The sequence below is a fragment of the Cyrtonyx montezumae genome, unplaced genomic scaffold (assembly GCF_038088225.1).
Source record: "Cyrtonyx montezumae isolate F1298 unplaced genomic scaffold, pur_monq_1.0 scaffold_20, whole genome shotgun sequence".
Lineage (NCBI taxonomy): Eukaryota > Metazoa > Chordata > Aves > Galliformes > Odontophoridae > Cyrtonyx > Cyrtonyx montezumae.
The window spans coordinates 431,843-502,781 of NW_027071937.1; the positions used below are offsets into that span (position 1 = coordinate 431,843).

At 52.9% G+C, this 70,939-nt stretch overlaps 1 protein-coding gene across 3 annotated transcripts; it reads right to left on the reverse strand.

Annotated features, from left to right (window-relative positions):
* Positions 1 to 5,380: 5,380 nt before the first annotated feature.
* MVB12B (multivesicular body subunit 12B) lies at positions 5,381 to 47,723 on the reverse strand. 3 transcript variants are annotated; one of them, XM_065737359.1, is made up of 11 exons: positions 45,391 to 46,160; positions 43,970 to 44,044; positions 42,846 to 42,968; positions 38,462 to 38,569; positions 36,410 to 36,506; positions 33,581 to 33,710; positions 33,071 to 33,190; positions 23,934 to 24,031; positions 9,867 to 9,922; positions 8,179 to 8,238; positions 5,381 to 5,526 (listed from the first exon to the last, which is right to left on the reverse strand). In XM_065737359.1, the coding sequence occupies exons 3-11, from the start codon at positions 42,954 to 42,956 to the stop codon at positions 5,440 to 5,442; spliced, it is 867 nt and encodes a 288-aa protein (XP_065593431.1). In that variant the 5' UTR covers positions 42,957 to 42,968; positions 43,970 to 44,044; positions 45,391 to 46,160; the 3' UTR covers positions 5,381 to 5,439. The 3 variants fall into 3 exon arrangements, with proteins under 3 accessions (XP_065593431.1, XP_065593432.1, XP_065593429.1); XM_065737360.1 differs by lacking the exons at positions 43,970 to 44,044; positions 45,391 to 46,160 and adding an exon at positions 47,646 to 47,723; XM_065737357.1 differs by lacking the exon at positions 45,391 to 46,160 and having other exon boundaries at positions 43,970 to 44,660.
* Positions 47,724 to 70,939: the final 23,216 nt, after the last annotated feature.

A 70,939-nucleotide genomic window follows, 5' to 3' on the forward strand; every position in this document is an offset into this window, starting at 1 on the left:
GCGGGCTCCTTTATCTTTGCGAGCTCTGCACACATGGAGCAGTTTGGGGTTTGCGCTTTTTTCCCCGTGCATTCGAAGCTTCCAGTTCCCGATCCAAGCCTCTGCCGGGCCTTCAAAGCGCTGCTCACAGCCCTTCCTGCTGCAGGATACAACACCGGGCCCTGGGGAAGCAAAAGCTGAGTCATTTTTAACCCCAACAGCATTCCCTGATGCGGTCATCCTGTTAGTCATGGAAATCCCATGTTATTCCTATTTATGCTTCTTTCAACACTCATTAACCGGGGAGTGAGAAAGTTTGATGCTAAGCTGCAGAAGATGCTTACCCTGTCCGAGGCACGCAGCCCGTTACACGGCTCATCCATCACCGCGGAGAAAGGATTTTGACAAATTCCCAGGGTGAGTTAATTCTCGAAGCTGTAGGAGGGAGAAGAGGCAAAGAAAACGGCGACTACAAAAGCCACAGCAGCACGAAGCACCGCAGCCCCAGCCCGGCCAGCCTGCACTGCTGCACCCCTGGCCAAGGGACACTCACCTTCTGGGATATCAGGAGCCCCCAGCGCGAGGCTGAGCCGCTTCCCTGGAGCCAGGGGCACTCGCTGTAGGAGGTTATAAAAACATGTGCCTGAAGAGCATGTCGGGAACTTGGGTATTAATCTCCTTTCATTCAGAGGGCACTCGTAGCGTGTGAGATGGGGATGTTGGCTGGGGTGAGAGATGCCAGAGGTCACAGTGTACACCGCTGCGGGGCCAAGTTCACAAAAATAACAGCAGAACGAATAACAAACTTGAGTTCTAATGGAGTGACACGAGCCTGTCCTCCACGGAGAAGCTCACTTTGCCCCCAAGGGTGCCTGCAGAAGGGACTGAGCTGCCAGGGCCAGCGGAGCTGGGACCCCATGCAGTGCCAGAGTCACATCTCCTGCAGTGCCCTTAGCCCTCCCAGGTAGCTCGAGAGCACAGGAATGGCTGTCTGATCCCAGCCCTTGTGTCCCAACAAAACTGCCCAGAAAGACCCTGTGAGCACTGAGCAGAAGCAAAAGGTGACCCGTGCAGTTGGGATGGAAAGAAAAGCTCCTCTGTGAGTCTCTTGAATTAAAGCCTGCAATACCTGTTCCTTCCGAGACCTTCCAATCCAGGGACATTTTTGAGTGATGAACTCCTTTCTTCAGCTTCCTCAGAATCACAGATGGGAGGTGAGAAAACTCAGCACTGAGGGACGCTGCTGGAAACACGCACCCGGCCACAGAGCTCACGTTCACTCAGTACACTGACCTCAGTCTGCTCTAAATCTGGATGGGCATCCAGCACGGGACCGAGCCCAGTGCTGTGCTGAAGGCAAAGGCTGCTGCAGGAAAACATCTCCTGTGTCAAACCAGCAATCTTACCAAGAAATAGGAAAGAGTTCTGGGTGCTACATTAGAAGTGCTGCAGTGCAGCAGAGATGAGAACAGCACTGACTCATGTTTCATTCCTCCCCCCCCAGGTTTGGGATCCCAGGGGGTGCAGAGCCAAAAGGAGCAGACTGCTCCCAGCACTGAGCACTTCTGCTCCCGAGAGCAGGGGCTGCAGCACCGTGAGCTCAAATCTAACACACACGGAACAGAATGAACCAATTAAAACAGGTTTTATTTAACAAATTATATTAAGAGTACAGACTGCTATCACACAATGAAACGTCCCTTTGTAAAATACAGGAGAGTCATCTAAAATAAATATAAAAGGTAGTAACATTCATTAGATTAATGCACAGTAAATTCGTTTTCAATAACCCAACAAAATGCATAGCATCTCAAAACAACACTTTCCAACTGCATAAAAGTTTCTCTCCTCCATTTCTGTGATGGCATTTCAAACTGCTGCTGTTTGGGAACAGTTCCACAATAACTGCCCAGAATAACAGCCTGGGCTCGCTGCGTGAGGTGGGCAGCACGTCCCCCAGCCCTCCTTCACCCTGCTACTGCAGCAGCCAGCACCGACCCCACACAGCCCCGGGGCTGAGTTAATGCTGCAGGAGGAGGGCCCTGGGCAGGAGATGTGGGGTGCACATGGGCCAGGCTCCTGGCCAGGTCCTCGCTGCCTCGTGGGGGTGAGCACAGCATGACCTCTGTCCTTTTTCAAATGAGCCAAGTGCTGCAGGCTTTCTCTATGCAGCTGTTTGTGCCGCTCTTTTGGGGAAGGGGTGGGGAGAGGGGCAGCTCTGCCAGGTGCCACCAGGGGAGCACACCAACACCCCCACGGCTCCAACAGCGTCCTGCTACACAGGGGCTCACGGGGAATCCTCTCCTCCAAACGCCGGGGTAAGAGCAGGACAAAGGAGGAAAGTCTGACCAAGCTTCTACAAACTACAGCTATGCAACACTCCCACAGGAAGACATCTGCTAGCTCTGTCCACACCTGAATTTCATCACGAAGTTCACACTCTACATCACTTTCTGCACTAACATCCTGCCTTGCCATAATTAACACATCAGACATCGCTGTCTGGCCTGGACAGTCCACCACGAGTCAGCTCAGTACGCTCTGCTGGGGAAACCCAGGGCACAGCACAGCACGACTAACACATCAGGTCTATTGTACAGTAAGGAAACCTCTGCTGCTTTTCTGTTTCTTGCAGAGATACAGATCTGGTGGATAATTCAGCAGACTCGTTTCTCCATTAGCCACAACACTAAGCTAGCTGCCATCTAGTTTTGTTCTAGGAGGGACAGGGTAAGAAACACATCTGGCGAAGCTCTGCAATTCCACTTCTGTCACTGCTCAGCATCCCCTCCCTGTGTGCTTCAGAAGGTTCCTCCACGCCACACAACATCGGTGTCAGTGTGCTGAACACGGACTCCCTGCACAATGCTGGCACACTGCGTGCTGGACAGGGAGGGAGGAAGATGCAGAGATGCTTGTGTGGCTCCAGCACACCGCTGCACGGATGCAAGGACCAGCCCTGCAACGAGCTACTGTGAGTACGACGTTACAGAACAGCACAGAAACTGCCTGCAGAAATACTGAACTGGTGCCCACGGTCTGGGAATGCAGAAGTGCAGCAACAAAGCTTCCAAACGTCAGTGGATAGAGAAAACAACACATGAAAGCAGCCAAGCTGTGCTTCTACACGGAGACTCTGAGCTCTCTCCCTTTGGAAACACTGACTGTTGGACTTCGGTCAGCACGGCTGAGAGCAGAGCCGTCAGCGCCCACAAATCCCTGCTGTGCTCACACAAACTGCTGCTGTCTTCCTCATACCTTCAGGAACACCTATGTTTCCAGTGCCACAGTGCAGAAACACTGTAAAGTCCAACTTTATCTTCCAAACTCATTTGCAGACGCATCCCTGAAGCATATTTGCTAGGCTAGTGTAAGAGAAGAGAGAAGAACCAACTATACAAATACACCCTAAAGATTTCTCAGGTGCTTGTGCCAGCTGCCTGTCCTGTCAGCATTTTGAGCCATCCAGTGTTTCTTGTAGGTCACTGAGGAGAAAGCTGAACTTACTACTTGAGGAAGGCTAAGCTACACAAAAACACAACTTCTATCTGCTCTAAGCTACATCTCACGGGAAGGGACTCAACGCTGTGTGCCTGTTTCCATGGGACATCCCCAGGGAGAGCACCCCTGGATCCGAACCCAGCAGTGCCCAAAGCCACTCCTTGCTGCTGTGCGGTCACTGCTGCCCTGGGCACGTGGAGGTGCTCCTCCAGACATGCCTGCACCTCCTGGTAGCCAAGGCTGACCCTCCAGCTTGGCACTGTCCCTGCAGCCCTGCTCCCCTGCCATCAAGGACGAGGAACGCCAAATATTGGCAGCTCTGCTGTCCCAGAGCAATGAGGGATGCACCCGCAGCCAGCTTCCACCTACCTGCAGCACCCACTGAGCTACAGGAGAAGCTATGAACAGATGCCACAGAAAACTACAGGACAAATTACAAGCAGAAACACAGAAGGACAAAAGATGGATGATGTGGGCATACTGCTACGGCACAGAGTGGATTTGAACTTCAAGTGAACCTGAGCCAAATGACCAGGCTGCCATGGTGTGTTCATTTGTCGATGTCGGCATCATCAATCTAGCCTTTGTGAAGCTTGGCAGTGAGGTCTGGCTTTGCTTTCCTGCAGGATAAATAAGAACTACAAATGGTGCTGCAACCTTTGAGTAAATGAGCACTTCCAGGGGGTCACTCGAACCTCCAGAGCTGATGCAAATGAAATAGCTTTAATTCTTTTGACCAAATTATGACACACCTGCAGCTGAGTCTGCCTACACCTCCACATCACACAGCCCTGCTTTGCAGAGGCAGCGTGAGGAAACAGTGACCTGATCAGAAGAGGCTGAAGCGAAGAACTGGAATTAGACCATCCTGAACGTTAGGGTATTTTGTGCTCATTATCCCAGCAATTCGATATGGTGCCTTAAAACCAGAAATGAGTCTTTGGACAAGAAATACTTTACATATGTACAAATAAAAAATACAAGCTGACAGTACAAAACCTACTGTTAGTCACCATTCCGTCCAACTTCTAAATACGAGCTCAACCAGAAGCAGTGCAAAGCAGGTCAGGGCACGGGGGCCCAGACTGAGAGCGGCAATACTGTTATCTGTTACTATGGCAACTGCGTTTCCATGGGGTTAGGTAATCATTAGTTTACGATACAAAAAGTCGTACATTTTAACACTTACTTAAAAATTGCCATTTCGCTGCCATGACGTAGCTTTGTTCGACAGCAGGAACTCGAAAAAGCAGCACAGAGTCAGATAGGCATTTCTCAATAACTTATTACAGCAACAGACTTTTCCAAGACATGCATTCGGCTCTGGAGCAAGCTCACGGGGAGGCTGAGGTCCGGGCCTAACGCACCAGCTCTCATCCCGCGTTACACCAGAGTTCAGTGCTTCCCTCCACAGCGCCGAAGGGAACGGGCACGCCTCTTGTTTTAGCAGCTATGAGGCAGAAATGAGAGACCTGCTCCACGCCGCAGGCGGGCAGCAGCACCCAGCGGCCGGCACGGCTCGGCTCGGCTCGGCACGGCTCGGCAGGGCTCAGCAGGGCTCGGCTCGGCAGATCTCGGCTCGACACCGCACGGCTCGGCACGGCTCGGCACGGCTAGGCTCGGCTCAACACGGCTAGGCTCGGCTCGGAGGAGCTGGCCGGCTCGCAGTCTGTGTCTCGAGGGGGCTCGGGGGGGGGCCCGAGCGCGAGGCCGTGGCCGCACGTGGCCGTGGCCAAAGCGGAGATCTCGGCCGCCTGCGGGCTCCCGGCCGCTGTGTGACCGTCCTGCGGGCGGGGATGCGGGAACAGGAGCGCCGGGGGGGGCCGCGGTCTCCGAGCAACGTACTCACGTTGCAGACGCGGCTGCCGGAAGGGTCCGGGGCGCGGTGCGGAGCGGGGCGGGGCGGGGCGGGTCCTGCTCCGTACTGCGCGCACGCGGCCGCTCCGGCGCCGGCGGCACTCAGGACGAGGGGAGCGGCGGGCAGCGCGTGGGGCTGGGCGGCAGGCGGGCTGCCGCGCTCTGCTCCGTCCTGAAGCTGTAGTCGTACTGTGGGAAAGCAGACAGAGCAGCGGTGGGGCACCCGGCCCGGCGGCAGCGCACCGGGGCGCGGCCACCGGGCTGCCCTTCCCGCCCGCGGACCGCGGCTACGCGGACTCCGCCGCGATCACAACCGCGGCCTCGGCCCCAACGCGGCTCCGGGCACCGGGAGGGGGTGGGGGGGCGCCGCCGCCACAGCGCCCCCTGGCGGCAGTCCGCCCGGCCCCGTGCGCGGTGCGGAGCGGCGCTGCGGCGCCAGGGGGCGCTCGGCCACCGCTCCCGGGCAGCGCCGCCGTCCCCTCCCGCCCTCCTCCGCGGCGCGGGGAACGCGGCGCCGCCATTTTGTCCCAGCGACCCCGAGCGGCGCCCGCCGGGAGCGCGCCTCGCGGACGCGTTCCTCGGGAACGCCTTCTAATTAGCACGCGCGTCTTCATTAATTGCACCTCGGTGTCGTGATGTCACAGCCAGCGGCACCGCCCCGAGCTGCGGAAGCAATAAGCCTCATTTTTCAACACACAAACACATAAAGATGTCAGCTCAAACTGTTTACTAATTAACACTTAAAAAGACACAAATTAGATATGCGTGGCTAAGAGCAATTATAATCAAGACGAATTTCTCTAGTCATTTGGGAACTGAAAAAAATGCCTAATTGCTGGAACCAATGTTTTAAAAACTGAAATCATGCCAGTTAGCAAATATGTTCATTTAAAGAACATTTCATGTGACTGCACTCCGGAGAATTGACTGCAAACATGAGAACAAGGAAATATATTTCTGTATAAAATTAAAATTTTAAGCTCCTTTAGATTTACAACTTCTTCATTAAATATATTTGCAAAGAGCAGACCATGAAAACGTGGAGCAATTAAGTGGTTAAATGGACAGCCTTCCTCGTCAGTTTAAAAAGAATGATTAATATTAGATGCACACTTCACTAATTAGACTCCAGACTTACAGCTCAACGCTGAGCTAACGAAGAAGACACACTCAGAGCTGAGGCCTGCAGCAGCCAGAGCAGCACAGCCCCACACAGCCCGACCTGCTGCTGCAGCCATGCAGCCCGACCTGCTCCTGCAGCCATGCAGCCCGACCTGCTCCCGGAGCCATGCAGCCCGACCTGCTCCTGCAGCCATGCAGCCCGACCTGCTCCTGCAGCCATGCAGCCCGACCTGCTCCCGGAGCCATGCAGCCCGACCTGCTCCCGGAGCCATGCAGCCCGACCTGCTCCTGCAGCCATGCAGCCCGACCTGCTCCCGGAGCCATGCAGCCCGACCTGCTCCCGGAGCCACGCAGCCCGACCTGCTCCTGCAGCCATGCAGCCTGACCTGCTCCTGCAGCCATGCAGCCCGACCTGCTCCCGGAGCCACGCAGCCCGACCTGCTCCTGCAGCCATGCAGCCTGACCTGCTCCTGCAGCCATGCAGCCCGACCTGCTCCTGCAGCCATGCAGCCCGACCTGCTCCTGCAGCCATGCAGCCCGACCTGCTCCCGGAGCCATGCAGCCCGACCTGCTCCTGCAGCCATGCAGCCCGACCTGCTCCCGGAGCCATGCAGCCTGATTGCTGCTGCAGCCCTGGTGCTGCAGCACTGCACCATGTGCAGCCTGCCTGGCCTGCCTGACCGTGCCCACCAGGACCTTTCCCTGCCTGGGCCATGAGGACCAGCAAGCACTACTGGCTGCGTTCCTGCAAGATGATGGCAGTGATGCTGCAGGGGCTTCTGCTCCTCACTGCCATAAATCCACTGAAGTGTCCCTGAGCAAACTGTGCCCTCATCTTAAAACCAAGCATCTCTGCCCTCTGCTCCCACTGGGCTTCACCATTTCCTCACGTGCTCCCCAGCACACAGCCGTGCAGCTCCTGGGCCTGGGACAGCGAGGGGCTGCAGAACAGGACTGGTGCCTGTTTTCCCTGATTACCCTGGAAGGGTGGGGTCCTTTCCTTTGGCTCACTGTGCAGCTTGGGGGATGGGTGCATACATCTGCAAATGTGTCGGCAGAGAACAATAACTCTTGGAATTCTCTGGGAATAGTTTCTGCAAGGCATCTAGCTCCAGGGAAAACATTCTTGCTTCTCTGGAAATCCAGAAGATTTGCTGTAATGGTGCTATTGCTTGCAAGGGAAATAAAGCCATGCAGAAATTCGCAATATTTATATGTGCAGCCATCTATGAGCAGACAAGATACTTCATCAAGGAATATGGGCTGCATAATTAGACTTTTCATTACTCTGAAAAATACACAGGCTGCAATGGATCAGGAGGGTGTGAGGAAAGCTGGCAGCTGGCAGCCCCCTGCCCACAGCCTCCAGCCAGTGCTGTGCACGCTGCCTTAACCTGGCCGAGTGCACACAGAGGTACTGCGACCAAGGATGCACAAAGGCAATACATTCTAATAACAAGAAAGAAAGGTTAAATAAAAGAGACATCTGGAACTAAACGAAGGGCAGCAGACTTTGCCACTAGAAAGCCTGAAGCTTCTTCAGTAGGCACAAATCAGATGTCTCTCATTCTATACTTAACTATTTGACTCAACATTGACTTCGCCCACCAGCAGTGACTTGGGAAGGACAAGAGACCTTTGCCACAGGGCAGAGGATCTTGCAGCCAAATGAGCACAGATCTCATACAGCTTTTGCTCCATGCATGGCTGGGTACGTACCTCCTTTTCGATTTCTGCAAGGGTTTTGATTGTGATGCCCAAGAGATCAACTGGCTGCATCTGTGGGGGAAAAAGGAAACGAATATCCAATTTAGTGGGTTTTTTTTCTGTTGTTTTGTTTTCATTTTGTTTAAAGTCAGCAAATACTCCATCACCAGAGATTTAGAGGCACCATCTGTAAACGCATGCATAATCCTATTTCTCTGTGCACCGCAGGAGTGAAGGAGCAGAAGCTGGTTTAGGGATAACAGCTCTAATGCCTTTCTCCCTACACAGGACAGCTGACACTCGTCACCGTGTCGCTCCACGCAGGTCAGTCTTCACCACCTCGCTGCCCCACGCACGTGCCCTGCACTGCCCACGGACTGTTCAGCTGCAGAATGCAGATGTGAGTGGCACGGGCAGGGAAAGCCACGACCAAACTGACCATATGGTGGCAATGGTGTCTAAAGGATCTGAAGGGAGGATTAGCACGACCTAATCTCTCTGCATTTGTCCTCCCAGCAGGGGACTCAGCTTTCTGGGAATAAGGCCCCATAAACAACTCTTGCAGAGAGCAATGGCTGTGAAAAACCACATCCATCCACACACGCGGGTTGTGTCAGTGAGAAAAAGGATGCACGAAGCAGGAGCGTGGTGGGGAAAATCAGACACAGCTCGTGGCTCTGCATTTGCTGTAACAGCTTCTCATAAACTGACTTTAAAAGAGATACTGTTGGAGCGATTAGATGGATTAAGGAACTGGTAATGGGATGCAGGGCCTCTGAGCTCCAGAGCGCCAACTCCAAGCAGCAGTGTGGGGCTGCCATGACCCACAGGATGCGGCGCTGAGGGGCCCCACAGGGCCCAAACGCACCGTGCACAGGGACACCCCGGCTCTGCTATGCTGTGTGTGGGGACCTCTCTGCTCTGCTGCTGCGCTGGAGATGCCCTGACTTAAATAATCTCCCAAGCCAGAGGGCAGCATGAACACTGAGATCATTTTTCTATCACTGTTCTTGCTCCTGGCGCCCCGCAGAGGTCCAGCTGCGGTGTCATTAGGACTCGAGCACCTCTCTAAACTTTCCAGGCTGGAATTGGTAAACACGATGGCACAGCTTCATCTCAGAATTGGATTTCTGCCAGCGTAGCCATGGCAACCCTGCTAGCTCGGGTCGGCCGCAGCCCCTCAGCTGCACGTGCAGCCACCAGCGCTCCCCACCACTCATCCGCTCCGGAGGCCCACGCGGTGCCAGCTGCGCTTGGTTTTCGGGCAGAGGGAGCGGTGAGGTGGTGGGAGCAGGGGGCCCGACCTCACACGGCACAGCGTCGGCTGACCTGAGCTGGCGGTGCACAGCGGGACCTGCGAGGCTGACTTCTACAATGCTGCCTCAGTGGCAGTAGAAACGTGGTAGATGTGAGTATCTGCAGCTTTCTTTAAAACCCCTCATAAGAAATCAAAGGTGTTTGCGGTGCCCAGACTCACACTGCCTCTCCCATTCTAATGCTGTTAAAAGCCTTCCTCTCCTGGGAGAAACCAGTTCCTGCGCAGATCTGGCCCCAAGCTGCTCCTGCCCTGCAGTTCAGCAAGGTATGAGTTCCCAGGGAAGATCAGCTCTGAGAAGCAGGCAGTTTGTGTCGATGCCCTGCGACCACTGCCCATGAACAGACAAACTATGGACATGGGAAGAAGAATGAGGACAACTCACCCCTTCTGGAGCACAGGCAAACTTCTCTGAGATCATGAAAGGCACTCCATCCATTGCTGCAAGGGATGAAACAAGCAGAGATGTCACTTTTCCAGCTCACTTCTGGTGTGCAACTTCACACTCACAAAAACATACCAAGTGTGCATGGCAGCAGCATCTGACTGATGCTCATGGAAGTTACTGCCAATCATTTCTCCTTCCCATCTCTCAGCAGTTTCTCTCCGATCAAGACATGACTGGGTTAGTCCCTACAAAGTCAGGAGCTCGATGAACCTTCCCTGCTCTACCCACACATAATTTCATGGTCTCAGTTTTAAGTCTGCTTCCCACTTGCTGCAGCTGCCAAAACAGGACAGTGTTCACAATGCAAAACAAAACACTGTAAAAAGACAGATATTTATTTACCACTACCACAGGGATCAATCTGTGCTAACCTGGTGTCCTAGCAAGGGGAAAAGGACAACACCTGGTTCAGGTAACTTTCACCTTTAAATGCAAAGCTGTAATTACTGCTCCCTGGGCAGAACTACTGGCAGCCCCTTCCCTCTCCTGGCTGCCATCTCTGGAGACTCAGCAGCAAGAAACACAGCTTGAACAAAACACGAATGGCCTCTGGAGGACAGAGACCAGTGAAGTAGAGGACAGGCACAAGGGCACGTCAAAGTGCCAGGCACTCTCTGCAGCACCACCTCAATGGTATTAAGAGGGTTTTTTCTATTGTAACGCCTTGTATATTCTTCTCAGATAATGCAACGATGCTCGGTGTTCTTGTCTTGTTATCTCCACCTTGGAAACTTCACAGAAATCCTCCCACAAGATATGTCAGTACAAGTGAGGCACTTATTTCTGAAGCATGTATCTCAGCAATTTCCACACAAGACTGAAAAGGGCACATTTCTGAGGCAGAGTGCAGCCCCAGACACACACGCTTTGTGTCAGTTACACCTTTAAATTTCAGCTCTAAAGGAAATAAAAACTTCAACCAGAGCAAGTTTAACCCCTGAAATGCCCTCCAGGGTTTTCTTTCACAAAGCATCTGTACCCCTGAAGCCAGCATCTCCCTGCTTGCTGTTTCCTAACTGCCACCGGCACCAGCGAGTTATCATGTTAGTGATTTAACGAGTCATTTAAGAATACTTAGCATCTTACACTCTGACTATTTTTGACTTAAAGAACCAAACCAAATGAAAACAAAAAAACCTCTCCGCCGAGATCATTTCATTATCAGAGGTGTTAGGTGGCAGCCACGGTGTTTCATGAAACAAAAGGAAACAGATGAAAAGCAGTGTCACTGAACACTGGGAAGTTCTGAACGTGAAACACCATCTGCATCCGTTACCCAATGGGAGCTGCTCTGCTCGCTCACACGGCGGTGTCGGTGCGGTGACGTGCGGGGTCGGCCGGTGCTCTGCACACCGCGGGGAGCAGCTGAGCACAGGGCGTGCCAAGGGCCCAGCAGCACAATTAGCACTCTCCCAAACAAACGAGCTTCAACAGAGCTGTAATTAAGCAGGCCTGTAATTAAGTATATGCCCTTTATCCTAACGATCATACTTAAAAATGGCATGATGCATGGAAGCGTGTTATTAATGCCGCAGTCCCAAAGCGCAGGGAGTGTGCACGGGAGCTGGCGTGGCAGGCCCGTCACACGACAGGGACAAAGCAGACAGCAGAAGCTCGCCCAGCAGCTCTGCAGTGCCAGGCAGCAGTCACAGCACCCACACAGCCCGTGCTGCCAGGTGCACAGCGCGTGTGATGCTGCGCAGCCCCGCGTGGCTGCCGCCGTGCCCGGGCTCCGAGCTGCCGCAGCGGGCACTGCCCGGCCACGCAGAGGAGGGGAGGGCCCCCAAGAACTGCGGCACCGTGCCCGGATGGATTCTCCCCTGCACAAATACATCTGCAACAGATCAGGGAGCTGCCTGCACCGCTCTCAAAACCAGAACACACCAGGCAGGGATCGCAGAAGGAAAAATACCAGCAGCGTTTACTGGCCCTGAGGAACAGCTCCCCGCAAGGTCACAACCCACGAACTCATCCCCTGCAATTCCGTGAGCGTGGAGCAGAGCCCATGGCCCCAAGTGCAGAGACCAAACTCCGGAGGACACCATCGCCCACAGCCCCTCGTGGCTCCCACGGCCGCAGGGCACGCGTGGGACTGCTGCGTGCTCGGGACGTGGGCTGGCTCAGCAGCGTCCCAGTGCCACCGGAGCACCGTCAGCGCGCTCCGAGCACACGGTGCTGCAGGCTCCAACTGCATCGTGCTTGTCAAATCAGTAATTCATCTTTCTCGAATAACTGTATTTTTAGCAAAGCTACCAGATTTAAATAATCAGACCTGCCAATGCTACCCTCATTTACACACGCTGACGAACTTTCACAGGCAGCATCAGTGAACATAATGAGTTTCTGGATGACAAAGAACTTCACACTGTAGTTCTCTACACTACCCGGCGTAATAAGCACTTGTTCTTTTCTACAATGTGCGCATGAAAGAGAAATCTAAATAATAATTGCTGTAATTATCTTGAAAAATATGTGGTGATTAATGGTGATTATGAAAATCTGTATCATTGTTCACTGGAATCTCCAACGATGGGATGCTTTCCTGAAGCAGCCACTTCGGAGCACAGCGAGCGGCGGAGCTCCGGCCACGCGCGGTGCCCGGCACAACACAAGCACCACGGCCAACCTGTTATTTATGCAAATAATTAATTACTCTGGAACCCAACGAGCAGTTTGTCACGACACATTAATGACTTGATAGACTTCTATGAACTAGTGAACACAGGACAGCGGAGCGCTTTTATCGCCGTTTAATTTAAAAACGATCCTGTGTGAAATTATCTAGTCGTGAGTGATGGAAGCATAAAGAACAGACTCAGCAAAGCTTCTTTTGGATCATTGCTTTATTAATGGTAACGTCAGGGAAATGAAAAATGCTAACACTGTCACATGTAGCTGCTGGGTGCAGCCCGAGCACTGCAGCACTGCGGGCTCCGCGCTCGCGTCCTCCCCGCGCGCTTCTGTGCCTCTGCTGTCTTCACTGCTGTTTCTGCACGGCCTCTGCACTTGCATGTTTGTTTGCTGATCTTAAAAACGTGTAAATAACTGAATCCCTTGCAAAACGTTTTCCTGCGTTGCATTGAAAACTGAACGTTACCAGCTGCTTCCACCACCCCCAGGAAAACACACAGCCCCGAATGCACCGCCACCGCAGCACAGCTCGGCGCCCGCAGCCGCGCAGAACTGCAGGGCGCTGAGGAAGGCTGAGCTCGCAGCCCCACGGAAAGCCATCCACAAGTGTGGAGGAAAGCAGCCTGAAGGCATCAGGAGGAGGGTGCAAGCCTTGTGGAGCCAGCTGCTCCCTCCATGATGCACAGCTAAGCCTCCTACTTCTGCACTCCCACACACAGCCACGTAACAAGCAGCCCGGACAGGAGACGTGTGTGCGCCCTGCACTACTGTGCCACGTGTCCCAGGTGGAGCAGCACTGCTATGCATCTCCAGAGCACCATGACAGCCAAACCCCAGGGGACAGACAGCAGCCCAAGCTGCTGACCTCCCTCCTCCGGCCACATGTCCAGCTCTGCCTGCAGCCCGGGGCTCCTCGGGCCCTCACCAGGGTCAGCTGCACTGAGGAGCCCTGGCACTGGAAACAGCCACAGCTTTTCTGATCATCCTGAATGATACTGATTCAAAAAACAGACCTGGAATAAATTTTCATTTTTGCTAATTTGATTGTCAGCCTTGATTTTCTCTATTTCCTGCATAGCTCACGACACAATTAGTTCTGTACTGCTAGATCAAGCCCTGAAAACACTTGAGCAATACTCCTGGCTTTGATTATTTTCTCTCTTTAAATAACACGAAGGTTAAGCACTGCATGGTAATAGCTAATGGTACCTGGGTGCTGCGGCCGCCCCACACCGCCAGCATGGACAGACTTCAAACAAGCTCTCTGGATCATGAGTGTTTGGGAGCTCTTGATTTTATTATTTTTTAATAAAACGTCTCCTTTGAAGTCCCTGCAACGTACTGAACTTCAAAGCTCACACCTAAGCACGTGCTGCTCCCAAGCAACAGCCCTTAATTAATTAGAGCAGAGCTGATACAGCGTGGGGTGCTCACACGGCTCTGAGCGGTGCTCTGAAGGAAACACAGACACTGCTCCATCACCTCCGGCTCCGACCGAAGGCAGTGGAGCCTGTGGGGCCGTCCCCCTGCCCTGCACACAGCAGCCTGACAGCACTGCCGGCGTGCACAGCTCAGGTTGGGGTGAGCAGTTGCAGAAAGCATCCAAGGAGGTGCCCACAATGGCTGCAGTGTTCTCCGGCTGTGGCTGTAAATTTCCCCTCTTGATGAGAGAAACATCCTGCTTGGGGTGGGCTGCTTCCTCCAGCACTCTCATTCTTGGCACCTCAGCCATTGCAGTAGTGCAGGTTGGGACGGGGCGCAGTAAAGGAACACAATGCCTTTTGTTAGGGGCTCTGGCCCTGCAACGTTGATTCCCCTTAGCTGCCATACGTATGGCTCTTTGTAAAAACAGAAGGGAAGGGCTGCTACTGCGGGAGGGAGCAGCCCCGCGCACAGCACCACGCACAGCACGGCAGTGCAGGGCAACGCATGGAGGGGCAGAGCAGTGCAGGAGCGGTGCACAGCGGTGCTGCACTGGTGGTGCTCGGCTGCCGGCAGCTGCAGGGTGGCTGAGCCGGGGCTGGGGGGCCGGCGGTGCCGAGCAGCTGGCCAGGACCTCACCTCCGGATGTAATTCAATTTTTAAGTGCTCAGAGCCATTAGCGGAGCCACATATTTCTATTGGGTAAATTTCATTTGCATATGCAAATTATATCTAAATACACTGCACCATTAATATGATCACTAATTACATAATAATAGTCACCAATCTCCACACAGATCAAACTTACAGTTTTGTAGCTATTAAGGAAATTGTGCTTTGTAATTAAGATAATCCTCATTTCCAGATGCTAATTAACTATATAATAATTAGCTTCTTTTGCTAATGCAAATTAAGTATTTTCATCCTTACTGGTAAAAGAGTTGCTTATCACTTAAAAGAAGAGACAACCTAGAAGTAATCCCTCCTCCCCTTTAAAGGTGAAAAGGTAACTCCATTTTTATCAGCCTCACGTGTGAAGGCAAATTAGCCCCGATTAATCAAGTCACAGAGAAACGCGCCCACCTTGGAGCACGGGTGGACGTGGCAGCCCGCTCTCGCCCTCCATGCGGTGCCTGGCACAACCCTGCACAGCCCAGCTCTGTGCACCCCGGCTGGCCGTGTTTGGGGCCGTGTTTGGGGCCGTGTTTGGGGCCGTGCTGGCCCCAGCCCAGCCCCAGCCGTGGGGCTGTACCCGTGGGGCTCTGGCAGGATTCAGTGGCAGCTTCAACGCATTCATCATCTGCTAAACCAATCCGCCAGCTCCGCACCACCATTTGTCATTAATTATGCTAATCAGCAAACCATTACTCTCTGATGACACCGCGGCACTTATTAGCTAGTTATGGCTTCTCAAAAGCGCAGCTTATTGTGCATGCGAGTGCTGAGCATACATTAGCCTACAGGGAAGAAATGTCCAATTACCAAAAGAAGAAATTTGCTATTATCTCCTCCTAACAAACCAATTTAGTAATTAGAAAAGTCTCTGAACTCAGAAGGACGTTTTAAGAAGAGCCGAGTGATGAAACCGACGAATTTCGTTCGCAATAACTCGCGGAGCTGGAACTGAAGTGACAATATGGGAACGAGCAGTCTGAATTACACGTAATTATAACTCCTGAGCCAACCTGAGACCATCAGAAAAGCACGAGGTGTGAACCACGGCCGTGCCCGGCTGTCTCTTCTCGCCCCACATCATTCAGAGCAGCACCTCGCAGCTCTGCCACCGCGAGAGGGACGCTCCCCGTTTCAGGAGCCCAATATGTGCTAAGAGCTCATTAATACCATCAGAGTAAATGGGCCTATTAAAACATCTTTAAGCAATATCTGAACATAAATCTCCCTAAACTATATTTAATGACTGTACTTAAGATACATTATAGGCGAGTCTTAATGAGACATTAGATAGCATTTTGGAGATTAAAATTAGAGAATCCGTATAAAGTCTGTCCACTTAATGTAGCCTTAAGCTACGCTGATGAAAAGCATTACTAGCAAATTATTACTTCATTAGAACAAATATTTTCTAATCATTCCTGATTTATGCCATTAGTTGCCTCCCCATATTTTATTTGTACATGCATAAAAGTATACACAAAACAATTCTGTCATTCAGCAGGAGACGAGAGAAATCCTGCCATTCCTACGGGCTCAGTTAATGACGTGTCTTCTCTCCATCGAGTTAAAAATAAGCTCTTTCCAAAAGTCCATTTGTATCCCCACCTTTCTCACTTCACAGAAGACCTTAACTCCAGGAACCACAAGGCTGCTTCCTGCACAGCGTCCACCCCGCGCTGCGAGGACGGGGCGCCCAGGCCCGGCTGCACCTCGGCCCTCCGGGTGGGCTGGGGTGGCGGGGCCGCAGCGACGGCCTGGTGCTGGGGATGGGGATGGGGATGGGGATGGGGATGGGCCCAGCCCAGGGATTAGGAAAGCACGGCGCTGAGATGCAGCTCCTGCGATGGCACGCAGCTCCCAGCACTGCCCGCAGCACTGAGCCTGCTTTTATCTGTTCTGCCCGCGCCTTCTACCCAAAGGAGAGAACATCTCACTAACAATTCTGCTTTTTTAACGGTGCAAATGAAGCATTCTTCATAAATAACAGTCGGCTCTCTGCACTAGAACTCCTTTTTATTAGCAGCACAGTAACGAACAATGAGCAATGTGTTCTATTATTCTTTGTCAAATCACAGAATGCTACATTAGAATAACTCTGCTGGTCAATGTAATATAGCAGATTAAATTCAACTTCTGTGCGAAAACCACTGTAAAACAGCGTGATAAGAAAGCTATAAAAAATTTAATTTTACTCCAAACTCCATCAGAAAAAAAAAATGGTGTGAAAAGTAATTTTGCATAATCAGTACACGCCATCTGGAACAATTAACCGATTTCTATAGAACTATGAGGATCAGTCATATCTGCTTATTAAAGATCAGAAATTATACAAGTAATAAATCCTTGAAAAAACTGAGCGTACTCCCGCCTGTCAACGCTATTTTAACTTCAAATACTGAAGAACGCCTGATAAGGCTGAAAAGAAGAGATTAATATATGCAAATTACATCCAGCATTTAAAATCCCCAACAACTGTCTCCGGTTTTCTGTCCCTTATTGCTGCCTTTATGTTTTATTCATACACCAACTCACCTGTCACTTCGTAAGCTATAATATTATGGGGGTATTATTAAACAGCATAAAGCCATGCTTTAATTGGAAAGCTTCATTGCATTTTCCAATTATTTGGAGTAAATTAAAAGCAGATGCACATAGTTTAATAAGGAGTCTAATATCAGTTCCGGGAAATCAAAACTCATTGTCATTACTGTGCCGCGATAGTTTTGCAAACTGTACGCGATTTCAGGGGTTCTGAAAAGAAAATCTGTCGGTGCAATCTGTTAATTGTCACTCGGTTAATAACTGTTTAAATATCCAAACCACAGAGCAGCTTCCCATTTAAAAAAATGAAACCACGGCGCTCAGCAAAGCAAAACAAACACGGCGCAGCGCGGGGGTCACGCTCCACACGCAGCGGTGTGAGCCATGCTGGGCCCCGGGCCACCGCAGCACTGCTGGGAGAAGGCCCTGGAGCAGCGGAGCCGGGCACGGGACAGCGCAGAACGAAGGCACTCCACTTCTCACTGCACTCAGTGCCCCATGGGAACGGCACGTGGGCACAGAGCAGGGCGGCGCCGCAGCCAACGCCTCCTGTGTTCACAGCACCTGCAAAGATGGGACGGGGAAGACAGACGGAGCCGCTCTGGAGCAGGCCAGGTTGAGCAGCAGCTCACACGCTGAGCACTGTGCCTGTCCCACCGCAGCGGGCACGGCCGAGCGGAGCCCACCACAAACACTCCTCTGAACCCATTAAACACAGCATTAGGAACCACACCTCCCCGCCTGCAAGACGCAGCTGCAGCACTCTACATCAGCATTCAGCCTCCCTGCACTGCTGGTTATTAATAGAGCCTTTTGTGTTTTGACGGTGATCCAGGTCCCTAAGTCCAGAGACTGGGGATTGCGGGGCAGGAGAACAGGCTGACTTTAATCCCAGCCCAGCAAAGAGGTTTCAGCGCAGAATAAAGCCTGTGTCACAGCTCGTCTGCTTCTGGACCAGAACGATTAAAATTCAGTGCCACAAAACATAAATTTAGTTCTGCTTTGATTCTTAAGAAGCACAACAAGCGCACACGTGGGAATCTGGAGCGACAGCGCAGGGCCTCTGCAGAGCAGAGCTGGGTGCTCCAAACTGCTCCAGCACAGGAGGGACTGCAGAGCCACCACAAACTACACGGGAAGATGAAGATGAAGCAATTCTTGTGCAGTGAACCACAAAATGCCATCTTTCTTTTTTTCAGAATTACCTGTTTTAATAAAGCAGACACTCTGTGCCAAGCGAACCATTTAATTATCTGCAAAAATGATGAAGGAAAACAATAGTTTGCAAAAATAAATGACTAACCTCTGATTAAAACGTCTGTCCTCATTACATCCAGATGAAAGATACAGTATATTTTAAAGAAAGTGCACGCAGAAGAGAAGCAAGTGACAGTGGCAGCATAGGTAACCTGGTATTCGCAACCAGAAAGTTGACACATGGGCACTGAAATTTAACAAAGTCATTAATTTTTCTCCCACTTCTTCATCTAGAAAGACCACTGCTTCATTGTTTTCCCTCTCTGTGGCACGTGGTGCTCTCAGGACGGGCTGCACAGCCATGCAGTGCAGCAGGACAGCACAACCCGGCCCTGCTGTAAGCACGGGGGCTCAGAAGACATGGAGAGCAACATGCAAAATAAATCCTGCGAAGAAATCTGCCTACAAAAAAATGACAAGTCCTCTTGCTAAGATCAGTATTATCCAGTACAGGAAAGTAACTTTCTTTGCCTCCAGGAATCCAGTGGCTTTCAAGTTCATCAGCAGTTTCCATTCTCCACTGCCTCCAGAGCTCTGCACATTACACATCCATGTCAGCACAGCACGTTCCCAAACCCTCTGTGTTGCATGGGCCTGCCTCCCTGCTCCCAGCCCAGCAGCTCTGCCCCTCACACAGCTCAGCTCCTCCAGGAGCCACACGTAAGGGCTTGCAGTGGTGACATGGCTAGAAGCCACAAAGCAGTGAGGGTTATTTGAAACGCTGCACTCTAACAGGCAGCACAGTGTGCTCTGTTCATGTTGTTGTTGGTTTTTTTTTTCCTTGCAGCTTCCGTATTTAAATGCTCAAAAAAAAAAAAAGAAACTTGGTCACATCCAAGGGTAGCTGATCAGCTTGTTATCTCCAGGTGCTGCCAGAGCAGAGCAGCAACCTGCAGAGGCAGAGGGTGACATGACAGAAGTCATATCCTGCCCAGAAGGTGACAGCTGGAGCAGCATTCGGACGTTCGTGCACTGTTTCAAGCACAAGATCGGTCAGACAGGCTCTAATTATTTTGAACACACATTCTGATGGGGCTGTGCAGAAGTAGCTGATGCACTTCATGCAATGCAATTTCTTTCTTAACAGCCTGAGAGCATCAGACTCCAGAAGGTACATGCAGACTGTGTACGAGGCAGTCAGAACGGGCGCGTGCTCTGCAGCAGCAGGAGCCAGGAGCTGGTGGTGGGAAGCTGCACGGCACAGCCCGGACACGGCCAGCACAGTGCAGGGCCGGACAGAGCCACGGCTGGAAACCTCATCCTGCAGGCTCAGCAAACAGCAGCCAGCAATGTCCTGCCACGTGCTCCGAAAGGAATGTTAAGGCCTCGCTCCATCCCTAATTCAACTTGGCCACCTACACCCAGCCTGCAGGTCTCAGCAGACCCGGAGCGGGGCAGGAGCCAGCAGCTGTGGGCAGAGCGTGCCCCCCAGCAGCCCCGCAGCCCCGGGCCCACTCCGCCAGGCTCTGCTCCCCCTGCAGGTGACGCTCCCGAGGCGGTGCCATCCTGCCCTGACACACCATTATTAACTTCAGAGAGCTGCAGTGGCATTAAGGACCGTCCAATTAGCACAGGCCCGCAAAAGTATTCCTACTGCTACGTCTCTGTTTCTGAAAGGGTTAAAGCTGATTATTAGCATATAATTTACAGGTCCTTTCTCCCAGGAAAGAAATAATGCACAGTAAATGCCACATTCATTTTAATAATACATGTTACAGTCTGTGCCCAACATCTGCACAAAGGTAAAGCAGACAGATTTTTTTGACGTGTCCCACTCTGCCATCCAAACACAGCCTTTTTGTTTCTTAAGTGACGGAAGGTTTAATCAAGGAAGCAGGCAATTCATCAATCGGAACAAGGCTGCTCGCACCGCCCTGACAGCGCACACATGGTTCTGTGCAGAGGAAACCTGGCCACCTGTCAGCAGCACCTCTTACATCAGGATAGACAAATACACCGAGCGATCAATCCTCCAGCTCTTCCCATTCATTTCTTTGTTTTCTTATTATATTTTTCTTTATGCTAGATGTTGCCCTCATTCTCTGCAGGGATAGATGAGAGACAAGGCAAGCTATGGCTGTTTATATACTATCATAAAAATTTATATACCCTTAAAGTGACTTATTTCCCTTCTATTTGAGTACCGTTATTATAAATAATTTTTCACTTCATTCAGGAATTTTCCCTGTGTGTTAACATCAGCTGCTGCCTGCGAGCGCTCCCTTCTCCCTCTGCCCTTGTGGCTCCGATAAGGCAAAGCAGCAAAACGCAGCCTGATGGTGCCACAGCCTGAAATGAAGGCAGTATGTAGTCACAACAACATCTTAATTAAGCTGAAGGCCATGGAGAAAGTCTGTCCTGTGAAATACCGAGCAGCGTCTGCTGATAGGACTGCCTAGAGCAGGATATTCTTCTTTCAGCTGCTGCTCATTGGAACATGCATATTACACCTGTCAGCCCCCAGCACCGTGCTCCCTGCAGCACCACGCTCTGTGCAGCATCAGCTCTATTGCAGCTCCCCCTGCAGCAGCTCTGCACTGCAGGCACGGCCGTCCCGTCAGCATCCTGCCAGGGGCAGGAATCCCCCAGGTCACCCACTGCTTAATTGTTGGGACTGGAAACGACACCAGGATGGCCAAAAGCTGTAATTACCGCTTTCAGGACCATTATTTCCTCGACTCCAGCTTTGCAATAGTAATCACATTATGTGCGCAGAGGAGTGCAGGATGGTTCCAGTGGGGATGCGGCAATTTCTACCAACACTGTATTCAGATGGGACAGGCTGACAGCCGCAGCTCCCTGCACTCAGCGCAGCAGGCGGAGTCCTCCCGAGCATCACACGCTGGGGCAGCCCTGGGTGGCTGAGAACAACGCTGAGCCCTCAGTGCAGACCTTCAGCAACTCTGCAGCTCTCTAAATATCCTATCCCCTTCTCACCACAACTCAGACCAAGGTGACACCAGAACTAGGAGATAAGAGGCTGCCCGTAATGGCTTTTGTTTCCCCCAGAACCAAGAGCCTTCCATTTTGCCAGGAGCCAAGAGAGGGAGCCAGCAGCTCGGGAGCACACCAGCAACACCCACCCCCCATTCCCCGCTGCCACCTCCCTGCACTGCCAGGACCACCCCCAAGCCCCGGGAGCACTCAGGGCAGCAGTGTGGGAGCGCTCATAAATCTCCTGTTGCCATGGCACTGCAGGAGACACCAACACTGCAGCACAGATAAAAGGGCTGGCAGAGAACTGCTCCGACGTAACAGGAAACTTGTGAATGCTTTCCTCCACATGCCTTGGGCCAATCCGCCTCGGTAAGGTTTACGTACACAGAGGGAATTGCCCCAGCACCTCATCACGGCTGCTGACAAGGCTGCAGTGCTCAGAGGTATGCACGAAGATCCCTGCCAACACAAAGGATGTTTCATATGACAAAAGCCTTTCTTCAAAAACGTCCCCCAGCTGCAATAGCCATTACTCCACGTGTCTGCACGACAACTTGTGTAACAGCGCGCCTGGCGGGGAGCGTGCACTGGGGGAACAAGCCCAGCCATACACTGAGTGAAATGCGTTCGTGCAAACGCGGAGGACTAATGCCATGCCCAGTTCTGCAGGTCTGTTTTATGCTTTGCCTGTAACTACCTTGTAAAACATTCTGGATATTTGCAGAATGGGTTGTTTTTCCAGGCTGCTCATGCTGCAAGCAGAGGCAGTCCCAGAAGCAGGGTCATGGCAGCAACACTCGAGCGGAACTGCTGCCTCCACCAGTGCCTTTGATGCTGTATCAGAAGAGAAAACACAGCTCTGCCATCCTCTGTGCAGGATGGCCTCGTGAGCACAACAACAGAACGTGCTTTCCCTTACATTTCTAAATCTATTAGGGCCGGAAAGTAACAAGAAAAACGAGTACTGACAAGAATTATGCCACTGCTATATTCCATCTATTTAGGAACCTGAAGCTGCAGTTTCAGTTAAGAGATTACCTCTTAAATAACCCTTCGATTATGGTACATGAATTAGTGCCATGTTCCCACGTAAGAAGTGTCACTCACTATTAACAGAAAGGACCTGCGAGCGGAACATCTCTGCCACCACCTCTTCTATGATCGCGCACAAGCAGTACCTATTGTACAGCCCACCAAACCCACTGCTGCTGCTGCTGGGTTTCCAAGCTGTCCTGCCAATCTGCTACAGCCAGGTGAAGGGAGTTCCCTTCCAGTAGGTTTTGACAGTCAGGTCTAAAGCCAACATTTTTCTTCCCTTGCAAAAACGTTGCAACAAAGAGAAAACTGCAGCTAAGTGTGTTTTGACTGTGGCCATCACAGTATTTGTTCAGGCCTAACAGTGCCCCAAAATAAGTAATTTTAAGGAAAACTCTCCCACACCGCTTGGCTGAATTAGAGTACAAAATAGCCCCATAAGAAGACAGGCAGGTGAAGTGCACTCCTGTGCAACAGCTGCACCAACGCTCTTCTTTAGTTTGCAGAACCCAAAGTCCTTCTGCTGCACTGTTAATAGCTTCCAGAGTGCAGAGCTCTCAGCACATCCAGGAGCGAGACTGAAGTGCAGCTCTGTAGAGCATCGCTGCCTCTTGGTGCTGGGCCCCAGAAGCACACTGCATTCCTTCTCAGCATTCGCATCTTCCAAGAAATCATGCACTTAAAGACAGGACCTCCACAGAAGAGCAGAGGTGTCAGGGTCAGCTCAACGGGGACCTGAGCTCCAAAACAAACCCACCATGTGATCCTGAAGCACAGTAATAAATTACCTACACCCACATGGGCAGAGGTTTGGGCTTGAGCCTCAGCACCCTATTTAAATGCACATCCTCCCTACAGACTGTGTAAAAATAAAAACCAGCAGAAATATTCTCAGGCAGTTCCACACCAGCATCTGGAAGCCATCACCAGCTCCAGCATTAGCATACCAGCCTGGATTAGCAAATGGAGTGTCACAGCTACAGAGAGCACATAGTTCTTAAAAGTAAAGCAGAACAACCCATATCCTCATTTCATCTCAACTTTAACTCCACGTCTGACTTCAAATTTCCCCGAACGTCACTGTTTTTAACAAATACGTGGCACGTAGCAAAGGACTGTGTGCATGAAAACATCCCTGCCGTGCAGGATGAGCCTCCTGGGACACGTGCTGAGATGTCCGACACAACTCACCTGTGAAGGCCATGAAAAAGCTGCCAAGCAAGGTTTGTGGCCGTGCTGCTTTCACCAGATCTCTCACCTGGAGGCACCGTGGGCAGCTGCATCCCCCCAGCACTCAGTAATGCCTGCTCCTAACAGCACTCCTGCCCAGGCGTTGTGTGGCCCCTCTGCATTCCTGGTGCTTGATGCTTAAATGGCACCTGCACGGATCTGGGGGTGCATTCCACAGACACCACCCACCCTCCACTCCTGCAAATAAGCCTGCTTCAACCTGGTTAACCTTCTGGTTACTGAGAAGCAGAGAAACCACGGTGTGCTCCAGCTTACCTGATATGGCATACAGGTTTGAGTGCTGGTGCTCCAAGTCCAGGCGGCTGCTGTGACCTTTGCCTCGAAAGCTCGCGGGAAGTGTCAGCGAGATGTGCCTAAAGAAGACACAGGGAGACAAGGTTACTGCAGAGCAGAAGATGCCCCATTGGTGGTGGCAGCTCCAGAGGTGCCCCGGGAGCGCTGCCTGCTCCCTGTCCTGCTGCAGAGCAGCCAAATGCTACCCATCACCACTGCTGCAGGCAGCTGTGAGCGTGCCCCACGACTCAAAGCTGGTTTTTTTCTAGTACTAATCTCAGATCCATGTGAATTTTTATAAAACATTATCATTAATCCTCTGGATCACGTTGCCACGTGCAATGAAGACGCTCACAGCAGGGCTCAGCCTGGCACAAATGCAAAGGCAGGGATCAGACCCATGCTCTCAGCCAGCAGGTCTTATCTTTCGAGCAAATCATCTGGAAACTGTCTGCCTTACTAACAAGGCAGATTTTGCAAAGAACCATGAATTGTTAGATCGCGATGCAGCTGACGGTGAACAGCGTGGATAAAATAAGAAAAAGCAAAGATGAGTTTGAATTTGCTGTTCTTCCCAGAGCTATTTCTAACAAAAAGATGGTGTGAAAACATTTTCGATTTTGGCTACCGGTGTTCTCTTAACACAGAATGCACACAGGGCTCTGCCAGCAGAGGCAGTTTGTCACAGACGTGCCACAGAGCAGAGGAGTGCTGCCTGTGGGCACTGCAGGCTCCTCATTGGTTTGGGTTTTCTGCTCGTTTCCTTTTTCTTTTAATAGCGGTATCCAGAAACGCTTTCTGAGGCATCAAAACAGCCAACAGAAAGATCTGAAATTCTGCTGCTCATACTGAGGACCGTTTCCAGCATACCTAAACAAAGCAGTGGGAAATGTCCTGGACATAAGCAAAGCAGAGATCTATTTGAAAACAGCCAACTTCTAAGCAGTGTTTCAGAAGTTCATCCCCGTGCGGGCTGCAGGAGGCTCCACCTCCCCAGAACCGACTGCTGCACTGAGGTCCGTCCTCTCCCCCTCCTCCCCTTTTTTAAGAGCATGGCATTGCGGGGAAAACTGGGAAACAAAGTTTAATTTCTTTTAAATTAATGCAAACTTTGGCCAAGATCGATATAACTTACACCCAGTAAGTTGACTGCATAATGCATTTTCCTTATCCGCCGTGAAAGCCAAATCATTCTGCATTGTGGAAGACAAAACAAACAAAAAGCAAGAATGGAAAAAGAGAGGCTGCCATTGAAAAGCAAGAAAATCCCAATTACGGAGTCCCCAAGTTCCTAAACACATATCGTGAAAGTATGTGCAGCTCTGTGGCATATGGCAAATCAATTACTAGTTTAAATTTTAAAACAAAAACATGGTAAATGTGCTGCAGAAATAATCAAGAACAACGGTTTGGTTTAGATTACAGCGGCCACTAGAGTTTTGAATACAATTAATCATCATTCCAGGCGATGGGAAGCCATATTGACACTTATTCCTAATTTGAATATTTAATTAGGGTGAAGTTCTTCATCAAATTATCAAAGAACCGGGAGGAAAGCCTGAAAGATTTAAACAATTACCGCTTTAACCCCTCACCAGCTGCTCTCCTGCAGGCACACGAGCCTTTCCCCAGCGCTGCAGAGCTGCGCCGTGCTCGGGCCACGCGGGGACAGAACCCACGGCACCGCTGCCAGAGCACAGCCCCCCGAGCGGCACCTCAGCACCGAGCCATGTGCCAAGGCAGGTCCTGGAAGGAATGGAAGTGCCCAGAGGCCGTGGCAGGGCAGCGTGCCGTGGGTGCTCCTCCTGCAGCCCCGGCCCTTCGCGTGCTGTGTGCGTCCGTATAAGAAAACCCCTTTTAATGAGACGCAATATAGTTATGAACTCTCTGGAGCCATAATTAGAGCAAACTAATTGAAGTTGTGTTTTGACACACTTTCCAAATTCACGGGTGCTGCATGACATATTCACAACTCCGCTGCTGCACAGCCATGGTGACAGCAGAATCATTAGGCTAATAACGCTTATTTGCATTCTTACCACGCCAGCAGCACGCCATTAAACACCGCTCCACACTGCTCGTTCACTGCGAAAGTTTCCACTGAACGATATTAACAGCAATTATGAGTACTTCAGTGGAATCGCTCATGTCAAGGAATGGCAACTCACGTGAACTATCCTAGTGCCAATTATTTTCTGTTTTGGACTATCAAAGAAGTGATGTCTGCCCTCTGCCTGCACTGCAGCAGTGGGTGCAGAGCTGCTGTCCCACAGCAGGAGGAGGAGGAGGAGGAGGAAGAGGAGAGGAGGAGGCAGCGCCCGCTGTGGGAAGGCACAGTGCTCCCACACAGGTTAAGAGTGGGGTTATAAATATGCGTTCCTCCCCAGTATAATTTCCAGGCAATTTAAATAGAAACAGCCACACCTCCACGATTCAGGCCAGGTTACATTTAATTGTTCTCTTAATCGTAGTTTTTCCTTTATTTGTTAAACCAATACACAGTGTCCACGTGCAGCAGCCCCAGAAGCAGCACACGAGGAGAAGCTCTTCAGATGCAAGCAGAGAAGGTCTGAGGTCTGCACACATCATGGCCCTTTTTGAACGTTTCTAGAGAGAAAGGCATAAAACAGGGCCAGGAATGGCCAGCAGCTCCAGCCCAGTGATCAGGGACTGTCTGCGCGGAGGTGATGGACTGCTTTTGAAGTTAGGGAGAAAGTACTCATAAAACGTTAACAAAAGAGCACAGGGGGAAATTCCACATATCAAAGGGTGCTTCATAATTCATATAAAAATATCAACCACACATAGCAAAAGAGCAATGGTAGGCATTTGGTCTCCAACTGGATTAGATGAAGAGCAGTCAGGCAGCAGCTCAGGGGCTGCCCCACGCCGGCGCAGGCACAGCACACACCGCAGCCCAGGTCTGCCCTGCACGCTGATGCTGCTCTCAGGAGCAGTGCCACAGGGACTGCAAAGTCCCACAGCAGTGCCCAGAACAAAGGGAACCCCCCTTCCCTCATAGCAGCTTACACAAAGACTGCGGAAAACCAAGGATAGAAAGATGAAGTACATTCAAAGCTGTAGAAAGACAAAAACACGCCTACAAGAAATTAATGCTGGGCTGTACTTCTCAAGAAGCACAGTCCCACTTGAAAGCTCTGCCTGTGGGAACAGGAAAACGCCCGCTCCCGAGAAACGAGCCACGGGCACTGCACCACTGCTCACCTGGACAGAATGGATCTTCCAACAGCAGGCAGCTACGGCTCCGGCCACGTGCAGAACCCCATCCACAGCCCTTAACTTTTCCTGTGCTCAGGCCTGTGCTGCCAGAACACATACCTCATACCCCAAAGAACTGCAGTGAAAAACAGACCCGTGTGGCGGGGACCAGCTCGGGTAATGGACTCCATTCCAGACAATCTATTCTAATCGTGTAAACCAAATATTTAAATACTTTCTACAACCTTGCTGACCCTTTGCCTAAAACAAGCACCATATGGGCTCTGCAAGCATTTCATCTCATTCCAAACTACTAAAATATCCCGTTTCCCAAAAATCAATGAGAACTGCTGGAGCCAGATTAAAATTTTATAAAAGCCCAAATGTGTGAGAGAATGAAAAGAGCAATTCCTCCCACTTTCACGTCCAACCCGCTCGTTTTCTCAGCAGGGACATGGCACAGCAGCTCAGCTGTGCAGAGCTGCACGGGAGCGCGACCTGCAGAGCCGCAGCCAGGACGCACGGCGCGATGTGAACCACGCTCCTGCAGCTGCTGTGCGCGGAGACTAACTCAGATCACAGAACAGAAGTAACCAGGATGGAAGAGCTGCCAAACAACAGAAAAAGACCAACAAGTTTAACTTACGCTGCTTGGAAGTCTGACCTGGAGCACACTGAGCTGCTCCGGGCAGGGGGCAGCGCACAGCTCAAGGCACTGTGCCCGTGAACAGCGCAGCATCCCCGGCAGCAGCGCAGCCCTCCCCTGCTCCTGTGCTCCCTGGGGCCGAGAGCCCTTGGAGCAGCACGGGAGAGCTGTCCAACAGCACAGCTTCTCCACAAAAACGCAGTATGCGCAGCACAGGTTCTGCGTTAGGGCTTTAAATTGTGCCAAATGAATCAGAGCGGAGCCGGGACCGCGCCAAGCCGAGTCCCTCGCTGCCCCGCGCCGAGCAAACAGCCCTGGAAGGCTCATCTGGGAAGAGCACGCTGTCAGCACTTTGCCAGTAATAAATAATGACAGCCCAAACACTTTACTAAAAGCAATAAACTCGAGAAGTGTTTTGGAAAATGGTGAAAGTGATTGATTTAAAGAAGGAAATATCTGAACACAACCACATGCACTTCGGGGTGAAAGCACAGATTACAAATCAACAGTGGCAGAGATCATATTAAATACGAAACAACATACAAGTTTTAGGGGAAAAAAAGGCTCAGTTCCCCCATAGGGCTTATTTAACAACCGAGAACACAGCCTCCTTGAATGAATACCTTTGGCTCTATTTAACGACCCCACACTACACCCTAAAGAAAACGCCTTCAGGAGGATTACTATACCAGGAGCAGAGCTCTATAAAGAAAAATGATTCTAAGGATACTGAAGCCTCTTCACCCAGAGCACTCCCCAGAACTTTTCAATGCATCCTCAAAATCAGCCAAATCAATCCAACTTTTCCCAACTACAGAAAATGTCCCTCTTTCTCAAGTGCTGCGAGGGAATCTCACGCCTGGAAACCACTCACACTGTTTAAACATTTTTTCCTAATCATCATTTTCTGACACTAACACGTGCTGGACTGCGACCAATTTTTGCACGTCTTCATCCAGCTGAGCTGGATGCCAGCCATACGGTCAGCGTAGCTCCATAACAGCCTCCTGATGGGAAGCAGGCTCCGGACCGATGCGCGCCAGTGCTGCTCACCGTCGAGTGAGGCACGAGCGTGGGCTCACACAGCGTACACATCACGTCTGCCTTCAAACCTGCCCCTCACTGGAGCTACAGCAGCGGTCTGTGGAGGATGCTCCTCCAACGTTCAACACAACGCTCGTCTCAATGGGCTTTATCCACAGCTTTGATGCCCTCCCAGTCCTTGTGCCATCCTTGCTCTCTTACAGGGTAAATACTTTAAAAAGAATTTTAGGCTGCGTTTCATGATTCAAGTGATCTCAGCATTCAAGTCAAACAATACGTTTTATTAGCTGCAAATTAGTTTCATCAAAAGAGCTCTAGAGTAAAACTTCTTAGAGAAACATATCTCCATGCAGAGCGAAGGGCTCTGCGAGGGATCGGACTGGCAGAGCTCTCAGGTTTCTGAACGGCTTCCAGTCAAATCAAAGCCATCCACCCCACAGTGCTCTTTCTGTGGCAGTGTTTCAGAGCAGACATGGAGGCAGACCCCGTGCTGCCAGCAGGCTCTGTCGTGGTTCGATGGCAGCTTCCTGCAGTGCTGCCCCTGCTCCTCCCTGGAACAGCAAGTGTCGAAACCTCAGCACTTTCTCCCCTGCAGAGACTCCTCCAAGAAAACTGTTTTAAATGTCTTCAAGAAAAAGTCAACACTGATATTTCTAAATATTATTGTTGCTACTTACAAACCAGGGAAAGCAGCAGCTTCCTCTGCCCGCAGTCACCGCGCTGCAGAGCGGGGCAGTGTGCCACGAGGCCGGGGCACAGCTCTGCTCTGTTAGCTGCCACCTCCTGCACATCATCAGCCTGCAGCAGGCAGCCCCGCGCTGATCGCTTTCCAAGCCCACGGGACAAAGTTCAAACACCGCCAATACATCAGTTTGAAAAAGTGACTTCTCTGCTTGGTGACCGGGACAGTGGGTCCCAGCAGCAGCTGCCCCCCACTTCCCGCCCTCCGTGGGCTCACCCTGCAGGCCAGGGGCAGCCCAGGCCCGGCCACAGGCAGCCCCCCGTCCCCGCACGCCGCAGGTGACAGCGCTGCACACGGCGTTCCCAGGGTCAGTGACAATCGACATTTTCAAAGCCTGACATCAACAAGTAAAAGTTGTGACTGAATCCCAGTCTCTCCAAGAGGAAGATTGAACGCCTGTGACACATCATCTGCAATCACAGTGCTCCATTTCCCAAAGTATCTGTCACAGATTGATAACATCCACACACAAAGTTAAGTGCAATTACGTCTGTCACTGCAGAGCAGCCTTCAGCGGCGCTGACTGACACGTGCTCGCAGCTGACAACGGCCGCAGCTCCGCGGCTCCCGAAGGGCCGCACGCACCGCGGGAGCTGCGGCTGCCAGGGCCTCGTGGGGCAGAAAGGATCACTGCACAGCCCAGGCACAGCCCGAGCCAGAGAGGGTCTCTTCAGAGGTGGCCTTCCAGGATGGGAGTCCGCAAAGGCATTTCTCCAGGCTGCCATCAACACCGAGGGGCTGTCACAGGGCAGAAAAGGCAGCAGAAGAGTTTGTGCCTCGTAGAACAGCACAGCATACTGTCCTCGCTGGGATAACACCACTGAGCCAGATGCCTGCAGCACGGAACACCAAGAAGTGGCCAGAAAATAACATATGCAGTCCAGCGAGAATATCAAACAAAGCCTCCCCTTGTGGTGCAGCTCTGATGTGAGCCATAACCCCTCAGCACAGAAAGGAAGCAGTGTTCTGCCAAGCAGCAAGCTGCAGAGGTCAAACTTCTGACACAGAACAAAGCTGCCGTGAGCCTCCACTGATGGCCATCACCAACCTGCACCGAGGACCAGCAGAGCCAACACGGCTGGTACAAACACAAAAACCTCTCGCTGTAAGGATTTCTCCCCAGCAGGTTTGCTGTGCAGAAGCTCAATGCTGTGTTTTTCACGTTTAGTTTATACGCACAGTTAACAGTTCCTCAGAAGGGCCCAAGCATGACATCTTGATTTAAAGTTGTTTTATAACGCTAGCGAGCAACCGAAGAGAACAGCATAAATAGCTGACCAGCCCAACAGCTGCATCCCCACTGAGCTCCACTTGGCACTGCTCGCCTGCACGGACTTAGCACTCACAGTAGCAGAGCAACTCGTTGCTGCTCCTGTCTGAATTCATCCACACAGAATAAAATGGCAAACTGGCTACCACTGTAATCGCACATCTCTATGGTGATGTAAAAATAAGAGGTTACTTGTGACTACAATCTTCCACAAACATTAAGCTTGAGTAACTTACTACACTGCTGGTGTAGGATTAGTAAAGGCTTCTCGGGTAGCACACATTTCCCATAGTAATGAAATATTTCCAGGGTTCACCCTTATATATATTTCTATTTCTTAAAAAATATATTGAATAATAAATAATCAGAGTAAAAAACAGACATGAAAGATGCTCTGAATGATCAGGCTGTGGTGTAAAAGTTACCTCTAAATCACACGGCGGGCACGAGAGCGGAGCTGGTGGCAGACAGGTGGTTTTTACTAGGAGGCATTAATGTAACATTCAATTATTCCACTGCATACTGGCTGTTTTAACTCAGCCAAATTAGAATACATTTTATATTGACTATTTTGACATTTGCTTTATTTGGCAAGTAAAACAAAACCGATCCAATTTCCTTGCAGCCATTGTAAACCATAAACTGTACAACAAGAGGTTATAAAATATATAAGCCTTGTAAACACTTCTTTTCAGACCGTTGCTGATGCTCTGAGCTCTAATTTTGGCCCTGTTCCCAATAGCTCTGAAGCTGTTCTGCAGCCTTCCCTGCTCAGCTATAAAGTGACCCTTCCACACTTAGTGATTAAGGATTGCCATTGACATTCTCTCGCTATGATAATTTTTCTCTTTACAGTGGAAATTTGCCCAGGCAGGAATTTTCTGCAGACAGAAAATGAAGAGCTGTGCTCTAAAGAGCAGGACATCTCTCTTCCTCTGATCTTGCAAGGCCCACGCCAGCACATAGCTTATGACCAGCACAGTTTCAAAACAATGCAACAACTCCTGGTGAGACAGGCAAACACCTCCAGAAGCCTGATGACTTTTCACCTCTTCTGCCTCCGTTTCAGTACAAGTAACAAGGCAGCACATCTGCTTGCACGGCACCCAGCCAGGAAGGATAGCAAGCAGGAGGCTGAGGCATGGCTGGCGACCGAGCCAATCTCTCAGTGAAAAAAGCACCCAAACTCCTTGCAGAAGTCAAACAGACACCGTAAGACAGCAGATTTCAGAAGTCTGGGGTGCAGGTGAGGGCCCTAATATGCACACCTGCTTTATAAATATACCCAATAGGTTTTTCAGAGATAGTTCAAAGTGGTTTAAAAGCAGCGCTGTCTGCAATGACTGTGACCTATATACACAACTTCCCTGGAATTACCCTTTGTTGTCTCCTTTGAAGTTTTAGCTCTCAGCAGTTACTGTCACACTGTAAACATACTTGAAATACATCAAATGCCTAATGCAAAAATACCTGTTTTGTTCTAAGCAAAAAGTCAAAGGGATCTGTAGAAAACATGCTGACCCCTGGCAATGGCTGGGCAGCAGTTCAGTGTGACCAGCATCACCAGCAGAAGCCTTTCTTACTTCACTGTGCTTTCACATCAAATCCAGGAGTAAAAATTGCTCAGTTTAACATCTGTCTAGGTTGGTTTGTTGCTTAACAACACTGTTTTCTCCAGAGAAATCCAGCAAGTAAGCTGTCATTATAGGACTACTATTATACGTTAAGTATACTTGTGCATACATCTGTACACACAGAGATATTGTATAAAAGAAAACAACCTGGGCAGACACCGTGCATGCCAGCGTCTGCCCAAAACTGCTGCTCTTGTCATTCACTGCTCAGTGAACAGTCTGCTCTGCATACTCAGTGTCAACTGCAAAACTGAAGCATAGTGGATGGGTCCAAGAAACAAAAAAATAGGGCTACTGCTTCAAAGCACGAGTGGACTGATTTTGAAGAATGAGCAGAACTTGTTTCCCTACACATTAAAAATTGTATGCACACTCCTCTTTCATCAGGGAGACAAATCAGCTTGACTACAGTTCTGGCCCACCCTCCAGGGCAACACTCACGTACTCTGAAACTACAAAGTACACCATGCAGTTACTCACACTGAGGTGGTGCTCCCAGTTTTGATTCCACCATGCAAGGCTCTTCACAACCATATGCCATGCTGCACAAAGCACAAAACTCACCTTGGCAGGTTGGGAGCTGGTGTTGGAGATGGAGCTTGGGAAGGAGCAGCAGGCTGTGAAGATTCATGGTTGCGGGGAACTCTGCCCATCCGGTACCAAATGCCCATGTTGTTCAACTCCCTGGGTAGTCAACACGGAAGACTTTAATGCTGCATATGTGCAAAACTAACAAGCACAGATACATTTCATAAACATCTCTGTTAGCAAGAACTAGTTTTATTAAAAAAAAAACCACAGAATCACCACAGTTGGAAAAGACCTACAAGATCATCCAGTCCAACCATCCACTCATCACCAACAGCTCTCACTAAACCATGTTCCTCAACACAACGTCCAAACGTTCCTCCAGCACCGCCAGGGCTGGTGACTCCACATCACAGTCAGTAACACTGGCACTCACAGACCTTTCCAGTGCTTATAAACACCAACTTCATAATGACAGGAAGTCAAGGCACTTAGCCTAGCTACAACTGACAATATGGGAGCAGCTTCAGGAGCAGGGGTACTTACCCTATGAATGTGTACTGAGGTGGGGCTTGCTTAGACCTCCCCAGGATTCGGATATCACAGATGGCTGCCTCCGTAGAATCTCGAGGGATAAATTTAATGCACAGTCTCTTCTTTCTGAAAGCTATTTCTTCTGCAAAAACAACCCAGGACAGAGGCTGGTTTGGTTTTAATGCAAGATGAGGGTATAAATGTTATTTATTGTCTCTCCAGATATTGGGCATATAATCATGGCAGGAAATGGAGCCAAAAAACAGATATATGACAGTACAGTGCTGTTTGATGGCTGAGGAAATCTTCCATCAGGAACTCTCTGTATACTGTGTGAGATTTCTTACTGGGCACTGTGATAAACCAACACCCCCTGCTTCCCTTGGCAGAGAAGACAAGACATCACACATACGATAGCACACTGCACAAAGAAAAGTGGCAAGTGGTTTTTATACTTCCCTATACCAAAGTAAGGCTAGATGGGGCTCCGGGCACCCTGATCCACTGGGTGGGAACCAGCTCATGGCAAAGGGCTGGAACAGGGTGATCTTCATGGCTCTTTCCAAGCCATTCTAGGATACGCTTCTCATATTCAGTTCCTCCTTCTAAGGACTCACCAGACTCAGTATCTGCTGAAGCAATGAGGCAGTTTGCTCTGCCAAGTGCTTCCAGACAGCCGATCAAACCGTGCTGAGGGGCAGGCAGAAAACATGCTGCCATGCAGAGTAGCTAGTAATAAACCTCACCTGTCCAACTCTCACACATCTTAAGTGCTAACAACCTGTCCTGACTCTGTCAGTAAGCACTGAAGTGATAATCCAACTGCATTTGCTGTGGCATTTTTGTAGGGTTAAAACTAGATTTACAAAGCAGTAACTGCTGGGACCCCAACAGGGAAACTGGGCTGTGCTGTGTTCAAAGGATAGATGCATGTCCTGCACAGCCCTTCCTTATGGAGCATCACAGGGAAATTTCACTTGTTTCCATGTTATCCACCATGAATAAGTCAAGCCCATCAAAGTTAAGGCTTATCTGTAGCATGACTTGATGTATAATAAGGCTGCTGTCTGCCTGCATGCAGATAATCCACATCCAGTTACGGGTCAGTCACAGCATAATGCATGGTACTGGTACACAGATACAGATCTGCTCCACCTCTTCCTAAATAATCTGTGGGGCTCAATGTCAGCAAGGAGAGGTTTCCATTTGTGTATGCAAGTACTTAAGAGACATTACAGAATTTTAGAGATAAAGTGAAAAATGGAAAGAGCAGACAATGAATGAGAATCTGAAAGCACCTGGAAAATAAAACCTCTCCAATTTAATATGAATAAATATCCTCCAGTATAAAAACAGGCTCTCACTTCACCAGATGGCAAGCAGTGCTATCTTTGTAGGCTCCTCCTGTTTCATAATTGCTATCTTGGAGAAAGTAATCCATCTTGGCCTTTGAAACCTGCAGTCCACTACCAAAAACTGTACAGGCAGTGAGGTGTGTCACAGTACAGCAGCTGTGCACTCACCTTTGCATCCACAATGCTGCTTTATATAGATGTCGAATGCCTACACCCCTACACTCTAGTCCACTCCTGCTTTGAACAATGAAGGCCTTTATCTGACATGTCTAAGGCAGATTTTAGGATACTGTTTCAGGGTTTAAAAATTTCACACCTGAAAATTTTGTCGAGACCCACTAAGGAATGTTATATCTATTTATTGTAAGTCAGGCATCACTTGGAGGAGAATACAGAAACTCACATAACCAAAACAGTCAGTTTTAGACAAAACTCGTGCCTCTTATTCGACTTTCACAGCAAGTACAAAGTCGAGTGTTTGCCTTCATCTTCAATCTCTTCCACACTTAGCTAGAGTGAAGCAAACTTGGTTTAGGAGCAAAATCCATTAATTACTCATGCTTAACCTGAGTTAATTTTAAGTAAACATATTATAAACAGTCAATCGAAATGTGTTCAGTCATGCTAACAGAGACAGGGATATGCACCACTTCATTAATACAGACAGTGCCTCTATTTGGCCTGCAAACCCAATGCATTTTAAATTAAGGACAATTTCTCCTCTCACCTTTCTACCAGCATTGCTATGAAGACTGTAACAGCAGCTGACAACTGCCCCATACTCCCAGGGCTGTGCAGGAATTGCTGAGGAATTCTCCAGGGAAGGGGGGCAGCTCAGGCACCCAATACCAGGATGCAGAACTTTTCACTTCTGGGTTATGGGTTCAAATCAGAACCAGGTGAGCAGGGACTAGCAAAATCATTATTTGCTGCAGACCTGGATAAATGATTCCTGCAGAGCAGGTTCACACGCCTCCTTTCTGTCCACAACAGGTCCAGATCACTTTACTGACAAGGACAGGTGCCAGCAGCGTGCACCCCGTGCAGTCCCTGTGCAGTCACACCCCGTGCCCCACAGCCCCCCCAGCCAGCAGCTCCAGGCTGCTCCCTGTGCCCCTCTGCACTGGAATCCAGGAGCACTCAGTGCCCACTCAACCCAGCACAGCGCCAGCAGCTGCTGCCATGAGGGGATCAGAAGACACTGCTCAGGAACTGCTCTCGTAAACACGGTGAGAAAGCCACGAATGCCTTGCAAAAGTGAGGACAGCTTCTCTCAGCAAGCTCAAACATCTCAGCACAGAGGCATGTGGCCGTGTTTGTGCAGGTGGTACAAAGCTGTGCGTGCATGAGCACAGCACTGTGCACAAGCCCTGTGCTTTCAGTACACACCTGTGAATATCCCCCAGCATGGTAGCTCTGCCCAGGACACAGCCCTCCAACCATGCAGGCACCAGGGCATGGGACTGAAGTCACAGCCTCAACTTACGTGTGTCAACAGTCTCCTGAATGGGAATGAAGCCCACAGGTAAAGTGTCCTTGATGTCAATGAGCTTCATGTCAACCAAGACGTTTCCTAAGTGACTCTGAAGAGAGAAAAGAAACAGCTAAGCAGGTAACCTTAGTGCTCTCACTGCTTCTAAAACAGCAAGAACAAACACAACACTTCTGTGACAACAATGACAGAAAGCATTACAGGGAGATGGTTCATGCAGACACAGCCAAAGTTATTACATGCATTAGCTAATTAGTACTGAATAAAGGCAGTCCTAGCTCCAAACGTAGCCGTGCTCCAGAAAAGCAGGCCATTTGGAACAAAGAACTTCATCTGAGTCCATATGAATTCTGAACTGATGCCTCGTCCTATTAATCAAGGCTTGAAGAGCTAAAAACACAATTCAGAATGACAACCTCCACAATTGTTTTGAGACCAGAGTTTCTTTTCAGTTTTCATTAAAGCCAACACTGCTGCCAGCAATTTACACTCACATATATAAGAAAAAAAACCTATGCTTTAGTTATACGCAGCCTTTATAAACAAGAAGACAGTACAGAACAAAATAAAATTTTATCCTACGCCGTCTTCTGCACCTTCTGTTCAGCTTGGATGGAGGAGCAGCCTCGGAGGGAATCCTCGCAGGTGTGAGCAGACTGACCAGTCTTGGGAAATCTGGCCTCAGAAGAGAGGGAGCTCCTCGCCAGCCATCGGGTGCGGGAGCACGGCTCAGCACAGCAGCTGCCCAGCGGTGCTCCAGCGCAGGGCACAGTGCCTGTGTGCTCCCTGCACCTCCGTCTGCTGCGCAGCTGAGACCCCGCAGCCCTCCCGCTGCATTTGCTTTAATTCACTCCTCATAAATATGAGAAACGTATTCCCAAACCATGCGGAGCAGATGATTCATGCCAAAGCCCAGCAGACACTGACGGAGGGGATTTACACCGTCTCTGATAGCCAGCAGTTGCTACTATTCTGTAATTATTTCTGACAACCTTGCATTTAAGGTAGCCACAGATAAACTTAATACCAAATAATCCCAAACCTTTCTGTTTAGTATCCTCCCTACCTATTCTGGGCTATTATTCCGGTTACTTTAGCTACTCAAGAATGAAATGCACAATTATTGTCTGTCGACCCCAGGAAGCACAGCTTTAGAGCTTCATTTTAACCTGGAGGAAGGCAGGGAAGTGGATGGAATAAAGGTCAAATGCTGGGAATTGGCAGGCCTTGGTTTTCATTTCAAGATCTGTGATCAGACTCCGAAGTCACAGTTGCTTTTCTGTTGCTGGGAAAGGCTCAAGTACAAAATGGTATCTCCATACCCTTGAGAATTCAGTCCCTGAGAATATCCAAAACATCAAGAAAAGCAGAATTACCCACTAGATGGAGTGCATTCATTGTAGAATTAAACAGTTCCTCCTGGAAAGGAGGAAGTTTTCACACTACCCTCAGCTGAAAAATTAAGTGAATGCAGCAGAAGGCATCAGGCTCTCACTGCATATGGTGTCCGCTCTTTCACAGGAGATGTGAGCAGACAACTGCCACCCATCAAATACACGCCTAGTGCTTCACAGCCATACTGCAAGATTACAAGAATAGGGCAGTGTATGCACAACGTGGGCAAATTCTAAAGCACCGCCACAAAAAAATAAAGGAAGAGAACATCATCTGGGAAGAAAACACGTATGATGCCCCTGGATTCAGAAACTAGCATTTCCCATCATCCGAGTGATTAGAGCTAGAGACTCATCATCATCTGCAGCATGCAGTTCCCATTGTAAGAACAGGAAATGCCTGTGCAAGGGAGCTGCTGAAATGCAAACATGCACTTTTCTGCTGCTTTTATTACAGATAATGCCAATTATTTCCTTTCCCAAAGAACACAGACAAAACACAAGTACCTGGCCATTGCAGTTTGCCTTCTTAGTCACCTCAATCCAGCTAAACACTTGAATTATAATTGGCTCCATAACATTCATCACTGTATAGGTAAGAACACACCAGACACACATGCAAATCATGCAGACACTCAGCAAACGGACTTACATTTTCTTTTGAAAACGATCTTGTGAAGCACAGGTATCGTGTGACCTTGGATTTAAATAGGCCATCCTTCCAGAGGTCAGCATCCAGGCCATCTGCTGTTTGTGCAACCTGGAAAGAAGGGACAGAGGCAGAGAGGAGATGTGTGAGCCAAGATAAAGTTAATGTATGTGCAGTACTTCTTCCTCAGACCTTTTCTAATTAACAGTAGCCCGAACTCTCACAGCATCTCATTAGTTCCTTCACAAGGTGCAGTGCAGAGAACTTCCAGGCAGAGGTATGATAAAATTCTAAAAATGCTGTCTCTGGGGAGTCCATTGATTAAAGATGCTCTGACAAAAGCTATTCTAATGAGGAAAGAGCAACTTTGGTGCAGTCTCCAAACAACAGTTTGGACAAGTCAGCATGCTGAGGCATTCATTACACAGTACACACACTGCAGTCTGCAAGGAGGGTCCGTTTTGACAAAGCACTGGAGAGCTATCCACACCGTGACAGCTCCAAGGCTGCCCAGGAGCCACGGCCCATCCTGACAGCACCGAGATGGAAGAACAGCACTCCTGCAAAAATCTTTGTCTTTCCTTGCGATTTTACACACAATTTCAACCAGATTAAAGCATCACATCAAACGAACTGTGGAGCTCTGACAGCGATTGCATTCAGTACAATCAGCAGCAAACACTGCACTGAGGGTTCTGCACAGAGCAGACAGACGTGCACAGGAAGGCAGGCGGCAGCAGATGGCACTCACGCCGGCTCAGGGCATGGCACGAGGGGCACCAGGGCTCACAGCAGGGCTGTGCCAGCAGCTGGGGGCAGAAAGCTCTGCCCAGAGGGACACTCACTAACCAGAGGGGACAGCAAACAAGTCACCCACTCCCCTCACATCTCACTGACAGCTCCCATGGGTCTAACAGGACAGTGAGCACCGCAAAACTGCCCAATGCCACTCAGAAGAAACAAACCTCCCCTCTGCTGTTTCCTAAGCCATGATCTCACCAAACTGAGCAAAACCTTGGCCCCTGCACAGCCCGATAACAAAGCAGCTGCTCTCTGTTGGTACTCCCTCACCATGTTTCGTAGGGCAGAGGCTCTGTGCAGGGTGCAGGAGGCAAGGCACACGCTGACCTTCCCACCATCCAAAGTGCACGAGAGAAACTTGATCTGTCTGACACAAAGGCAACAAAGTGCAGGGGTTGCTCTTCACGTTTTAGCATCTTCTGTAAACAAATCTCTGCTCAGCTCATTCCTGGGTGCAGAGCATGGGAACAGCTCCCAGTGTGGGCTGCAAGCTGCCACCAGTGCCTGCCCTGAGCAGCAGAGTCTGGCAGCATCCCACCCTGACTCAGCAATGAAAAAAAGCTGTCAAAAAGCAACAATAAAAGTACAGCAAAGCCACACCACAAACTCTTTTAGGGAAGTACCCTGCAATTCTAACTCCACAGTTACCACACACAACGGCTGAAGCCAGTTTCCCAGCGCGTCACCAAGAGAAGCACTCGGCCCATCAGCCCTCACTCTCCTGCTCAGCTGCGCTGCTCCCACTGCCCCACTCAGCCCCACACAGCCCAACCACACAGGAAACCAGCACAGCAGGGCCCGGGTCTTAGCGGCTCCCAGTGCCCATGGGCAGGGCAGGCCAACAGAACCCTTCCTGTTTCTGCTGAAATGCAACAGTTGCAGGCACCATCCCCAGCAATTAATCCTGAGTGCTGTGGCTTCGCATCACCCTGCTGAAGCCTTTCTCTAAGCCTGCATGTAAGCATGCACTAACTTGTCAGAAAACTCATGGGGAAAGAAAACACAGTAACATAAATAGGAAAGTTCTTGCATCATCTTCTGCGCAACTGCAGGTGGGGAGGACCCCCAGCTCCTCCAAGTGGAGCTGAGCCCCAGGAGCACTGTGCACGAGGGCATGGCTCTGGGGGCTGCAGTGAGGGGAAGTGGTGAGGAGGGGCCACGGTCCCAAGCAGACCCGGCCATGTCTTCTTGCCCAGTTTGAACACGTGGGATGAGAGCTGTTGCCTGGTGCTGTGTGCCCAGCACACCCACCTTGACCTCACTGAGAGGGCAGTCAGGGCCACAGGCCAGCTCACCTGCTCTTCATGCCTTCCCATGCCAGAATGCACCAACCCCAGCAGGAGGGGATCCCCCCACTCCCAGCTCTGTGGACACCCAGCAAGGCTGCAGCAAAGCCCAGTCTGTGCTGCCTGCAGCCCATGCCAGCTCCAAGGCTCCCCACTCACCCCTCCTGCCCACCTCTGTGCTCGGCAGCGCCAGTTGGGGTGGATTTTCTGGAATTTTAGTTCAGACACACTATGTGTGTTTTGGCAAAATGCATTCTTTGGTGTTCCAGGTACTAAAAGATCTGGCCACAAGTGCCAGCAGCTGTTTCCTAAGCAGACAGAAAGGGAAAGGAGGTGTTCAGATAATTAAGAGAACTACTGAAAGAAAAAATTAAAAGATGGAAAAAAATATCTCAGATCCCTCCAGGCTCTGCCACCCCCACCTGGGCAGGCAGCTCCCCAGGGCCAGCTGCAGCCCCCGGCACTGCCCTCCCCGGGTGGAAGGAAGGGAACAGCACAGGAATGGCTGCGTGCTGTGAACAGGGCACAGATGAAAGGAAAACTAGATAAAGTCTACTTATAATAGATCTGGCTCAGAAAAAAAGAACCAGTTATTATGTCATCATGGAACTCAAACCCACCGACAAAATGACACAATGCCCAATTCATTACAGCCAAGAGGAAAAGTGTTTCCACAGTTCTGAGCCCACTGCTGGAACGGACTGCTGCAGGCTGCACGGCACGGGGCCGAGGGATGGCATACCCCAGGCAACAGTGGTCAGGGCATGCTTGGCTTCCTGCTTTGAGACACTACAGCCTGGGTTCTGGAGGCTGGGGGGAGGACTGCCCTGAGTGCACCCATCCTTGGGCTGGGCGTAAGGACCTGCAGGGTGGGGCCACCACTGCAGGTACTGCATAGTGGGACAACACCAGCTGTGACCCCGAGCAGAGCTACCCTGCTGCACGCACAGAACACAGGCAAAGCCCCTGCAGGCAGCAGACACCCCAATGCCTACAGCAGGAGCTGCTGGCCCCAGAGTCAGAGGAGAGCTCCTTGTAAACACGAAGCGAGACAGAAGTCAGAGGCAAGGCAGACTCCTCCCCGTGCCCCCTAGGAGAGAGCAACCCACATTCTCAAGCATTACTGCAACACCACTATAATTGGATTAAGCCCCAGGAAAAATCTTTTATCTTGTTTAGTTTAAACAGTGCTAGTGCTGCAGCCCCCATTAAACCCCACACATGCTATGTGGGGCAAGTGAGCTCTCTGCCTGGTCATTTAGGCAGAATGCTATTCTGTTATCACATCTCTCACATTGCCCCGTGCTCCTTTATCAGAGCAAGCAGCTAATTACATAGTCTGGCTCACACAGGTAATCAGTGCACAGAAAAATGCAGTAAATGCAAAAAACCTTCTGGCTCTCAAGAGCCTTTTCACAGTTCCCACCTCCTTACTGCAGCTCGACCCATTTCTTCCTTCTCATACAGCACAGGGCATGCTGCAAGCCAGGGCTGAGGGTGTGAGCCACATGAGCTGTGTGAAACTGAAAGCCAAAGTGCGATGCAGCATAGCTGGAGCAGGACACAGAAACGCGACCCATAGGCCAAACCTTCCCTACACTGCTCTGCAAAGTCAGTACTTCATGATGTTTTGCTGCTTAGTAGCTCATCTTTAAGCAAATACAATCACACTGTTGGTTATACAGCAACTAACCCAGGGAACAAGCAGCTGTTAAACAGTGACCTCCATCTATCCATTCACATATCCATCTCCACTGGATCCAGCTGCATTTTCCTGCTGCCCAGCCTCCTGCCAAAGCTTAATTTAGAGGTTTTGCATTCTGTCCATCAAAATTGCCCTTGCAATTTCAGCTGGTTGTGAAACTCTTTGCTTCTCAATCTGGAGCTTCTCATCATTATTACACAGTGCTGATACGTGGGATTAAACAGCTGATGCGGGATCCATTTATTTGGAGATGTAATTCGTGTGATACTTAGGAATCCTTCAGGATGGCAGTTACTAGGATTATTAAATTTGCATGCCACAGCAGCCAGCTGTTTCTCAGAGCCGCTCCTCCAGGTAATTATGCTCTGGAGGAGAAGCACAGACAAATCTGCACAACTGCACCCACAGATCTTCACCCAGAGAAAGCACTGCTGAGTGCCCTGGGCTGCAAGGTGGGCATACAGACACCAAATCAATCCTTACAACACGTCTGATGGCAAATCCTGGCTGGAAGAGATACCATTCCCAGCAGAGTAAAGTTTCATTAATACAAAACCAAAGCATTTGCAATGGCAGCTGAACTAGCTCTACTTACTACATCATAGCCTGTCGGCGCGCGGCTCCGGGACGCAACCACGCCAACCCCCGTGATGGGATCCATTGGCACATCAGGCAAGGCATCGGAGAGATCTCGTACTTCAGGCATTATGGACTGATCCTGAAAGAAAGCAGCAGAGTTAAGGAGCTGCTCGGGAGCACGCAGTCCCTGGAGGAACAGAGCACTGGGAGCCCACATGTGTGTCACAGCGCCTGTCCCCAAACACCACGGGCTACCAAGTCAAATGCAGGATCAGGCAGACACACCTTCTGCGCTTTTGTTTGTTTCTGATAAGACAACACGCTTGTGCAATGCCCAACAGGTTTCGAATTTGGGTCAGCAGCCTCTTCTGAGATTAATTTTACTGTTTCCAGAATATTTAGCATGGGCTGGTCTCCATCTAGCAACGATGGGAAAACCCAGGCTCATCGCTTCCCTCCCAAATAAGAACAAATTCCATTCTTGACTCAGGCTGGCTGAAACTGCTCTGCTATTTTAAGCAGCAAGAAATCTGCTCCCCATGGCTTCAGCACAAGGCTCCCACCCACGACAGGCACTGGGCATGATGAGGGCTCTCGCGAGGCTTCAGCCCCACCACTCCCCCCTGAACCGAGCCACGGCCGCATAGCAGCACACATGTGTCTATATGCAAAACTGTGCCTGTGGCGGAGTGCCCGAGTGCCAGGGGAACACAGACGAAGCAGCACAGGATGGTCTGATGCAAAGCAGACAGAGGCCTTGAAGGAGCCCGAGCATCTCCCATGAGCAAGGCAGAACAGCACTGAATACTTCAGGGTAGAGAAGTACACAAAGAGGGAGAGAAGCAGGTGAAAACAACCCATCTTGGAGAGATGCTATTGCTGGAAGCAGGAGGAGAGGAGAGCTGCCAGAAGAGCTCACGGAGGAGAGGTGCCCCTGCCCCAACACATCCTGCAGCAGCAGCAGCAGGGGAGGGCCCTCGGCTCAGGCAGGACTGCCCTGGATCCCCCAGCGCCGCAGATCCAATGGCAGCACCTGGCACGAGCATTGCTGTAGGCGGGCAGGCAGACAAACTGCAGGGCAGGGCCTCCTCAGAGGGACCAAGCCCAGCACTGAGGCTGCGGAGATGGCAGGTTACTTACTGCTTCTAAAAAGGCAGAGGTGCCAGCAGGACCAGGGTTTACACTTCACAGTGCCCAGTCTGAACCAACACGGTGCTGCGGGCAACAAAAAAGAGCAAATCTGGGCCCTATGTAAATAACAATGCCACACAAACAACCAAACCAGCCTAAAGCCTCCAAAGTAGAGGGAGACCTCCACCAACAGAGCTCTACCCCAGCACCTGGAGGAGCACCCAGCATGCGCCAATCCTCACTCGGTCAGGGCCCACACGAAGCCTCCTGCTGGCAGTGCCACCCACCCAGCACGGCATCCTGCAGGGTGGCACCGGGCCGACCCCAGGCTGTGCAGCATGGTGGGGCAGCCCTCACCCGAGGGGCACTGGGATGCAGCTGGAGCTGGTGCAGAGCAGCAGGAACTGGCCTGCATGCTCAGTAAATGTTTTTCTGAACTTGGCACAGGTCAGAGCGAAGCTCCGGGCTGATGCACACCATGAGTTACATTTCAACTCTCCCTTGGGCGCCTGCAAAGTTTGGTTTCTTTGCTATCACACCTTTGAACTTAAAAAAAAAAACAAAATACAGTGAAAGAGCAAATCAAATTAGGGAACATGATTCTACAAATACTTCTACTAGACAGCTTGTTGTTTTAGGGAAGTTCTCTTCAAGCACACGGAGCTGACCCGCCTGCAGTGCAGCAGCCTGAGGGCTCAGCCGATGAGCGAGGACGGCCCCCACTCCCCAAAGCCCCACCACCCCCTGCATGGTGAATCTGGAACAGCCCTGAACAATCACAGCATTTTTCATTTTTGCCAGGAGCACATTCCCTGGAGGCCGTTCCCAGCAGGAGGGCACTTCCCGCTCCCAGCCTGGGGAAGCCAGACAGTCCTGAGCAGGAAGAGGCCCAGCTCAGGCCCCGTTCGCTCAGTGCAGTACCGGCCCAGGGCACAGAGAGCTCCACTCTGGAGCAGCCTTGGGAACATCAGAAGCTGACCTCCCTGAACAGCAGCAAAACCACCCCGGGCCCTCAGCAGCGAAGCTTCAGCCCTGACACCACAGCTCCATGGCAGCTCGCATCAGGCTGGCTCCACACGGGGCAGTCCCCCAGCTCCCAGCAGTCTGTGCACAGTGCTGCTCCAGGCTCAGAACAAAGCCTGCAGCACGCACCAGTGGTGGCTTTCTGCCCGGCCCCACAGTCGCAGGCTGGAGGCCACGACCTGCAGGCACAGCACCATGTAACACAGTGGCAGCAGGAATCCCCCAGCAGCTCATGCACAAAGCCAGGCCTCACTGTGCCATAGCCCCGGAGCCGTCCCTTTACGGCCTCTTCACGCTCTCTCTCAACTGTTTCCTGGCTTGCTCATCTCTGACAGTCCCAGTCACACTTTCCTGCTGGTCTCACAGTATATTTGGAGTGGAGCACTGTGCCCCAGTGACCCACCCACCTGCACTGCTGCACCACGGCAGGGACACACACACAAAAGCACAGCTCCAGAAATCCACGCATTACGCTGAGCTCAGAGTGCTCTCCTTCTCAGTGCTCCTTTTCAAGAAGCAAGACAAGTCCAAGAGTTTGGGTGGTGGGTGAACGGCCAGTGCCTGATGTATGTGCTCCAGGAGCTTCACGCTGCAGCAAGGCAGGCCAGGTTCTGAGGTGAAATAGTGGGGGCCAGGAGAAAGAAGCAGCTCATTGGTTCTTCCCACAACTGCAAGCCCTGTTCTTTAGCACCAACCTGCTCATCCTACAGAGAAGAAAATCACAGAATGGCTTAGCTTGTAGGGGACCTTAAACATTATCTATTTCCAACTCTCCTGCCACAGGAGAGGGGTTACAGGCCTAGATGCAGTACTCCAGAAGGGGCCTCACAAGGGCAGAGCAGAGGGGGTTGGTCCCTTCCCTCACCCAACTGCTACCCCTCTATTGACGCAGCCCAGGACACTGCTGGCTCATGTCAGCTTTTCATCCACCAGAACCCCAAGTCCTCCTCCTAAGGGCTGTTCTCAACTTTTTCTCCCAGTCCGTACTTGTACCTGGGACTGCCCTGTCTCAAGTGCAACACCTTGCACCTAGCCTTAAAATTCATTAGATTCTTGTGTGCCCACTTTACGAGTGCGTCCATGTCCCTCTGGATGGCATCCTTCCCTTCTATTGTGTCAGTTGCACCACTCGGCTTGCTGTCATCAAAAGCACAATCTAAGGCAAAATTGGAAAAAAAAATAATAATCCAGCTACCCAGGTGTGTTCCTGCACCGTGCAGGAGACCGTCCCACCAAGCCAGAGCAAGCACCACTGGAACGTCATCCACCTCTGATCAGGAGGCACAGCACAGCTGCTTGCACAGACTATGGGTCAGAAAAACTAGCAGCCAATGGCAGAACACAGGGCTAGGGCCCTGGACACACCTTGGTCACAAGCAGACAGACTCAGGGTCATCTTTCACCCAAACAAAGGTTCACCAGGAGTCACCCGCACACCCATGCTGCAGACAGCTGCCCCTGCACCAGCTGCTGGAGCCCGTACGCTGCGATGGACCTGAATGGAACAGGAACACAAGTCCTGGAGTGAGTAAAACTGAGATCTCAGATAGCTGCACAGCAGTTCTAACTGCGGACACCCATCTGTGAGGTATCCTGTTTCAAACTGAAATAGATTTCCATGCACAGATGACCTTCCCCAGGTTTTCAGTGACACTCAGGTCAGTTATTTCCATCTCAGCAACAAGGGGCTGCAAGGCCTGAAGCCTGGGACTCAGAGAAGCACATGCCATGAACCAGAACACTTTGTATTTATCTTCATGCTTCCAAGAGCTCAAACCGAGCCTACAACCCAGAACATCTCATGGGTAAGGCCACGTTGGCCAGGAGCTGCAGGGACCACACTGAGCTGCAAAGCTGGGCACAGCGGTGCTAGTTAAACACAGGATGGAGGCACACGGTTGTTGGCCTGTGCAGTGAACGCCTCCTGGAGCCCCACTATCACAACCCAGCTGCAACCGCCCTGGTTGTGAGAGAGCACAGGAGGTGGTAAAGCTCAGAGAGTCCCTGTGACCCCTCCTGGGCACCACAGAGAGTCACTGAGAGCTGGGAACACAGGAGGGGAGTAAAGAGTGCGGGCAGTTCAGCACCACGTCCCGGCTGGGACAGCAAAGAGACAGCGCGCGCTGATCACTTCCAGCTGCGCAGAAACCTCCGTGAACAGGTGAAGAAAACAACACCAGGCAAGCAAATCCATGCTGTAAACACTCACAGCAAAAGAGCACAATTAATGCAGTATCGTTTCTGTGCTCTCTAAGCAGCCGAGAACGAAATTCCCAGCGAAGTCCCCCGCGCACCGGGGTCGGAGGACGGCGTCCCACCCGCGTCCTCCGTCCCGTGTCCCCGCTTTGCTCCGCGCGGCAGCGGCCCGGCTCGGGCCGAGTCCCGGTGCAGGCCGCGCCCGGCGCCGAGCAGCACGGCGGCGTGCAGCGGGCCCGGCCCCGCGAGGGCAGCGCAGCGGCGGTGGGGACGGTCCGCGGCCCGGGCCGCACCTCCCGGAGGGCCGCGCACGGCTCCGCTGCCCCGCGCCCCGGCCCGGCCCCGCGCGGAGCCGCGAGCGCTCGCAGACGCGGCCCTCCTCCCTTCCCTTCCCTTCCCTCGTTCCCTCCCGGAGCGCGGCGGAGCGGGCCGGCCGAGGGCCGCGGCGGGGCCGGGGACACTTAACTGTTGCCCGCGCGGCGGGCGGCGGCTCGCGGCTCCCTCGGCGCAGGCAGAAGCAGCTCCTCATCGCCCGGCGGGGCGGGGGCGGCGCGGCGGGAGGGGCGGCGGCGGGGGAGCGGCCTCGCGCGGGGCGCGGCGGGCCGGGCCTACACCGGGCGGCCCGGGCCCAACCCCGGCAGCGGCTGCTCCGCACCGCGCGGCTCCGGCGCGCCCCGATCCGCGGGAGCCGGACCGGCACCGCAAGAACGACGGCCGCGCGGCCGCCCCACCCACAGGGAAGCCGCGGCCGTGGGGGTCCGCCGCGGCCTAGGGCCGCTGCTCCGGGAGCTCCGCGGCGCCAGAAATGAAGTCCGTAACGAGCACGCCGCGTGGCTGAGCTCCGGGCCGGGCGGGGGTCTCGGAACCGCCCCGCCGTGAGCTGCGGCCTTTGGGCCCCCGCACGCGGTCGGTGCCGGGAGGAGAAGGGCCGAGGTCCGCGGTGCCCTCATCCGTCGCTCCGGAGCTGTTCCGTGCCCACGGCCGCGGGCGGCGATGCGGCAGTTGTGCCCCGGGAGAACCGCGCACAGCGCGGGGTCACACAGCTCCGGGCTGACCCGGCCTCAGCGATCCGCCCGGCAGCGGCGGGCAGCCCGTCCCCGCGGCACACAGCCGTCCTGAGCCGAGCTGCTGCGGAGCTCTGTTCGGCTCAGCGTTACCTGCTCAGTGATGGCACTGGGAGCACACGGAGATAGCAGCTGATGCAAAGCACGGCACAGCTTGCAGCGGCAGCACAGCCGTGGGGTAATGCTGCAGCTGTCCCTCTCTGAGCACCATGCAGGTCACAGAAATAACCCACAGAGCAGAACGGTGGTGTAGGACCGCTATTAGCAACCTGAAAGAACTAAAGGAAAGCAGTAATGAAACAAAAACAAAGACGGGTGAGGGATGAGGGATAGCATTAACCTGGAGGAGCTCCAAAGAGGAGGGCAGCGACCTGTTGTCATCCTCCGTCTGGGAGTGCTGGGTATGAAGTACAGTGAGAAGTGTTCTGCAGAGGTGTAGTGAGAACCTTCAGGACCAGGCAGGCAGCAGTGCCCGGGGCTGTGCTGTGCACCCCAGAGCATGGCACTGCCGCCCCAGCCGTGCTCCTGCACAGCATTCCTGCGCTGTGCGGCTGCCACACTCCTCCATACAGCTCTGGCAGCAGTAGCAGCTTCTGGGTTCTAAGATCAAAATAAAATAGAGATATAAGGAATACATCTTTTTTGAAGAGAATGATTTTTTTTTTATTATTTGAAGAATAATTTAGAGAGAAGGAAAGATGATGCCTGGTGGAAATGAGAAATATGTGCCCCATACATAATATATGCCCCAGATGTCCCATTACAAATACAACAAGATTTCCTGAACTGCAGAAGTTGTTACCCATTACAGTGTGCTAATGCCCCTCCATGGAGACACCGATACTGAGAGAGTCTTTAGCGTAATAATATTAAAAATCCTACAGTTTCAATAAGATCCTCCCTGCTACCATGGCAGTGTGAAATGAATCGTTTCCAAAGGAAGGCTCTAATTGCTGCTTAGCATCCACAAAACCTTCCACGATACACCGCAAATGCACACCGCTGTGTCTGTGGCACGAGCTGCAGTGACACATGGCTCCCAGCGCAGCTCAGCCCAGGAGGAGCTGCACGGGCACACGGTGCTGTGTGCGCAGGGCTGGGATGGGCCCCGTGGTGCTCCTGCACAGCACACAGGCTCTGAATCAGCACATACTCATTCCCATAGCGTTAGGTACGTGACTAACCACACTGCAGTTGATCTGCCGGATAAAGTTCCTCAAAAGCGTAACTATTTGCAAGTATAACATTCTCCCCTGAATACTTTGCATATATTCCTTTCCCAAGGTACGTTTGTTTTTTATTCAGACCATGCCTCTTCTCACAAGTTCTCCTGCCACACACGCTGCCCACATCACTCTGGGCTCCGGCTCTCAGGACGGCTTTCTGAAAGGAGCAGAAACATCCTGCTATGCCCATGCAGGTCTCGGTCCAGCACTGGAACAGCACGGCTGCCAGTGCACGTGTCCCAGGCACAGACACGCCAGCACACTGCAGTGGGCAGAAGGAGGGATGTGTGTGGGCCGAGTGCACCCCAGAGGGCACCGGGTGCTCTCTCTCCTGAAGCTGTGGCAGTTCCTACACATCCCTCTGTCCTCAGGGTGCTGCGGTGCCCCCGCAGATCAGCAGCTAAATGCCATTTCTTAAAATCACAGCAAAGCCTGAGCTACGGCAAAGCAGCGCTCCGGACAGGGCGCGAGGAGCTGCGGGCTCTGGGGCACACACCTGCTGCCTCCCGGGGTGTGCGTGGGTTGCTCTTTCATGAGGAGATCCCAGAGCACATCAGGTAGTGACATGATCCTGAACAGCAGGGATAATCTGGGAGTCAAAGCTGCGGGCTGCACACCAGGTCCCACCGCACCTTTTGCATTTCACTTCACTACAGGTACGATCTTTCTGTGAGAGCCCGGGCAGAGCGCGGTGCTGTCTGCACAGCACGCAGCAGCAGTGCTCAGCCCACTATTTATGCTATGGATCGTAATATTTAAGCGGCCCTGCTATAACCCTGTAACAAAATGAGCTCTGCTCAGCACACGCTAACAGCTGTCTGTAAAACACATTTATGAATTGTTCACAAATTCCCCAACAGCACAACTGCAGTGCTGCTGCCCCAGGCCTGGAGCTGGGCACTGCAGGGACATGGACCTGAGCTGTCCCTGTGCCGGGGAGCACGCAGCCCTGGGCCGGCAGTGTCCTACCTCAAACATGTGGCACCTCCTGAACGCTGCTGAGTGGGAGGACGGCTTTCCAGGGCCCCAAGGGGAGAGCATTATTAGGTGGGAAAGGCAAAGGAATGTGCCACGTCCTCCAGCTGGAAACTGCCTACAGCCATGAGCAACATTAACCTTCACAGAACAGTACAGCCTGAGCAGAACAAACCAAGGGCAGAATGCAAGGACAGAGGTGGCAATGCTGCGCTGAGCTGCCTGTGTGCTGTGGCTGCCAGCACACCAGGGTTCCTCAGGCTGGGGCACAGCGGGGACAGACTGCCCTGCTCACTGCCAGCCCCAGCAGCACAGCAGGGCTGGTCCCTGCCAGCCTGGCCACGGCTCCTCAGCCTCACACCAGGTGCTGCCAGGTCCCCCCAGCAGAGCAGCAAGCAGCTCAAAGTCATCCTGCACACTCATGCTGGTTTTGCAGCTCCCCAGGCAAAGCTGCAGTTCACGAAGGGCCTGAATACAAAAGGAAACGCTGTCTTTAGTTCCTCACTTAGCCCCAGGTCAGCAGAGCACTAAAACGTATGTACCATTTTAAGCACATGCTTAAACAGTTCACTGAACTAAAGGCAAGGCTGTGAGGTCAGTTACTCCACGCAGCCCCGCAGGGACAGCGATCCCACTCACTGCAGCAGCACAGCCCAGGTGCAGGCAGCCGCAGTGCTGAAAGCCCCCAGGAGCTGGACCATGGCCGGGGCAGTGGCTGTGCCCAAGGCCGGGCTCAGAGCTGCGCAGCTGGTCTACGTGTTGTAGTTCCCGAGGAAAAAATAGGAGGCATTACTTCCAGAACAACCTACACACTGTAGCTCAGTGCAGTTACGGTGTAAAGAACACCAGCACACAGCAATGCAGCTGTGACCCACAGAGCACCAGGACAGCCACAGCCACGCTGGGCTTCGCACTGCAGAGGATGAGGCATTCCTCCTGGGACGGGGCGGCCCAGGACCAGGGCTGCCAGCAGCCCCAGCGTGCCAGGGGAGCCAGGCTTAAAGCTGCACGGGGCGGAGGGGAGCGGCCTGCACAAGGTGCTGCTTCAGCTGCTCTGCACTGGAGCAGGGTTGCCCAGGCCCACACCAGGAGCAGCCCTGCCTGTTGTGCAAGGCAGCCTGCAGCTAAGCTGCAGCTGTCCTTCTACCCAAACAGAAGGCAGAAAAAACACAGCTTAATTACCCAGGGCTGCACATACCCAGGTTCACAGATTATGAGTAATAGCTACAGTAGGATTGAGACTTTTGCTTGAATGATTTTGAATGATGAACACATTTGGGGAAATAACGTTTTCTTTGCAGACCCTGTGACGGAATGCTGGCGCTCACCTCCCTTTCCTGCTGGCGATGGGCACTGCAGGGCTCCCTGCAGAGCCCCAGCACACACAGCCCTGCCCTCCAGCTGCTCTCAGGGACTGCTGTGCACTGCCCAGGGCCCACACGCGGGGTCTGGGGGGGCTCAACACACAGCACTGCTCTGAGTCCTCCCTGAGAAGGTGTGCAGGGAAAGCCACAGCCGATGGCAGTTACAGATGCAGCGCTGCTGTCCCAGGAGCAGCCTGGCAGCCAGCAGTGCTCAGGTGACCTGCTGTTTGCACAGAGAAACGCTGTCAATAATTCATGCAGTGACCATTTGGCAGTCGCTCACAGTCCAGCTGGCTCTGTGAGGCATTCCCTAGGTGCAGCCCCCTCTTCATTCCTCCTTACAAGGCCCCCGAAACTACTTCAGATTCACCAGAGCAGAACCACAGCGCCCTTCGCTCTTCCTAAACCCACCACAATAACGCACACATTGGTGTCCGCGCTGCAGCCATAGGATTGCTGCCCCCTGGTGCAGCCCCGAGCCTCACTCCTTTGTGTGCAGGAGCACAGGAGGCCGTGTGCCACCAAGGCCATCCCCGGCTCAGGGCAGGCTGGCTGCCCGTCGCAGCTCCCAGGCCAGCTGGCAGCGTTGCGCTGCTGCCGGATCCTTGGCTGCTGCAGCTTGTGCCGCTTAGCACCCCAGCACGCATCTCGGCTGCCTGACAGCATTCAGGGCATTGCAATGCCAGGGGCAGCCGTAACCAGACAGTTACAGCATCGCCAGGACAACTGGAAGGTCTTCTCACTGAGCCACCAGCAGGAGCAGCGAAGGCCCTCACACCCCACTTAGAAGTCCCCATGTACAGAGCCGCTGCCCAGGGCACACAGCACCAGGGCTGTGGTGTTTGTAACGCCCCAAAAGCATAGCAGCTGGCATTAGGGGAGGAAGGGCTCCTCAGCCCCTTCCTGGCTCAAGGAGGCTCACGCAAGCACAGCTTTTATAGGCAAATTACAGCATTTTTGCAATGTAAATATTTTAAGAGCAGTGTTCTATAAAAGGAAAGATCTCACCTGGGTCTAACAGAAACACTCATTCCCAGAATTTCTTCTTCAAAGGTTTGCTTAGAGGATGCTGCTGCCTGCCTCCTTGGAGCAACAGCTCAGGATGAGACAGAGCTGAAGCCTGAGCCACCTGCAGGGCAGAGGCCAGGTGAGCAGAGCCCATAGCAGAGCTCAGCAGGAGCAGAGAGGGCCCCAAGCTGTGCCTAATGTGCTCTGTGGGCAGCGTGGGGCAGGTGCTGTGACACCCACAGGTGTGACAATCTGCTCTGTTCTCAGCAGGATGGGGCTGTGGGTGGTGCCCAGGGCACCGGGCAGCGGGGCTGAGAAGGGTCTCTCCTCACCCCGTTCCTGTTTTCCTTACATAAGTGACAGTAAAACAGTGCCCACATTGCCGTGACTTCAGTGGAACGGCTGCCACGGGGCTGCCTCCTGCTCTGTGCTTTTCAGACAGCGGCCGGCAGCCAGAGATCAAAACCTGTTTTTATGTTGCTTCAAAATGGTGTTGGCTCAATGAGCCAGCAAACCCCGCAGTGCCGGAGCGTGTCCTGCGAGCACTGTTACTGACAGCACGCGGCCGGCGGACCTGCAGCTCTCCTCACCCAGATATGTGTCATCACCGAACCTGCAGGACAGAATCTCCAAAATGTCACATTTGCTGAAATATGCACGTTGTAAATACAGATGGTAGAAAATCTCCAGCGAGGTTGCAGTCTGTGCTTTTACTTGTGTCAGCTGCAGCGCTGAGGGAGAAGGGGTCAGAGCCGCGTTATTAAACCCACGTGTGGCTGCAGGGAAAGGCGCTGCGCGGCGCTGCATGGGGTCACAGGGCACAGCACTGTGCTGCTGAAAGCAGAGCACGGCGCTCTGAGCATGGCCCTGCTTCCTCCACCACCCTGCTGGGAGCGTCTCAGAGCTGCAGCAGTGTTTGCACAACAGGAGCTGCAGCACACGTGCAGACATCGATCCTGGGCACTGTACCCACTGCCCACAGGCACTGTACCCACTGCCCACAGGCACACGGGGTCCCAGTGAGGGCACATGGTGCCCACGGAGCTGAGCGGGGTCCTCGTGCCTGGCACTGCCCACCCCAGGGGTCGCACGCAGCGCTGTGGGGCTGCAGCTCCCGGGGTCCCTGTGTACCACCCGCATTCTGCCCAGCGCGGTGCGGGCACAGAGCACCTGCAGGGGACAGGGGGTGGGCCCGGGGCTGTGGCCGAGCAAACCCCTCCTCAGCACGTGGCACAGCGCGGTGCTCCAGCTGCCTGAGCCGCACTGCCCTTGTGCAGTTGTCTGCCAGTTGTGTGTGCCGATTGCTATGAATGCCACCATCTGGTGTGCCACGTGGACATCATAATCTTTTCTTAATTACATTAGCAGTGCAATCAGTTACTGCATTACAAGGCCGGCGATGAGCTTTTAAATCTTGGTGGAAATCATAAATAATTGCACTAAGTACCAGGCGCCAGATGTGAGTGCCAACTTCAGTTGCTCTAGATAAATAGTAACCTTACAACAGTGTTAGATAGCGGTCCGGTCGCTGCTCCACGTGGCTTAGCAGTGCCTGCACCCACGTTTGTCCAGGTACGCTCTATCCCTGGTGGAAGATTTAAAAAAATCCAAAAAGATTTTTCAAAATGTTCAGAATCACAGCAACATGGAGGAAAAATATGTTTGCATTTAGCTGGAGCCAGGCCGCCCCACCCCACAGCCGCGGCCGCAGGAGCTGTGGCACACACCAACAAGGTTCATTTCAGGAACATTTTTCTATGAAATAAGGACCATCTGAATCACTGACAAACTTTTGGCCGCCTCCTCTGGAGTCAGGGAATTCACGGAAGTGGTCCTGCCCGTAATCAACGTCACAGCTGAAGGAACAGCCTTCATCACTCAAGCAGAGAAGCATCACACCACCATTGCTGTGCTGAGCTGAGCTGAGCCGAGCCGTGCTGAGCCGAGCTGTGCTGAGCCACTCTGAGCTGTGAGGTGCCATGGTGAGCTGAACCTTGCCATGCCTGCAGTTGCAGTGGCTGTCCTGCTGCTGGGGAAGCACACGAGCACTGGGGGGCTCTCAGGGGCTCTCCCCGCGCCCCCAAGCAGCAGCCTGCTCACCACGCCGTGCTGAGCTGCTGCACCCCGGCATGCTGCAGCAGGAGCAGTGCTGGAGCACGGCAGCCCAGGGCACAGTGCTGCAGCACATCCACTGTGTCCTGGAGGAGAGTGGGAGCAATACTCTCACACTGCTTAAATAAGCAAAGTTTTTGTGCAAAGCAGAGGTTAATGTACTTTATTGTTCAATGTCATGTTTATGGTGGATTGTTGGAGGAAAAAAATGTGATTAATTGCCCAGAAACCCACGGATCTACAATTATTTGGTTGTTGTGAACAAATAAAGGGCTACAGTATTCATCATATTCAAATGAGGCAGTAAAATAAATGATGGCATGCCGCTTATGAACAAAACCTCGCCGTGTTCCCGCACAATCTGAAAATGTACTCGAAAAATTGTAAATGAGATACAGCCATTGTCGAGGGCTCTCTGGTGATTTGTCTTTGTGTAATGTTTTGCAGTGCTGACCCATCACTTGCCTGTTTTAATTTATGTCACAATATGCACCTTCATTATGCACTTTATGAAAACGAAGTGCCAATTTGTAATAAAGACTTGTTTTCAATGAAATCTCCTCTTTTTGGTAGGTGTTCTGCTTTTCATTAGCACCCATTTCACCAGGCCTAGTTAAAGAGCACAGGTACAGACTAAATATGTCCGATCATTCATCATAATTTTGCTTTCCACTTTGTCACAGCTTGGGTATTTAAGGAAGATAGATGATACAAGATGTTGTCTCCTTTTCAGACTCTTTATGCTCTGGTAAGTGTGTCCGATGCAGAATTATTTTGCCACTTTATTATTTTCCAGTGAGTGTTTGTCAGGGGCTGCTCTGCCCGGGCTCACGCTGTCACTGCCGTCTCAGTGCCGCAGCAGAGCGGCGGAGCGCAGCGGGGCTCCTGCCCACAGCCACCCCGCGCCCATCTGCCCTCCCGTGCCCGCCCCACACCCCACACCCCACACCCTGCCCACATTCCTTGTCCCATTCTGCACTCTGAACCTGACCGTGCACTGCTGGGACGGCTCGCTGCCTCCTGGGCATGGGTGCCATGTGCTGAGTGCTCTGGGGGAGGCTGGGCCGGGGCTGGCAGTGCCACTGTGCACTGCTGGGGGTGGCATGGCCACGCTGGGGGCTGCCCTGCAGCACGCAGTGACAGCGGTGCTCAGAGTGCTCTGTGCTTCTGTAACCACACACGCCTTTACCCCAGGACAGTCGCATCACGCCTGCAAGTTTGGCTTCTATGTCCCTTCCAGCTGCTGGCACCTTGGTTTGTGCCCTGAGGGCAGCCCACTTCATGGCTGCACAGACACAGGAGAAGGACAAATCTGGTGGGCACGAGGCCCGGTGGGCAGGAGCGTGCAGAGTCTGCTTTGTGCTGCACATCCTCACGGTGAGGACTCAAACTCTGCAGTGTCCCTTCCTGGAGGCAGTGGGTGCTGAGTGTCAGAGTGCAGAGGGGTTCAAGCTGCCACGGGCTGCCCTGGAGCACAGGGTTGGGGTGCCCGGCCCCGTGGAGCTCAGCACAGCCCCTGCCAGCCCACGAGCAGCCATCCAGAGCCGGCAGTGCTAATGAGCTAACAAATGTCTCACAGGTTTTGATAATGAGTGCTGTGCAGCAGCCAAGGCTCCCGCTGCCCGCACCTCTCCGGCTCTGGCACTCTGCACTGCCCGAGTGCTGCGCCGAGAGCCGTCCGGCACTGAGAGCTCCTCACCAGCAGCATGGACAGAGCTCCTGGCCCAGCACCAATGCGTGTGTGAGCGCAGAGCTGGAGCACAGAGCTCCAGGCTCCTGCAGCAGTGCCAGCACACACTGTGCTGCTGGGTCGTGCCACTGGTGGTGGGCTGCGGTGCCAGCGGCCGTGCAGCTCTGTGCTTCCAACCTGCCTGTGGCCACGTTCCTCCGTTCAGCCCTTCCCAGCCCCTTCCCTGGCACACATGCACCAGCTTGGTGGGACCCGTGCTGCAGCACCAGGCGTCTCAGCCATCCTTGCTTCCATCCGCTCCTTCACGTTCCGGGTGCCCCAGCCTCTCCCACACACACAGGCTCTCTCCAATCAGCAGCAGCAGAAGGGAAGAGATCCAGAGAGATCCTATAACTCCTATGGCTCCTACAGCTCCTATAACTCCTGTAACTGACTTCCTGAGTGGTGCACAGACCATCTGAACACATTAATTGAATTTCTGAAAGTGTAGGAGGAAAAAAATTACCATCAGCACAGCCTCTAGTTCTGCTCTATAAGTATCATGTAATTTAGATTAACAGATATTTTGCAGATGCCACCGTACTTGACAAGATATAATTATTTTTAACAAGAAAAAGTTGTTTTTCCGACCGCTCTCTGAATGCGGGGCCGTTCCTGGCAGCAATCTCACGGCACTGCACAGCAGGAGCAGTGCTGCCCTGGAGCTGGGAGGCTCCGGCTCCATTTGCACGTGGGATTTGTGCTAATATTGGTGGTCACAAAGACGTCCTTGAAGAGACGGTGCAATTCATTTCAGGGGCAGATCTCAGAGTGTTTCAAACCGGTGCTTTTCTCTTCTTTCTCAGTCTGCCACAGATGGGAGTTACAGAACGGCCACAATGAGGCACTGGCAGCAGCCCAAGTGATGGCTGGAAGAGGGCCTTCAGATTCCCTGGAAGAAATGACCCATTAATTAATCTCAACTGAAGGAAAAAAAAAAAAAAGGAAAGTGAAGAGAAGAAAGAGAAAGGAGGAGACAAAAGAAGACAGACAAAAATGTAGGAAAGAAAGAAAAGGGGGAAGGGGGGGAAGGAGGGAGCAGCCCCAGCAGCGGGCGATGCACGGCCCCGCGCAGCTGCACAGTCCTGGCTGAAGGTTCAGCCTCGTGGGTCCCCATCCCACGTCCCCACGCAGTGCTCCTGCATGAGGGGCGGCTGTGGGCCGCGGGGAGCGCAGTGCGGCCCTGCAGGGAGCGCCCACGTGGCCGGGCACTGCTCGGAGCTCTGGACTGGAGAGGACACGAGGAGCTGCCCCCAGCAGAGCTGCCCGCGCTGCTCAGTACTGCTGCCTTTTTTCCGTCACGGAGCACATCTCCACGGGAGTGCAGTACCCGTGGGATGGCGGTTTTGATGACACATTTGATGGGAGAAAGATTAAACAATCTTTTTTTCTTTTTAATATTTGGTTTGAAATTTCTGATTTGATAAGGGAAAATATTAAAAATAAATACGTTCTCTCTTCTTACTTCAATTACTTTTGCTTAAAAGTGCATATAATATGAAATATTGATACAGCATTTTAATATGTAGCACAGTGTGTCTGGCAATACGTGTCCCTGCATAACGGGGCGGTTTGATGCCGTAAGAAGGCAGCCCAGACACCTCTACATTAAGTTCATGGGTTTTATCCTCTGTTCTGCAGCGAATATTCATATGGTTACAGTCCCAGAGCAGAATGTACCTCCGGGGGCCGGAGCCCCCCACAGAGCACAGGCGCTGACCCCGCCCCCCCCAGCCCCCATTTCCCCACTGGTCCTGGAGCTGACGCAGCCCCGACCCCCCAGCCCCGCCCGCCCACACCCGGGGACCAGCACTGCAGTGATCTCAGCCCATCGCTTATTAATTATTGTTCATAATGTGAGACGCACGGTATTGATTTAAACCCGCGGGGCAGCGATGGGAAGAGAGGGCATGATTTATAGGAACGCCGATGTCTGATAGCCATAAATAATTGGGGCGGGCGCAAAAAAGGGGTCCGTAGGCCACTGCCCTCCGACGCCGGCTGGCTGCGCTTGTCCCACTAATAGATTGGTTAATAAAGGGAGAGAGGGAGAGGGATGCCGGGGTTACAGAAACAAACGGCATCTTTCTGTTTGGTGGGTGGGAGAGGAGCAGGAAGGCAGGAGTCAGCCTGGAGCCCCAGCATCACCGTGCCTCGCCGTCTGAGCTCCTTAATGGCATTCTCATTAAAAGTTCTCGCTGCCAAACGCCGTTTGCTTTCGCCTTCAGAACTGTCTGTATTAATAATGAGCAACTGCACTTGGAAGTTATTTACATAAAATACTGTTCCCGTGTCAGCACTGTGACAGCCGCGAGGAGGGCAGCGAGCAGAGCCAGCGCGGGCACTGCTGCGGTGGTGATGGAGTGCACGGCCCCAAAAGCACCAGTGCAGAACCCAGTGCTGCAGCCAGAGGCACGCCCTGCAGGAGTGAAGCTGAGCACCGACTGGGGCTGCGGGAGGATGAGCACTGGGGCTGCGGGAGGATGAGCACTGGGGCTGCGGGAGGATGAGCACTGGGGCTGCGGGAGGATGAGCACTGGGGCTGCAGGAGGATGAGCACTGGGGCTGCAGGAGGATGAGCACTGGGGCTGCGGGAGGCCGGGTGCTGGGGCTGTGGCCCTGTGGCAGCAGCTGGGCAGGCAGTGTCTCTGGTGGCTGTGCTGTTCTCTCTGTGTGCACAGATTTATGGATGGGAACTGCTCATGAGTGCAGGAGATGGCTCCTGCGTGCCGGGGTTCTGGTCGGGGAAGCAACTAGTGATTTTTCACCACAAGATGATAGGGTCTGTCCACATGCAAACCAGCGACGTGCCGGCAGCCTCTGCAGTGCTCATGCGTCCTGCGGTTGTTCTGTCATAGATTACTGTCAGTTTTGCTGCTTGTATTACAGTAAGGATGGCAATCCCTGTGGGAAATAGGAGACTCCTTCCACAGGAGATAAACTGGTGCAGAGGAGAGCCAGAGCTCACTGTGCAGAGAGCGACTGCAGTCGGGCGCGTGGGGCTGCTCCCCATGGCAGCAGCTGCCACTGCTGTGCAGTCTGCCAGGGAATAAAAACCTCGTGAGTCTGATTTCAGGTCAGCAGGAGCAGCTTCCTCCCGGAGAATCTGAGTGTTTGTTTCCAACTCTGGATTTTGCTCACATTTCTAGTACAAAATTGAAATGAAACGTCAGTCTGGAGTGGAAAATTGAAACGTTCTGCTCTGAAAAGGTTGAAGCTGAATGCTCTGACCTTATCAGGGAAACTTCCCCCCACACCCCCAATTTTTCTTTCGAAACAAATTTTAGTCAGAGGCGGCTCGGCGCGCTCCTGCAGAGCATCTCCCTGCTGACACGCGGCGTTTCCCGGCGCTCGTTGTCCCCGCGGGGCCCTGCGGTGGCGGCTGTTTGCGCACAACGGATGCCGGCGCACTGCGTTCCCCGCAGGTCTGCCTGCAGAGCGCTGCCCGCCCCTCTCGGTGCCCCCACGCATCGCCCCAAGTGAACCCACGGCTGCGTCCCAGGAAGATGCTCTGTGGGAGCGATCCCAGTGCCTCGCGATGGGGCGAGGGCACTTTGGGGGGAGCACACGAGGCAGCCCCGGCCCCACCGCGCTGCTCTCAGCGCTGCCGGCACAGCCACGGCCGCCCCACGCCGCGCACAAAGGCCGCAGGAACGGGGAAAGGTTTCCACGGCAAGAAATCACAGAAAGCGCTCAGCGAGACGGAGCGGGAGATCAAACGCCCCGAGAAGATGCGCTTTTCTTTGCGGTGCCGGGGGGGGGCGGGGCAGCACAGACAAAGGTGCCGAAGGTCTCAATCGCTGCGGCGCTTCATTATTCCGCCTCTCGGAAGGCATCTCCGGCAATTAGGATAATCACTCATTTCTGCGCCGTGCCGGGGACTCCCGCGTCCTTCCCGGGAAGCGTCGGAGCCGCTTGGTAATATCTTTCAACTTTAGCGGTGACCTCCAACGAACGGAAAAATAAAAGTTTTGTGAAATATTAGTTTAATAAGACATGAGAATAATATTAAGGATATGAGCCTCCCTTATTTATTATTTATATGTGTGGTGTGATTTAGAGATGCACTTGAACCAAACAAGTCGCTACCAAAGAGTGGATCTATCTCTCTATATATATTAAAAAAGCCCACAATATTCGTCTGGAGATTCTGTCCACACATTCGGAGATTGTGATTTAACATACACAGTTTATCAAGGCGGTGCGCGGCGCAGGGAGACGGGGCTTTATGTGGGGGCATAAATAATCAATGCACACAGCAACTTTAAATTACTGCTAATGTGTTTTACTTATGTTCCCACTAGAACGATATGTGAAATAACAGGGAGCTGCTAGGCACGCGCCTGACAAATAATATCCACGACTTTCCGTTTGTGTTATTTTTATACATTTCTGATGAAGCCGAGCGGTGCAGTTGTGACGCGCAGCACTGTCCCGTGCGGGGTGGGGGCTGCACAGGGCCGGGCAGTGCGGGGCTGGGCAGTGCAGCTCTGCTCCCCACGCCCAGCACTGCTGAACAGCAGCAGCCCTGCACTGAGGATGGCTGTGGCCATGGTTGGTGCTGAGCTCCGGTGGTGGATACGTGAGGAGCAGAGAGTGCTGCCCGGAGCTGCTGCCCTCGGTGCACTGCGGCCCCACACCGGCCCCGGAGCTCTGCTGCTGTCCGTGAGGTCTATTTAGCAAACATTTGTTATTTCTTTGTAAACACGTCCCCGTGTGTTTGTTAGTGTGTCACCACAAAAAGCCTGTATCTCTGTACTGCATTTAATGGAAGAAAATGCCTTAAAAAGAGGCGGTTCTCCAGTGAGAAGTGCTTCAATGGCAAACGCGTTTCCGCAGCGCTGAAGGCCGTGGTCGCTGCTGCTCCCAGGTGGGGATGTGCTCCCGCTGGCACTGCTGTGCCCCGCGGCAGTGAAATCAGCCCCTGTGCCACGATGAGCAGCAAGGAGCAGCCCTCACACTGCACACTCGCCCACAAAGCAAACACCAGTCCCTGCGAGGAGAATAGAGCCCACTGTGAATGCTCACTGAGAAACTTGTGCTGACCTCAGAGTACACGTGCGCTCACAAACACGAGAGCTCAGGGCACGGTTTGGGGTCAGACCCACAGCGTGCTGGAGGCCCTCTGCTGAACAGCAGCGGGGCGGTGGAGTGAGAGCATCGATGTGGGCAGCACCATTTCCAGGGTTATCCTTCCAATGCGTTTCCAAAGGGTGAGCAGCAGTGGTGCCCTCAGCAGCACAGCGTCCTCGGCAGCGCGGGGCAGCGGGGGATGCCACTCACTGAGGTTATCCCTCAGCACGGTTTGGGAGGGGGGAAAAGCCCCATTCAAGTGAAAAGCCGCTTTGGATCTTTAATTAAAAAGCAGGGTTCGCAGCGCCAGGGCACCGACTTCCACTAGTTAATCTCCATCACTTCATTTCAGTGCCAACTTCCATCCTCTACAAAACTGCTGGAGACAATTTTTATTGATTGCTCTTCAAGCCGTCAAAAGCGTCCCCGGCTGATCATCCGTTACCCTCAGACACCTCGTGCATTCCAGATAATAACTCGGTGCTCCGGAGAAGAAATGAATTGGATGTGCAGTCAGTAACTGTCCAAGTGAATCATGTTACTACGTGTCAGCAGCCCGGGCACCGGCGATCATTTTAACAGAGAGAAATCCTCTATTTTCATGGCTGTTTGAAATTATTTTCCAGATGAATAAGATATAACAACAACTACTTACAGTAAAGAATAATATGGGAATCCATTCGCTGCTTGGAAACAAATCTTTCACGTTTAATGGCATTTAATATTATTTGGTCTGTAAGTACAGCCACGAAACCCCGCGGGCAGAGCCGGGGCGGACACGGACCCCACGCGGGGGGGGCGGGGCGGTGTGGGCACCCGGCGATGCTTCGCAGCCACCACTGCGATGCAGTGATTCACTGAGAGAGGATGCGACCGAAGATCCGTCGGCAGAGATGCACACCGACGCCAGACATTGGCAGCGACAGTTTGTTTTGCACAAACAATTGTTGTGTACCGCAACGTTCCGGTTGTGTTTACCGCTGTTTGTTTCACTCGGAACTGCAGCAGAGAAACGCAAACGCGTTCTGTGAGGGTAAGAAAAAGCAAACGCATCTCGAGCTCGTGCGTGGTCCTCAAAGCAGCGCTCTGCGTCCCCGCCTCGTGCCCGCCCCGAGGGCGCCGGGGAACGCGCGGGGTGGGGCGGGCGGTGCGGGGCGAGGCCGTGCGGTGATGGAGCTGCGCTGGGCGGAGCTCGGGAGGAGCGGTCCCCGCGGGGCGACCGCCGCCGGCAGCTCCGCCGAGGGAAACCCCCGCCCGCCCCCGGCAGCGGCTGCGCCTTCCACCGCCTGGGAGGGCTCTTCTGACGGACCCCCCCGGGCCCCCCGCCCACCTCGCTGTCCGAGGGCTGAGCGCTCTGTGCCCCCCGGGACTGCGGGACCCCCCTCGCCCCGTCTCGTCCCGGTGACTTCGGCACGAGGCAGAATGGCAGAAGCAGAGGTGGGACCGTGCGGCAGCGAACTGGGGGCACGGGGGGCAGGGGCACCCTCAGTCACACCCTGTATGCTGCCTCGCCACCTCTGTTATCACATCGTGCCACAATGGCCCAACATGTCGTGGGGTACGATCGCTTAACACCTCGATGCCGGCCCACACCGCCGCCCCATCCCGCAGCGCCCGCCGGGGCCGGGACGGGCACAGCACGCGCCAGAAGCTTCTCAGATCTGGCACAACTGAGCTCCCCCTTCCCTCCCTTCCCCAATCTGTTCTCCGCCGTTTCAGCTTCCCACCACAAGTCCCTGCTATTCTGTCACAAACTCCCCGTGGGAGCTGGAAGCAGAAAATGCTCCTGCCACTCGTGACTGCTAAGTCTGCTCTTGTTCCAGCTGGTAAGTCATAAAGAAATGGTAGAACACAACCCCCTCAGGGCTGCTGGGAGCTGCATCGAGTTTTTCCATCTGTCCCCAGAGACGGCTCTTTATTCTCACACTGACAAAACTAATGGCCTCTCCCGGTATGACAGTGACAAAGCAGCGGATTGTGTCTGCCCCACCAGCGCTGCCACGCGTGACGTGCCCTGACCCCAACCCACCCGTGGTGGAGGTGCCCCGTCCCGTGGCCGCAGCCTGCCTGCTGCCAGCAGAGCTCGTCTTTGCAGATAAATATTTAATTTTTTAAGAATGAAATCTTAATTACTGCAGCAGATCTCCGTTTCATGGCGAGGCTGTAACTCACACACCCTCCCTGGTGCTGGGCAGGGCGTGGGCACCTGGCTGCTCCGTGCACCCTGCCATGGGTTCCCCCGCCCCAGCTCACCCTGCAGCCCCCAGCCGGGCCGGCCCAGCCTGTGCATTGCTGCCTGGGGCTGCCTGTGCCCCACAGCCCTCCCGGTGCCCCCGGACACGGCAAGGCAGGTGGATGCCTGCACATAGTGCCCCTCCATCATCTAATCGGGAGTGATGCATATAGAAATTTAGATCAGGCAGCTTGACACTGCTGACTGCTGAGGCTGTGAATCGATGGCCTCTCCGCTCCCTGCCGGGGAGATCGATTCCCCAAGCACAATGGATTGGTTTCATCACTTTGGTTTCACCTTGTCAAAGTCATGTCTGATTTACTTTAGTCTGGAGAGTAGATTTTAAGTATTTCGTTGCATTCTGTAATCTTGCAGCACGTCTTGCTAATTGCCCTGCCCTGGAACGAGCCTGGCACCCACTTCACGCCCTCACACCTGGAGCTCCCAGCGCCGTGCTGGTGCTGCGCGGCTGCGTGGCCTGAGCTGGTGCCCAGAGGGTCCTGCAGCCCCCGCCAACGAGGGGCTGCCCTTCTTCCCCCCAGCAGCACTCCCAGGGCCGCAGACCTCTGGGGCAGAGGACAGGGGCGCAGCTCCTGGCACCCCTGGAGCAGGGACACCCCACGGCTCAGCACGGCGGAGCTGCGGCATCGGGAGCAGCGCTGGGTCCCACGGGCTCACTTTCTTCACCAAAGGAATGAAAATAAAAGCATTACTGCAGCTGCTGTGGCCATAAACCACGCCTGAGATGGATGGCAGTCAGTCCGGCCGCTTCCTAATGGCTTGTTGTTAGCAAAATTATTTTCCTGGTGCTTGGCTTGGCCCAAATTCTGCTTTGTCCAATTATACTCCTGGGTGAGTTTCCTGAATGTGAGTATTGATCACTTCTCAGACAGGTTCTCTGTACATTACCTCTGCTCTTCTTCAAGTAATCAATTATATTTTTATAGCTCAGGATATTAATCAATATACAGTAGCTATCTTAATTCATTTATCTGAGGCCTTCACTCTGCAGCGCAGCAGTTCTGGGGCGGCAGGGGGAGTGTGGCATTGTCAGTGTGTGGAACTGACAGGATGCGTGGGGTGCGTGGGGTGCGTGGGGTGCATGGGTGCATGGGTGCACAGGACTCGTGGGACGCGTGTGACACAGGGGCTGTCAGGACACCGCCCCGGGGACGTGGGAGCAGGAATGTTCTGAAGCACAGAGGACCCCGTGGGCTCTGCAGTGGACACGAGCAATCACTGTGAGCAGCCCCGGCCATGAGCTGCCCCTGGAGAAGTTCCACAGCTGAATACTGGGTGTGAAAGTGGGGCTTTGCACCGAGCAGGGACCGGGCAGCACGCAGGGAGCATCCGCTCCTGCCGGCCTGAGCCCACGCTGTGCTCACTGGGTGTGCGAGGGGTTAATTTGGGAAGATGTGTTGATCATAAAGCTGCTTTTTTCTTCCTTTTTTTTTTTCCCTTCTGGTGATGATCTGATCGCAGCATGGTCGCCATGGCAACCATGGCTCCAGAAAACCCCGCCCACCGGAGATGTGGCTGCGGGGATGGACCGGGGCCGGCAGTGCCCACCTGCCCCATGGAGGGACGGGGCGGCAGGACACAGTGCACCCCACAGCACCCTGGCCCGCCGCCTGCCCCGTCCGCACGCGGCCATGCCCAGGTTCCCCATCGCCACCGCCATCCCATCTCCGTTCCGTCCCCATCCGCACCCCCGTGGCCGCAGTGCACCCCCCGCACAGGTGCTGCCATGGGGTGCCCGCAGTGGTGGCCGCGGAGGGCAGGAGAGGGCCGGGGGTCCCCGCACAGCACGGACACACACAGCCGTGGCCGGGAGGTGCCGGGGGTCTGCGCCCCACAGTGGGGTCCGGCACAGCCCCCACCCCCTGGGCACTGCTCAGGACTGCGCAGCCCTGCGGGCACTGCCCGGTGCGTGGCACGCCCTCTGAGCTGTGCACCCTCCTCCCTCCTTCCTTCCCCTCCCTTCGCCCATTAATGAAATGAAATAAATGTTCCATTTTTAAACGTGAAGTTCTAAAAAAAAAAAGCTGCGGTTCTGCGCAAAGCAAATCCCAGAGGGAGGGGAGAGCGAGCAGCGCGGCCCTGCGCTAAATACAGAACAAAGCCTTCTGTCTGAGCGTACCTAAGAGGAGCTAACAAATGCTAATGACAAAATAATGTATGGGGGCTTTAACGCTGGATGCTTTTTATCAGCAAATTAGCACAGTTATTATGCTGTAAATGCATTTAACAATAATTTGTTTCAATAACTGTAGAACTGGTATTTTAAAAAATATACACCATATTTAGCGCACTTCATCCATGAAGGACCATTATTGTTTTTTTCCTCCCAAGAGAGTTATAAAGGTCTCTCTTACAAGTGAAAGAAATACAATCATCACCCTTCACAGCTCAGTTATTCTCTTTTATTTTATTCAGAGCCATTTAAATTTTGTGTTTTTAAAGGAAAAAGAGAGAGCATCTTTAAAGGGTCATGGAAACGGTGCTGGGTTGGATGAGGGGCTGGGGCCCAGCGGAGAGAGCGGCTGCGTGGGGCTGCGTGGGGCTGCGTGGGGCTGCGTGGGGCTGCGTGGGGCTGTGTGGGGCTGCGTGGGGCTGCGTGGGGCTGCGTGGGGCTGCGTGGGGCAGTGGGGCAGCGCAGGGCTCGCTCTATGCCTGCGCCTTTGGGCACACATTGGGATGTGCCCCTCCCCCCCTTGCAGGCTCCTGGCACAGGCCTGCTCCAGCACGGCCCTGCACGCACACACCATTAAGGAAGAGAAACAGCCACCCCGACACGCGCAGGAATGGGTTCAGGTGTAAATCAGCTGCTTTTAAAGTTTCACTGAGCATGAAAGTTCACCTTTAAAATCTACATAAACCACAGCTGTTCCCGGGGCATCTGAAGCATAATCCCATGCAGGAGAAGGAAACATTTACATGTTAACAGCAGTACAGCACTGTCAGAAAGCCAACGCTGCTTCTGCGTGACACACCTTTAAAGCTCCCTCCTGCAAAGGAGCGCTTCGGGCGCAGTGCTGGCTGCAGCACGGAGGGGATGCTGCTGCGCCAGTGTGGGGAGACCCCACCTTGTGTGGGTGACCCACGGTTTGGTCACGTGGCTCAGTTTCCCTGGGAGAAGGGGCTCAGCCCTCAGCTCAGGGGGGCAGAGGAGCAGCCCCACTGTGTGCAGCATTTGCTCATGGTGAGGGCAGCGCCGGTAATGCCCGAGGAACAGCTCCTGGGGAGCGCGCAGAGCTGCTCGGGGCACCACGGGACAGGACCCGACACGAGGTTTGGGGGGAGGTGCAGCCCCGTGCCGATCCCATCCCAGCAAACGGTGCTGATCTTATTAAACCAAACAATAACTTTCAGGACAGTCTGCTCACACCATAAACATCTGAAAGAAAATCCATCTCTTCTCCATGCAAAACCACTGATGAGTTCATGAACTGTGCTGTGCAATAAATCAGTTTTGCCTGTGCAGGAGAGCCGAGGTTTTTTAGGTTCCTAATAGGCACTCTGACAACGTGATTGCTCCATATTTCTTTGTAGCTGTCACCTTTGCAGGCCTGTCAGTGCTCCTAATCTTTTTTCATTGTGATGTCGGGTTTTGGTAAGTGAGAAGGAGGGAGGATGCGTGCAGCACTGGGACGGGGCCGCACTGTGCCCCGTGGGAGCCCAGGGCCCCGGGCAGCGCAGCGGGATGGGATGGGACAGCAGCACTGTGCCTGACCCCAGTGCCCTCCTGCACCTCCGTGGTCCCACCAGAACCACCCCCCATCCCCTCCCCACTCCGCTCTGGGTGGGTGTGGATCAGCTCCTTAGAGGAGGCGTGCAGCTCCCGGCCACTGGGTTTTGTATTCAGCATCTGGGTAGACAATAAAAACTGGGACAAATAATCTAGTTGAGGCAATTACCTTAGCACAAATGTATATATTATTTATAAAAGGATTTGAATATATAAATAATATTGATAAAATTTGCATGAGTAAAAAGAGACATAATTACCAGCGGGTGCCTCAGAGCCGCGGATCCTGCTGGCGGCTCATGGCCCCACTTCAGTGCTGGGGGACCCTGCCCCAGCCCCCCCCGAGTGCTGAAAATGCCATGTGCCTATTGAACTGAGCTGAAAAATGAGGTGGAAAGCAGGTGAACTGGTAAACAACAGTCCGTGCTGCCCACACGACCTGCCCACATGGGTCTGTCGTGCTGTGCAGGTGCTGGGGTGCAGCTAAGTGTGGGGTCAGGGTGCCGGGGTGCCGGGGATGAGCCCCCCCAGCTGTACAGGAGCGGTGCACCCACCGCTCTGCCATGTGCCGTAGTGCAGGAAGGGCTTTGTCAACATCCTCTGGCAGCAGTGCAGCACGATGCCTGCCAGGGATCCGCGCGGCACCGATCCCCCCGCGCTGCCACGGGTGATTTACACCCCACGCGGCCCCGCACACCGCAGCCGCCACGCTCCGCATCCCTCCCCAGCCACCACTTTCTCATGGACAGACCTCATTGCCCTTAAGCAGGAATCTACTCGCTCTCTCCCTGTTCTTAGTAACAGGGCCAGGAAACGCTGAGGGGTTTTGCTGTTCTCCATCCTTCACTGGAACTCGCCATGGGTTTTTCTAAAGTTAAATTTGCCAACAAAGTGAAAACATGAATGAGAAGAAAAGCAGCCAAGCACTCAGCTCCCGAGCCGTCCACAGATGAAGCTGTCTCTGACTGGAGCTCCGCACACCACGCGCGGCTCTTTAATAAAATTGGCTGAGATTTGTTGATAAGCCTGAAGCAAAGTCAATGTGAAGTGTCAATCCGCTGCACGCGGAACCTTCGGGGGTCAAACTGCTTCCTGCGAGTGAGCGCCGCATCAGCGATCTGTCAGCCGCGCGTTAACTGTTCTCTTATGGATCACGCAAGGATCGGACTCGGGGAACAGATAAACAGAGCAAAAAGGCCCCAGTGGGGTCTGTGCTTTCCCAGCCACATCCCGTGCCCGGCCCTCAGCCCAGAGCCCCCACACCCGCAGCGCACAGCGACGGCTGCAGGCAGCGCCACGTGCCCCCACCGCTCTCTGCAGATGAGTGTCGGAGCACTGCACCGTCCTCACAGGGCGAAGCTGGAAGAGAAGAAATCAGAAGGAGTGGGGTTTAATTAAGTATCATCCAGGATTTATGCAACTTTCTCTCCCCATCATAAATATTAATGAGCACGGAGCAGCAGCTCGGTGCAGCGGCACTGCTGAGCAGGAAGGATGTTAATTCCGGGTTCTGTGAGATGGGCTGAGCGTGACATAAAGTCGCTTTGATTTGGAATATTCCTTGGGTTTATAAGTTAAATAACATGAAGGGGATTTAGTGCATGGCAAGCCACTAGCGAGGCCGGGATTTAAACTCAGGACGCGTGTAGCATGTCCTACAATTGCCCAACTGATGAATGAGAGTGCTGTGGCAGGGCTGCCCGGCCCAGTGCTGCGGGACAGAGAGATCAGGGGCAGAAACTGGGGGTCCCTGCAGCCCTGCCCCACAACATGGGGCTGTGCCTGTCCACTGGAGGGAACACAGGCACGAGCTGAGGAAGGGACTCGCAGAGCCCACTAAATCTCTGACCGTCCCTTAAATAAAACTTTATGCTGGCTCATAAATGTTAATGCCACCTGTCAGTGCTTGATCACCACAGTCGTGTCATGCAGGAGCAGCCCCGGTGCTGCTCACGGTGTCCAGGCCGTGCACAGTGCTGTGTGCCCACACATGGCCCTCAGCCCCACAGCCCCACAGCTCTGCAGCCCTGCAGGGGCACGCAGTGACAGACACACCAGCTGACCCGTGCTGCCCTGGCCCTTGCATCCTCTCTGCTGCTCTGGATCCTCAAACTGTCCTCCCCTGCGCAGCCCTCTGCCCACACTGCCACAGCTCCGGCCCCACCGAGCGGGTGTGGGGCTGCCCCACACTGAGCACTGCGGGACTCAGCCGCACTGCAATAATCAATAATGATAATAATTATTACAGCAGCAGCAGGAATTTCCTATCGAATTACATCACGCAGTGAATAATGTTCATGTTTTATTAAACAAGAGCCACTCTCTGAAAGGTGCGGCGGTGCCGCAGTGCCTTTGCTTTGCCACAGCACCGCACTGTGGGCCGGGGCTGCAGCTCAGCACCCCCCCCACACGTGGCCTGAGGATGCTGTAGGCCCCTCTGTGCTGGGCCCATGGGGATGGGGAGAGAAAGGCCAACTGATGCCCTCTCAATAACCTTCAGTGTTTGGGGAAAGAAAGTAAATCATTTGCTTTTAGGAGAATGAAATGTGTTTGGGTCTGAGGAAGCACTGCAAAGAAAAATCAGAGAATTTCCAAATTTTCAGAAAACTGTTTCTTATGCAGTCACAGCTGATGGGTCCTACGGAACAGCTCAGCACTCACTGATTCACAACATCCCCCAGCTGAGCCCTGGTTGGAGCCAGGGTTACCCACCCCCCCCCCACGGACACAGGAGGCCGTGGGGTGTCAGTGCTGACTGCTGCAGGAAAAGCACAGCTCCCACAGCCCTGATGGATCCGTGCTGTGGGAGTCCTCGTGGGATCCCAGCACTGTGCACTGCAGCGGTGGCTGAGGGGCTGCAGGGCCCCCCCGGCACAGTGAGTGTGCAGCTGCACTGCGGAAGGTGCGATGTGGGAGCGGATGGGAGTTCCCTGGCAGGGACGTGCCATGCAAGCGGGGACACCTGTGGGCAGGATCGGCTCACTTTGCATAATAGCATTTCCTTCCTCTGCTCACTTCACGTGCTGCCTTGCAGCACGGCTGCACACTGAGATTTCATGTAATTTTGTTTAGAATTTAATGTTAAGTTTAAATATGTAATTATCTTTAATTGAAATTACATCCACGCTTTTCATTAACAAGATGCAAAGAGTGAGCAGCGTAACGCAGAGAGCTGCTCCGCGCACCAGGCCAGGCTGCACTGCCGGGGCTGAGCCGGGGAGGGGCCAT

What these genes read in the sequence shown, in the direction of transcription:
- MVB12B (XM_065737360.1), bottom strand. Translation starts at nt 47,708, where the DNA reads ATGAGGAGCTGCTTCTGCCTGCGCCGAGGGAGCCGCGAGCCGCCGCCC. An exon ending in CGCCGACAGGCTATGATGTA is followed by an intron (nt 38,570 to 42,845) that starts GTAAGTAGAGCT and finishes CCTTCTTTCCAG; the next exon opens with GTTGCACAAACAGCAGATGG. An exon ending in AAACCTGTATGCCATATCAG is followed by an intron (nt 9,923 to 23,933) that starts GTAAGCTGGAGC and finishes CATCCCTTGCAG; the next exon opens with CAATGGATGGAGTGCCTTTC.